Here is a 72,089-nt window from a genome sequence, read left to right as displayed (position 1 = left end):
AATGGGGTGGAATGTACACTTATTATACTAATTGTACGGTCTTCACAATAACTCACGGCTGCCTGTGGTGATCTTTTACTTTTCATTTTATTTTCTCTTTATTTCACTTTTATTTATTTATTTCAGGTTTGCATAGGGCATGGTTAGGTAATCACACAAACTAATAAAACTTCCGCTAAAAGAGAAAATCATGTATAATTACAGGTACTATATATGTTTTTTTCTAGACTTTACACCGATCGGACGATAATTAGCACTTTATGCTGATCAGCTGATCATCTAACGTCATAATTTGCTGATCTAATTAATGATATCATTAATTGGCTCCAAAAGACATTTACTTCACGTCGCCATTGTGAATAGTATATTTGAATTCAAAAGCTAGTTTTCTTTTTTCGTTGCAATGCGTCTTTGATCATCTTCTTTTCCTTTCTGCTTGTCCCGTGACGGGTCGTCACAGCGTGTCATCTTTTTGCACATGCATCTTCCTCTCTAAGACCCACTGACCTCATGTCTTCCTTCACAACATCCATCAACCTTTTCTTTGGTTTTCCTCTCGCTCTTTTGCCTGGCAGCTCCAGTCTCAGCACCCTTCGAGCAACATACTCACTCTCTCGCCTCTGGACATATCCAAACCATCGAAGTCTGCTCTCTCGAACCTCGTCTCCAAAACATCCAACTTTGGCTGTCCCTCTAATGAGCTCATTTCTACTTCACTTTGCCCTTCATCCTGGCAGAGATTCTTCTGTCACATAACACACCAGACACCTTCCGCCAGCTTCTCCAACCTGCTTGCACCCGTTTATGTCATCAGGACCAACTGCCTTTCCATTTTTCATCCTTTGTAGTGGCTTTCAAACTTCCCCCTAGCTAATCATTGCCACTTCCTGGTCCTTCACACTTGCCTCTTCTACTCTTCCTTCGCTCTCATTTTCTTTCTTCGACTTTCTTTCAACTTCTCAAAGTATTCTTTCCATCTATTCAGCACACTACTGGCACTTGTCAACACATTTCCATCTCTCTCCTTAATCACCCTTACCTGCTGCACATCCTTCCCATCACTATCCCTCTGTCTGGCCAACCTCTGGAGATCCTCTTCTCCTTCTTTGATGTAGCACTGTAAATATCTGACAACCAATAAAGTTTTTTTTTTTAAATAACTCAGCTGTGTGGGACAGGCAACAAGTCTGAGAGACAACACCTAATGTGCGGGCCAGACTACAAGACAAATTTGTCTTTTACGATTGTAATATGTCACATTACTGCAATAAAATCTTGTACTCCGATACCACCGCATCCTACCATTTACAATCACTGTGCTTCATCTTGTCAACTCATAAATGCAACTGGATACACTCAATACCATAGCAACTACATCACGACATGAATTATCTGAACAAAATGGCAAAAACCTGTGCTGGTGGTCAACGGAGCTCAGCAGATTCTGTTCATTTCAGGTTCGGTTGAGGTACTTTTAATACGATACGGCTCACAAGCAGGCAACAAAACCTTATGTAGCCTAAGAAGCTAGTGCTAGCACTCACGATTGTGGGTAAACATCCCATTGTGATGTCGAATCATGGTCTTAAGTTTCGATGTGTGTGCAGTAAGTTAATTACGATAAAGTAATTCAACTACAGTAGGTTAGCTATCATGTTTTAATATTGGTTTGAGCTTTGATTCCAATACATGTACAGAGCAGTGATTTCCAACCTTTATGGCACAAAGGCACACATTTTTTCAAATGGAAAGTCTCTTGGAACACCAACAAACAAAATAAAAAGTCACAAAAAGCAGCTCCATAGTAATTGCTACATGTACTTCCTGCCATCTCATATAAGAGCATTTATTTGTCCGTCACTATGCCTTACTGGCATAAATAGAGGAACAAAGACATTATTTCTTATAAATGCATATGTTTTTTAACAGTTACATAAAATTTGATAGCTTCCCACAGCATCCATGAAGATTGCTCACGGCAGACTATTTTTTTAGAACACACTGTTTGGGAATCACTGGACTAGAGAATGAATACTTCAAGATACTCAGTATACAGTACGCAAATATATACAGTAAGTGAAGAGGTCATTTAAATAGACATTGCTGCATCTTTTGATTGGAGCAGTGATCGGTTATTTATTTTTTTAAACTCGCTGATCGGTCCCAAATCTCCTGATCAGGTAAATCTTAGTTTTTAACCAATCTTGGTGTCATCTTGACATTCAAGTTCATTTTATCCTCTTCACAGAATTGCACAGAAGTTACAATTCTTTCTTGACCAATAAACGGACAACATTCAAACGTCAAACTAACATAATATGCAGCATTACCATTTTATTGCAGGCAGAACTGGTACATATTTGTCCGGTTAGATACTTTTGTGACAATGCACAGGCAAAACAATGATTATTACAATATTATTACTGTAAATTGTCTCGCAGCATTCCAATAATTGTTTTGTTAGTCTCTATGTAATATCAGTCAATATAATCAGTGTTCTGTGGCTCTTTTGTCTCATTGTTTCTGCCAGCGCTTCGTATGTGAGCATGCATATTAAAGCAAGGCAGCCAGCTGTGAAAACAGCTTAATTGCCAGTAATCACTTCTGATGAAACATGTTTCCACTATTTGCCTCCATTAAGGATTCCGTCCTTCTCCTTCTCCATCAGCCAACTGCTGCTGCCGCTCGGTGCCAGGTGGAGCTCGCGGAATGATGAACATGCCGTTGAGCGGAAATTTGGTGATTACAACACTGTCTTTACACTTTACTTTGGCAATTGCGCCAGGTACTCGAACTGATTTGCAGATTAGCCATAAAATAAATGACAATATCAGAGAAGATGTGATCATCGAGGCAACCTGGTCTCTGGATAATTTGGGGGAAATTGCCACAAAAAGCACCCAAAGAGGACGTAAATCCATACATACCCTACTGAAAAATTTACATTTTGTTATCGTAACATCCTCGCTTAGGAATTTAAAGCTCCACTGTCATGCCTATAAACATTGTAAAATAGATATTGAAATGAAAAATACATAACATTATTCACTTCAATGTCTATACGAAAAAATAAATATGGGCGGAGAATGTCTCATCCATGCACAAAGTTGCGGAAGTCTCATTTGACATCCAAGTGGTAGCCATATTGCCTGTAACGTCATCAGCAGATGTTACACCGGGTCATTTGCCATTGAAAACACGTAGTGGCACACCTGCTATGGGAAACGGAAGCTCTTTTTGATGAAGAGAACATCTCACAATCAAGTGAAGTCAACGGGTCAATATTACCCTATTGTTTCTAATCATAGTTAGATGATATGTGGATCACTCCTAACTAACAACAGAGTCCCAGACAGTATGTACGAGCCACTCAGGTGGCACCACGATGAGCCATCCGGGCCGAAGCCATCCACGGCGGACAAGGGGCCGGCGAAGCCGTCTGCGGCGCCGACGGGTACATCGACATATCCAGCCCTTGACTTACGTACGCGGATCTTTTGTTACGTTTCGAGTTTTTAGTGGCTCTATACACACCTACCTGTCATTTGGAACCCACGAAGCTCTCGTCCTTTGCACCTGTGTAATCCATTTTTCACAACGGACCGGGTCTTTCTGATAAGTATGAAAAGTAAATCCATCTTCCCGAGTCTTCAAACAATATCCAGCAACACAACGAGCCGTCATTTTGGCTAACACGAAGGAACGACGAGCTACTGTATCTTCCAGCAGGTAAAATTAGTATAAACAGACGAGCCAGCCTCGGTGCGCTGCTGCTGTTAACGTCACTTCCTGCTTCTTCTCAAAAACAAATCCCTTGAGAGGATTTTTATGGCGGGAGTGACAAAAAAAACATGTCAAAATCATGTTTTGTGGTGAAAAAACGGATGGGTCCATTTCCGGCTACCTTTTTTTTCTTTAATAGCATACTAAAAAAAAAAAACATCCATTTCATGACAGTGGAGCTTTAAATAACGACACCGTGCTGTTCTGTAAATTCTGGCATCCGGTAAAGATGCATTTTGGAAACAGAGGCATACCCACCTAGCTAGTTAGCTAGATGCACGCTGCAGTGCTAGTAATGATCCAAGTAACTAAGTAGCTCGGAATTTCACACAATAACCATCAATGCGAAGGAAAGCGCTCACGCTCTTATAAATATGTTAATTCCAAGTATCACACTGCCATAAAAAGTCCATTTACATATTTTCCCAAATTCAAAACATGTAACGCATATACAGCAATGATTTATCTCGTGAGGCCAACGGCGTCAGAATCATTTTCATATTTGATTAATTGTCAAGCTTGACACTGAATCCCTAATTGCTCCTGATGAGCTGCTTGGCACCTTTCACGAGAGCTGCCATCAGTGTATTAACACCAGAGTGAGCCACTGAATGATCAGCAATATTGTAAAGCACTTTACACTCACAATGACAAATGGAGTATGATCAAAATGCAATGCATTCTCTGCTTAAATCACTTGGGAGCACTAGGCTCTTTATACGACTCAATTAATTTTTGAGGGGGGGGGGTGGAAACAATGTTATGTACATGTACTACAAAACACACAAACTCATGAAGTAAAAACAAGTTTCTACCAAGTTAAATCTACAACCATGCCAAATATTTAGCCAAAAGAACACAACCATGTAGAGCACCCCCCCCCCCAAAAAAAAAACTTGGCACTCCAAGTACCACTATGAATAAATGCTTTAAAACAATTCGATGAGATAAAAGCAAATGAAAATTCTAAATACACTAAAATGCTAAACACAACTGAACTGAACTGTACTGTAATGGATTTGTGCCCTGCGACTGACTGGGTATGACGAGACACCAGCTGTCTTTCAACCGACGCTAGCAGGGATAGGCTCCGGCACTCCGGCGACCATTGTGAGGATAAGGGGACTTGGAAAAATAGATGGATGGATTGAAAAATAAAGTACAAACCACTGTAACGTTATCCACTAATTGAATATCTAATTTGGTTATTTTTTGCCGGCTCGGTGAAGCAGCTGGAAAGCGTTGGCCTCCCAGTTCTTAGGACCCGGGTTCAATTCAAGGCCTCCCTGTGTGGAATTTGCATGTTCGCCCCGTGCCTGCATGAGTTTTCTCTGGGCACTCCCGTTTCATCTCACATCCCAAAAACATGCTACATTAATTGGACACTCTAAATTGCCCCTGGATGTGATTGCGGGTGTGACCGTTTGTCCCCATGTGCCCTGCAATTGGCTGGCAACCAGTTCAGGGTGTACCCCACCTCCTGTCCGATGATAGCTGGGTTAGGCTCCAGCACTCCCCGTGACCCTGGTGAGGATAAGCGGTTAAGAAAATGGATGGTTTTGCGAATCAAAACACCACGTGCGACTTTAATACCACACTTTGATAATAAGTGACTGAGAGAATCAAACAAACAGAAACATAGTTGCCTCTTTTTAATTCTGAAGAATAAGAAGTTTTAGTCATCATTCCTGAGGCCCAGAGAGAAAAATGATTTAATTATAAGCACAGCCTTTAAAATCATCACAGGTGGGGGAAAAACATGACTCTTACTTTAGAGTGAGCTCACTTGTACCCCACACATAAAAGAATACACTAAAACTTGAGTTTTAATCACCTCAAGAACATGGCCAGAGTCCATGGAGACACTCATGTTTTTAAATCACTTCTCTTATTCCAATGCCCTGTTTTGTGGTCTTCCCCAAAAAGGTTTGCAATACAGTAATTCCTAAAGTCGAGATACACACTCACGGGTGAAGCATCGTTCTGGTTTTACGCCCCATCTGTGGAGCAGGCTGCCGGAGCACCTCAGGGCTGCAGAGAATGTTCATGTTTTTAAGAGCACTCTGAAGACTCACCATTTGAGTTAACTTTTACCTCATGGTTATTATTTCATTTACTTATTTGCAATGTTTTATTTTCATTGTTTTATTATTCATTTTATGCAGATTTTTTTTTAATATAATGTGTTTAGTTTGTTTGGTTTAGTTTTATCTTTCAGTGTTTCCTCAGATGGAACTTTCTGCACTTGGAGTTGTAATGGCATAAACCTGGCTCATGGGTTCCTCAGTCGCCGTAAGGTGCTCCATGTCTGTGTCCTAAAATACTAAATACACGTTACCCGTTATACTAAAATAGTTATGGAATTTCCCCTTCACACTGAATCAAGTTAATTCTGTTTCAGACACAAATATGGTTTCTTCCATGTTGTGAAGTTTCAATTTGCAAACATGTCACATTAACGAGCCTAAAGGAACTGCTTCATATTTTGTCACCTTCTTACGAGATTGTTTTCATTTTGGTTCTGATTGTGTATTTGGTTGCTGCTGAGTGCAGGGGCAACTCTATTTTAGGGAGATACAGGTTCTCAAGCCACCCCTTAGAAAAATCCGGAACAATTTTGCTTTACGAGTAAAACACTGTGTCCAAATCAAACACGATAAAAGAACTACATTTAATTGCTTAATGGTATGGTTTCAGCCTGCTTAATACATGAGTTAAAGTTGGAAATACTGTTACATTGAACCTTGCATTGTTTGATTTTACTAAATGCAGCCCTCGCTGGAAATTGTTTGGACACCTCTGGTGTCAACTGCCCAACTTGTTTCCTATGTACATAAATCATAAAGGGATCAAAATATGATCAATTTAACAACAAAAATAATCATTTGCTTTAGAGCAAACAGTTGTTTGCTTTTCTTTGAAAAATCTGATTGAAGGACATAACCTCATTGTAATTCTTCTCCATAATAGTTAATGTGGGGAAGGACATATTTGTGTGCAGTTAGAGGTAAAGCTGTATTCAATGGCTTGAAAAAGATGGAAAAAAATTGAGATTCATTTTAAAATACTGTAAACATATTTTATTTGTTCAACTCAACTGAAAATTCACTCTAGTTAACTCAGAATGGAGAAAATATATTCATTGCACTCTGTAAAACAGATTCATCAGGACATTATTGGATCTCACTTTTTTCATGTCGAAAAATATACGTAACTGATGAAGACAATATTCCTTCGCTTAACACATTCAACCCATTCGTGGGCAGCGTCCCATTTTTGGGACATCATGATTTTCACGCATTATATCCTTCATTATATCAAAATATTTAAGCGTTTTAATCTGAAGCCATAATTTAGTATAAGGAAAGGATAACTCATCGGTCAAAGTTAGCACGGAGTTATTTCCCTTTCCTTCCGGACCCAATATGGGTGCCTCAACTTATCATATAACTTAACCATAAACAAAAAAGAAGTGTTATTTCCTTGACTGTGGCCTGTTAGGGGACTTTTATCTCAATCAGGCAAACAATTGCCACCCTGCCCATGAGTGTGTTAAAAGTCTAATTCAGAGGACCTATATGTTATTTATATATCACACAAACGTAGCTAATTTTTCATTGAAAAATATTTCACAAATTTTCAACACAACAGAAATGTTATAAATTGGCACCAAAGTCCACATTTTTGTAATCCAAATGCCTCTGATGTCTGTTTCAAACTGAGGCTCTGTTGAAGCTGCTTCCGTGTGACGTCACATCTAGACAACCCGAGTAAAGACAATGGCTTCCTACACAGACAATCATACATGCTCTGAGTGGGATCAGGAGGAGATAGACACCAGTGATGAAAAGGTTTATATGGAATGCTCTGTGGAAGAGATGGGAACTGAAGAGGAGGAATTTTCTTATTCGTCCCGTGTTCGAAAAACATCCCATGCAGGTGTAATTCAACCATATATGTTCGAACCAGCGTTGACGAACGCAACACAAGGACGGGATTCGGTGAGACCAGACGATGTTAACGTGGAACTTCGCACCCAAAACACTGACTGGTAGGTGCCTAAAGAAATATACGTACACCTTGTTGACGAAATAATCTAATTCAAACACCTGCACACAATAGTGAATCGTTTTCTGTTGTTGTACTAGCGACAGAGTTGGCATAAAACAAAAATCAAAACCTTCTGTAGGATTCTGCGTTTAAAAATTTAGCCCGTATTTTAAATAATGCACCTAACATTTGAAAGCACGCACTGGCGTAGTCGAATGTGCGGTCACTTCGCCGGTTCGGCGTGTTCTCTGGCATTAGCTTCTCTCCCTCACGCGGTCGCTTTGCTCGCCTGGCGCATTGTCAGTTGCCGTTAGCTTCACTTTTGGAAAAGGTGGAAAACTATCCGCCCGTATTTGGCGTTCCCGCTCGCTCGCTCACACGCCTTGGATTGGTTTTTGGAGGCGAGGTGCCGCACGCCAGACGTTGCTGAGTGTTCCGTTCAAATACAATGGGGAATTTCATATTTTCCCAACATAAATACCTAAAAAAAAAGTAACCAAATTAATTATAATTTCCCCTTTTTTTCCTGGTTACATTTGGTTCTCACTGTCCTGCCTGCCTACCAGTAAATATATTCACCATGAAGACATTTAATTCTCCCTGTTAGTAAACAGAGCGGCCAGGGGGTGAGCTTTAATAGGGATCAATGGCACTTTATCTGGGGCAGGACCCAGTCCCGTGCATGCGCATCACAAACAAAAACAGCAGTGATTTCATTACAACGAGAACTTCCACTGACTGGCAGTGGGAATTCGATTAAAGGATTAATGCAAAGGTTCACTCGCCCTTTTTTTGTGTGTTGCAGTTTGTTTATGTAACCAGCTTTTCATATCAGGAATCAATACCTAATCTGGAGTGAGGTCATGGATATTGTCGTTGTGGATTTGGGGGGAAATTGTAAAAAATTTGGAGAAATCCCAGGCAGAGTTGGTCTTCAGGACGTTTTCATTCAGCTCATTTAGCACATAGTGTCTCCATACACGTCTTAAGCTATATCCACACATCAGGTGTATAGCATGTATTCCCTGCAACATACAGCACAGTGAAGTGATCCCAGGCAAAACCACTTTACAGCACTCCCCCCCCCCATCAGCCCTGCGACGAGGCTAAAAGGCCGGGGCCCCGCCCGGTGGAACTCCGGTGTGCACCCCCGAGGTGTGTGTTTTAGCCTAATGAAATGGGATCTCGATAGACAATAATCCTTGTAACAAGATTGAACGGGGACACCCATGTCAATATTAGCAAATGGGATTGCTGGCTTCTGCTGGCGCACACGCACACAACAGCACACATATACGCACACATGGTGTCTACATGCTCTCATACCTGTGTGTCCATTTGCGGCTCCATCCAGGCTTTAAGTGTCTTGGCAACACCTCAAGGCTGCGGGTGGGGACCTATAACTATATCCCACTCCTCCTCTGGTAGACCATTTAGGAACCCCCAAAGTTGCTCCAAAGTTTTCTGATTAATCTGTCACAGGTGCGGCCAAAAAGGTTGCTCAAAGACAGAGGTGTAAAAAAAATAAATACAAATGGAAATAAGGGGTTGCCATGTTGGCAAAATAGATGCATAAAGTATAAAGACAGATCATAATGTGGTGTCCTCACAGCAGTCATATAACGAGCATTGACCACAGACTGACTTGACTTAGGAAGTGAAAGGCTTGAAGAGGAAGTGTAGCAAAAGGAGGCGGGAACCCAACTCAAAGGCCACATTTATGAGTGTGATTAAAAGATACACGGAACAATAGAGGATTAAAGTATGAAGTTTAAATTGTTGATTGGATAGCTCTGGAGCATGATTTTGAGTGAATTCTTGGAAATTCCACTCAAAAGTGCCTCAAGTAACTGAGTACGCTTCCTCTCCGTCCTTTCACTCATCTAATACTCTACCCACATTAAGTGTATGGTAGAGCTTAAAGTTTTCAAAGCGCTAGCAAAATTTTAATGTACACGGTGATTATCACGTCCTGAATTTTTTGAGCAGAGGCCACTGGCATTGTATATTTTAGCCTCAGCCTTTACCCTTGTTCATTCCTCAGAGCTGTCCACGTCCTTATTTTTAACGTTTGTTTCTAAACAGAGGTAAACACTGTAATTCCGCCTTGAAAACAAGTCTCCGGGATGCTTGCTGTGTCCCTGCAAGGCCCCGATATGCGTACGTCAAAAAGTGACAGCACTTCTTGTGGACACTTTCTGTCACAACTATCTCTGATGGACATTTGTCGTTGAGCTGTGCCCGCTTCTAAATATTTAGTCAGATATAAATTCCAGGCAAAAGGATGATTTTTCAAATACTCATTTTAATAATATTGTACTGTAAGGTCACACAGACAGTTTGAACACTGAATAAAAACATTTTCAAATTGCAAAAAAGTTGCTGCAAACCTTTTTGTCAGTACACTATTTAGCTAACTGATCATCGTCCTACTGCCAGTCCTCAGAAAAAGATTTTTTTTAATTAAGAAATTAAAAGTTTTTATACTGTACAATATGTTAACAGCAACAAGAAGACAGTTACATCAATATAAGTTGATATTGCTTGTTCATTATTGCTCATACACAGGTGCATATCAGTGAATTACAACACGGTGAACAACTGAATATATTTCAGATATTTTCTGTAAAAAAGCTAAGGTCATATATTACATAGATTTAGTACACACACAGATTACATAGATTTAGTACACACACACACAGATTTTATAGATTTATAATTTTAAAGTGAATTTAGAGATATTTCTAGCCACATTCTTCACGGTGGAAAATAATTGTTGAAAAGGTGCAAAGACTGTGAAGTACAGTATGAACTATTCACCTGAAGAGATAAAGCGTTGAAATATTTTTGGCCATTTATGTTTTCCTCATTTGTGAAGTATGGCTCAAACCGTGCTACGTGAGCCATTTTGTAATCTGACATGCTCCAATATTTATGTCAATGCCCCAAATTCAACACGGCCACCACGTAAACACAGGAGGGACGTTTTTTTTTTGGAACTGGATGAAGTCACACCGTAGATCTATGACCTGAAAATACATCAATCCCATTCTTTGACTGCATTGCACCCCAGTGCCAATAAATAACAGCAGCCAATTCTGGAACCCAACAGACTTTGTCAACAGCATTTTTAAGTGTCAAATAGAAACTATTTTTTGGACACATTATTCAGTCCTGAGAGTCAATTTTTTTCAATATCTAATATATTGGGGTCCCTTTTGTCAAGGAGCCACAATAGAATTTAGCCAGTGTGTGGATCAGGGGCGTCGTGGTTGCTTCGTTGTGTACCGTGAGTTTGAGCACATCACGAAGAGAAGACAAGAGAGTGACTGCTCAAAAAAAAAAAAATGTCAGATGTTACACTGGCCACTTTACAGCAAGCAGCTTGTTGTTCCTGTGTGGAAAAGACCTGGTAGAATTATATTCCACATACCCATGTATTTTTATCTTGAACATTTTTATGAGTAGGCATAAGAAAGGTGGCAAACATCCATCTATCCATCCATTTTCTTTGCCGGTTATCCTCACGAGGGTCGCGGGGAGTGCTGGAGCATATCCCAGCTGTCAGTGGGTAGGAGGCGGAGTATTGGTTGCCAGGGCACATAGAGACAAATAGCCACACTCACAATCACATCTAGGGGCAATTTAGAGTATCCAATTAATGTTGCATGTTTTTGGGATGTGGGAGGAAACCGGAGTGCCTGGAGAAAACCCATGCAGGCACAGGGAGAACATGCAAACTCCACACAGGTGAGGCCGGGATCGAACCCAGGTCCTCAGAACTGTGAGGCCAACACTTTACCAGTTGAGTCACAGTGCCAAGGTCGCAGACAAAGTGGCATCATTTTCTTTCCAGGGCATAGCTGTGACATTTGTTGACCATTGCGTGGGACTTAGTTTCAGCACATTTAGCAGTCAAACCAACAACATATAGAGAGAAGAGAACTGCTTGATTTTTCATTTTTTTATATTTCTTGACCCCTCATTTTAAGTACTTGCAAATGTGGCACTGTTGTTCACAAAACTCGAAATTTTTACATTGTCACTTTTCCGGGAGCGCATCGTGGCAAAAGGCCACAGCTTAAGTGTCCATTTCGTGTCTGAGATTTTATTTTGCCTTCAATATGTAGTTTATTAAATTAAGCCTAAGCAACACATTAAATGACCCCGTCACAGTCAACAACAACGCCGTAAAGCTGCATTCCGACAGATGCGCTTGAATTAATTGAGCGGGCCACCGGACTTGGCAGACTTTGGAAGTGTCTTTTCCAGTCACTGCTCCGTCCTGCTAATAGCAGTCAGCTTGTGGGTACTCCCTCACCTTTCCCTCGCTCCTAATCACCAATTAGGACTGCATTAGTTTGGCCTGGCAGCTCATTTGCTCTGGACTCAGCTGAGGAGGGGGACGAGGTTCGGCTCTGGGGAAGGAAGTACTACAACCGTGTGTCCCAAACAAATTCCCTTTTCTCCTATTGGGATTTATGTGTGTGTGTAAGATGTTCACCGTTAGAAAATAGGAGACGCAATAAGGTAAAGAGTGGAATTTTACTGTAGGACAATCAACACAATTCTGTCAAACCCTTCTGCTTGCCACTTCATTAAATATTGTATCCATCCCCTCGGTGATTTGGGATTCTCACTGGCCACGTTCGGAGGAATTCTTCAAGAGCAGGATGAGCACAAGCACGAGCTCACGCTTGTCACAAGAGGGGCAAATGGGGAACGTCGCGGGAAGCCGAGGAATGACAGCGATGACAGATGAAGCCCAGGGTGAATCACATGCAATGCACTAAACAGTCCCTCCGGAACGCAGCGAAATGACTCCGCCGGTATCCGAGTCGAGAACCAAAGCTCTCAGGAACTTGTTAAAGCCAACAGCTCCCTTTGCTCCATTTCCTGGTTAATGTCACACCAGAGGACCTTGGTTAAAAGTTCTGCATGTGCATATGTAATAAACACAAAAAAAAAAAAAAAAAGGAAGTGCTATTATGCCATAGACAAAGAGTGCAAAGGGGTGAGAGTGGAACATGTGCATCCGGCATTGTATTTGTTTTTTTATTATACACATTTTAGTGAGCATCAGAGTTTTTTCAGATTTGGAAACAATTTTTATAAATATTGGAATGTGATCCGACGTTCAAGTTTTTCAAAATATGAAGTTTGATTTTTTTGGGGCGGGTGAGGTGTGAACAAGATTTTACGGTACAAGAGCTGTACAGTGGCAGTGAGCTCCTAACAGTTCATTTCAGAAGTTTGGCAGATATTTACATTTTTTTCAACAAGAGAGGCTTCAGGCTGTTTTATTTCCCTTCCCCAGTTAAAGTTTGCAGTCAAACTAAAATAAAATATGTGTATTTAAAAGAACCACAAAACTTTGTCTTAATGAAATCCTTTTAGCTTCATGCTAACAACCAATGCAAAACGCCAAAGATGGGACAATGAAAAGCATTTTTGTGGGAAGCCACATATATTGGAAAACAATCAGTGGACCAACACATACAGACAAACATTATAACAACACTCACATGCATATAGTATTCATCCTTTTTGAATAATTACTGCTCTATAATTATCGTATTGAGTCAGTTTTAAAATATTTCTATGTCTGTATTACATTGCCCTCTGGTGGTCAAAGCATGGAGACAAGAAGGAGCAGTACAATGTCCATGGAAGTGAAGCAGACAGTATAAAGAGAAAAGAAAGGATGCGAGTTTGGAATGGTTTAAATTAATATCATTGAGATACCACTTTCAGAGTTTTGTTCAACGGAACGATATAATAAAACATAAAACAATCTTGAAGCATTTAGCAACTCTACAGCAACTTCTGTAACATTCTGAACAAATGCAAAAATATGTTTACCACTGCTATTAATAAATCGTTCATCTTTTTATTCCCACTGAATTGAGGCCTTTGCGATAATAAACTCAAAGCAGGTGCAAAACAACCCACTTCCGTTTCAGTTACTTTTCATATTATAAGGTGCACTACAGAACTGGATCTTCTTGAATCTGAATCTTATTAGACCTGATAATCAAAAGCCTCTTTCACATTGTCTTCCCTTTAAATTGGTGCATCAGAAAGTCAACCGAAGAGAGACCTTCCCGTGTCTGAGGTGTGCACACTTTTACACGGCCTCCACCTTCCCCACAACGAGGTGATTAGCTGTGTGATGGCGTCGGCGTTCCAGCGCCGATCGTTTCCAACACAAAAGGGCCAATCAAATATGGCTAATGTATATTTTGTCTTTGTCTTTGGTTTTATTTTGTTATCCCATTTCCAATATGCTGGCATCTGCAGTCTCCGCAATCTCCATGGATCCCAAGAGCGCGTACAAGCAATTAAAACAATAGCATCTTTACGCCCCTGCAACCAATAAACAAGCTAATGTCACCGCTCTATAAAGACACTGAGCGTCTGGGGCAATACCCCAGCTGGATTAGAACACAGCTCTGTGCTTTTAATACCCAGCCATAAAGAAGGTTTAAAGAAATGCATGCACTTTATTAAAGAGACTCTAAGGAAATAATATCAAATACATAACAAAGACAACACGCTGAAGTTGGGGTGTAAACGCAGACAAGATTATTTATCAACAACCGTTCTGCATCGCGAGTGTCTTGGGGCAGAAAAGTTTTTTTCTTTATTTTTTTTTTTAACAGAATTTTAAATGCGGTGACGCCTCTTGCTTAATTAGCCATGCATATTTAGGAAGATGCGTAATCTCTAGGGATTCTGTGAGAACACAAAGACAGCCAGCCGTTTTTGGGTCTTTAAAAATAAAAGCAAATGTCCTTCATGCACAACAATTAAGCGCCTACCGGTAAATTTGGCACAGCTAAGGCTCAGAGCATGGACAGAAATGTTCTGTTCTTATGGGGCAGCGGAATCTTCAGTCCAGTCATCACAAAGTTAATCCCGGGCAGCTGGTGCCGTCTAGGGTAAAACCTGAAAATTCTGCTCGTCTTAAATGCACCGCAAACCAGAAAGGCAAGGTTTGTGGTGAACTTTGGCAGAGCGAGTCCATTGCATGAGGCAGTACATTCTTCGCGTTAAAAATGAGAGGAGTACGGTGCAGGGGGACATGCTTCAGGATAAATAGTGTGTGAGGGTGGTGAGGGGGGGTACATTTTGCACCTTTTGTTTCTCATTCCAATCATTACACATTCAGTACACCTTTTCCTTTTACTCGCACGATGCAGAATTCAATCCTCATTTCATTCTGTGTTTTTCAGACAATGTCTGATGGGATTTTCATCCAAATGAGCGACGCAGCTGGGAAAACAGAACCGCAGACCCACTCAAGGGTCAGCATGCAATATGGTAACAGTACTGGGGAGAAAGATTGATTTGGGACGGGAAGCAAGTACAGTAAGTGGGAGGATGTAGGCCACAGACTAACATTATTGAAGGCCATATTTCTTAATTTAACGGTGACTGATCGGGAGGTCCGTGTGGGCACAAAGGAAACCCAAATTAATATAATACAAAAGAGAAATTGAACACTATCAATTTTAATGCGATCTAATGTGATTCCAACGAACTGGACAAAAGTTAATGTCTCACGTTCCTTGGGAGATTGGTTGGTAACAGATTATGTACAATATTCGCAATAATAATGAAACGTGTCTCCTTGGTTTTGGTGCCTAGACGAGTAACAAGCAGCAGATTCATTGCAGTAGTGGGTTCAGAGTACAGATTGCTATGGTCAAGTAATCTTTTGGGTGTCATCGAGGATGGGACAGGGGGTAGGACACAAATGCATGACTCCGAGGCTGTGACATGATTTCAAGAGGGCTTTTTATTCCAGGCAGAGGTCATACATGGGTAAACGGTCCAAAAAGGCAGAAGCACAAAAACATGTGGCAAAAGGCAAGGTCCTAAGAGAGGAAAACAAGGTCAGATCATTTCAAGGCTAAAACAAGACTTGACTGTTCTCGGCTATGGTGGCACAAGAACGCTGGGGCGCGAGTCAAATTCTCAGGCTTACACATTCTCTACAACGAACTGGCAAGTAACACGCAAGGCAGTGGCACAGGGCAGTGGGCTGGCCATGCCCCTGACAATGGAGGTGTGCTTGTGGGGTGGGGTTGAAACTCAGAATGAGTTTCTGGCCCGACACTCGACAAAAGTAATTTCCAAAGTGACCTTGGCAAGCAAAAGTACCGCAGGAAGTACACAGACTTGTGTACACAATCCTACAATTGATTAAACTACATGTGTATTTAATCTTATAAAACGGTTTTTCTAATACCATGTGATATTTCACTTGTATTTGATCTTGTGATATGGTGCAAGTGAGAGGATATCATACTGTACCTAAGGAGGCAGAGCAATTGTTAGATCAAGGTGCAGGTCCAGAAATTCTGTTAAAATCCGCTTGGGGATAAGTGCCAGAACTACAGAATATTTCCAAACTGGCATGATTTTATTTATTTCTTTTTATTCATTTATTTTTTATTAATATTTTGTTAAAAGGTTAGGTCTGGGATCTGGTGATCATCCATCCATCCATTCTCTACCGCTTTTCCGGGTCGGTTTGCGAGGGAAGTAGAATCAGCAGGGATACCCAAACTTCCCTTTCCCCAGCCACTTTTTCCAGCTCTTCCGGAGGGATCCCGAGGCATTCCCAAGCCAGCCGAGAGACATAGTCTCTCCAGCGTGTCCTGGGTCATCCTCGGTGTCTCTTTCAGGTGGGAAATGCCCGGAACACCTCACCGGGGAGGAATCCGAATCAGATGCCCCAGCCACCTCATCTGGCTCTTCTGAACACGGAGGAGTAGTGGCTCGACACAAATCGGTGACAAAGGGCAACCTTGGCGGAGTCGGACTTTCTCTGGTGATTATTTTTTCATATAATTCTAATGATCAATAACCAATTCAAAACAAGTCACAATCATACAACAAAGAAGTCAGATTGTAGCAGATTGACGCACTCTATAGCTTTGTACTTCTTATTGTTCCGATGTGCAAGCCTGCAGGACTACAAAGCAGGCCCCTCGCAGACACACACTCAAAACAGCCAGTGACGGCACTGTCAAGACTGAATGGGAGCCTTAACATGGCTGTTTTCCTAACACATTATGCTTGAATTCGCATCAAACATTCCGCACATCGACCGTTGTCTCCTGACAAGCGTTTGACTGTATCCCTTGGTAGAAACGCCATGAACGCACACTCATTGCACACTTGGCAAACAGATGACAGGAACCTCCCTAATGATGTTCACATAAAGTTTATGAAGGTAAACGGTACACTGTTTGTGCAGTTATCTACAAACTGCATAATGTGACTGGACTCTCAAGTTAAAGTGAGAAATAAGTGTTTATTTTGTGCTTGTGTGTACAAACTCACCGTCTTAATTGTTTCTTGTCCTGAAATAAACATTTTTTTTATAGTCATGTGTCAAAACATTCATAGTAAAGGTACCATGCCTTCATCATCGCCCAAATGAGCAAGAACTGTCAGCTCACTGTGACTGGCTGGCATCCAGTTCAGGGTGTACCTCGCCTCCTGCCTGGAGCTAGCAGGGACTGGCACCAGTACTCCCATGAACATTGTCGGGATAAGTGGCAAATGGATGGATGGATGGATGGATGGATAGAAGTGTCAGTTCATCAGTGCTCCAATCACAGTTTTGCAATCACGAGCCAAATTGTAAACCCTCGCCTATCATCGAATTGGACCGTACGATACAAGAACAGTAAGTACTTTCTTTACAAAAGCGGCTGGAGCTCAAGTTCAATTCCTCAGCGAGGTCTTCTCCATTCTGATCCAATTACTCTTAATTCCATTGACTGCCAAAATCAATCGCGCTCTGGCCAAGATGCCTGGTTAAAATGTGGGCTGAGCAAAAAAAGTCAGGCAGGCGACTCGGTGACACCGCATTAGCTTTGCATTATATGGTATGTGTTGTTTTCACTGACGTCACATTTTTTGCTGAACCACTGCGCGCCGCTATTTAACTCGCTACCTAAAGTGTACCCAGTGTGGAAGTCTACGGAATACTCTCGGTTACTGTTTGTGTTTTTGTGTTTCACGGGCGTCTCGGGACTCAAATACACAAGAGAGGACTTGCTAACCATCAGAGAACCTTCTTTTGACTTTTTGTCTGACTTTTTTTGGACAACTCTCACCAATTCGCTGAAGCTTATTCCAGAGTCGGTCGCATCGTCAATAAATGCGGTTAGAAAAACAATGTCGTCCACCTTGCCTATGTATGAGAGGGATCGAAAATGGCCGTCGTTCGAGGCAGCCCAACGGGTGACGTCACGTGAAAATCACACATAGGATTCACTCATTAAACCAATCGTGTGCCACAAATGTATCTCTAATAATGAACTGAAAGTGATTTTTTTTTTTTTACTGTTGAATTTGTGGATATTTGGCATTTGCAAAAATGATGGGGTTTTTAATGAAGGGATAGAAAGGCAGGGATGACTATTTGAAGCAGGTTAATAAGGGTGATTGGATTAAGCTACTAGGCAGCAACCATTTTGTGAAGCAAAAAAAGGTTCTTGGGCCAAAGACAACAAAAAGTTTGCTTTAAATTTGTAACTCAGAGTTCTCTGGGAAAAGACTTTGCCCTCTGAAGAGGTTAAGACTTAAAGAAGAATCTTAGTCAATGCCAAAAACATTGCTGACGTTACAATTGTTAAGAGTCATGTAAATCATTGACGATCTTTTTGCATAAAGTTAAGATTGTGCCACATACACAAACAACTGCCAAACTATTTACAGCAGAGGCACGTTGATGTGGAACTTTGACTTTCCTTTTCACGCCTTCAAGCTCACATGGTTTATACAATCTTCATGCATCAGGTGACTGCAGGTTCACTGACAGCCAGGAATGGTGAAGGCCTGAGCGTATGTGCCAAAATTAACATACTGTCCTTGAAAGAAAATATATTTGCTTCCAAGGTTTTCACCTGAAAATCATATTGGTTTCACGATGTTTGAGTCCATAGTATTTTCACTAAAGAATTGCAGTTCAAACTGAGCTAATAGAAGAACTCAAACTCCGGTCAAGTCTTACTGGAAAAAAAAAACAGGATCCAGTAGTTCTCATGTTAAGTTGACTGATCATCCGACCCACATTGAAGGGGAAAACTTTGAAAATTTGAAATGCGTATTTTGTAACACCAGGCCCAGAAACTTTACAAAGATAAAGACAAAGGTGCTTTATGTCAGACGCTTACGGGAACTTAGTCAGGCCATGCCAGCATTGTATCAGTCACTCTTTCCAACGATTATTTCTAACTGAGATAAGCTTTTTCTATCGTCTCATGTTAAATGTAAAGTAGTAAATGAAGCTCTTGTTCTGTTTGTTGTAATTGCTCAAGCTCAGTGAAAAAATAAGTCATCGCAGAGAGCTCGAGAGCGAAGGCAAGATAAACTGATATGACTATTTGATGCGGAATCAAAATCCTCTCTTTGTTTCTGTGCTACAAATGTGTTTGTAGTATTGATTTTAAACTAAGGTCTTACTTTCACTTTGACTTCCAAGTCCTTCGGCCTTGATGGGCTAAAATCTTTAAAAGCCAATGCCTACCCATCTATTACCCAATTAGAGACACTTACTGGAGCACCAGTGCTAACAGACCAGAGGAAATGGTTTGGGTGTGAGAGAGCGGCAGAAAACATCCAGTGACAGTGAGTTCAGCAAAGATAGCTATCATTTTTAGAACAATCATAAACCTTGGAAAATGTGACCTTGTGATGACAAAATAATCACTGGTTAACAAATAATAATATGAAGGAATAATAATCCTCGGCAGACCGCTGAGTCCTTTGGATTTGGTCCATCATGTTTTCTGACATGTGCACTCTGCCATATGAAACGAGCCGTTTCCATTATGTTGAAACACTGTCTGGGTTTTTATGAGCTTTGATTGTTGTGTCAGAATCAAACATGAAGCCTTCTACAATAAACTGAAGTAATTAACAATTCATTTTGAAGGCTAAACTCTCTCTCTCTTTGTGTCCTGCAGTGCTTTCTCTTGCCCGGGAGCGAAGATTTAACAAATGGTTTTAATAGGCAGATCTCCGTTAACCAAATGTCTGGCGGGACACCTCACGGTTTTAACCACAGAGCAAATATGAGTAATTTGTATACAGGTCTGCTGGGAGCCATAACAACCACAATGGGAGAAATTACTTTATGTAATTACTTGAGAAAATATCCTTGTAAAACACACGAGGATATGTCGTGCAATGAAAGGGCAAATAGAGGGAAGAGATGATGATGATTTCTAGTGGTGGTTCGGGCATTTTGTGGAGAACATTTGAGGCAATCACAAAGACTTTTTCAAAAGACTCGAGTACATTTAGGAAGATGGAAAATGAAGCCGGCATTCAGTCCCCCTAAAGACTCTTACATGGCTGCTTTTGTAATTATCGGAGGTCAGTTCCTAAATTGAGACGTTCATATACCAGTGATTTCAGCCTCAACCTTCCTCTGTGAGACTTTCGACAGCACATTTGTTTGCACGTCTGGCATTTCATTTAGCATATTCATTTACCCACGTGTGTACATTACTTGTGCACGGGTACTCGATGATATATGAGTTTCAGGTGGGATCGCGAGTGCCTCGTCGCCAGCCGCTGGCTGCCATTCACACCTGAGAGGAGCCACGTCCTGATGAGAATTAATGTACTCTGACGTCCTGCGGGACGCTGGCAGCCTCCAGAGGGCTTAATGAAGAAATACAACCTTGCCAAGAGAGAGGGGGGCACATCACAAGACCCCCTTAGCGCCCCAGGGGAAGGTATTTAGAGAGGGCATTCACTGGCACAGGAGGCTTGGAGCAAGGATATGCAGGAGTTAAATCAGAAAAGTAAGGACTCTAAGTGTTTATGTACTGTAGAACCGTCAGACACAGATTTCACAGATAATGATCTTGCCTCATTGTTGACATTTGTGTACTACTTTTTTACAGCTATAGTCATAATCACACTTTGGTGAAATCACTGGTAATCATGGTTGTGTAGCGCCGGAGAAAAGGAGTCTGAGGCGGAGTGTCGGACACAGGAACAGAACTTGCTTTATTGTTCGACATCAAAACACTACTCCAAAACGGCGGGAACTCTGTTAACCTTTTACTCCGGAAGCGCAACAACAAAAACAGTCCGTGCGGAACCCCGCACCCAAACTCGAGGTCCCGCGGGTGAATTGTGTAAACACCACAGTTGTATGATGAAAAAGAAAACAAAAACAGCGCAGTTATGGAATTAATTGTTTTGATTTAAAGTTAATCTAAATTCCCTGTAAAGTGAAAACAAATGTCTTTTAAATTTGACACACGTGGTTGTCCACTCCGCAATGAGAAGTGCTAGCCGCCAGCGAACACGTGGCCTTACATATTCCTGGTTCTTTTTCTCGGCCAGCATATGTACAACGGGCTCACCAGTGTCATCACACCATCCTCACTTGGGAATTTGAAACGACATCAATCTGTTCTGTAAACATGCAGGGAAGATGCATTTTGGGGGTGTAGGCATTGCTAACAAGCTAACTTCATGCTGGACATGGACATGCTGCCATGAAATGGACCTTATGTGGAACATCAACTCAACACCAAATCAGAAAGAAAAGTTAGCTGGTGTCTATCGTGCACGTATAACCTTGGGCTGAGGACATGATGGGTTGAACCCAAACTTATTATATTATATTGTTTTCTATCATGAGCCAGGTTGGACCACGGCCAAGAGGTCATCAGACCTCGCTTAGCATTTTTGTACCTCTGCCTTCTCAGACTGCTTACACGGTGTGTGACCTCAGCTTTGAATAAAACTACGTCTAACATCATGTCCTTGGCCCGGAGTCCTGCATTTGGGTCCACCCCCCCACCACTGGAGTCTTCAGGCAGAAGTTAAATATATGTAGAGTATATGATTTATTCATACATGTGTCATATAATGTATGGAAAAACTAACAAAGCTTAAAAATCAGAAAGAGTGCAGACATTTAATATTTATTCACAATTTTTTTTGTCTAGAACTTCTTTTGTGGGATGTAGGAGTTGGTTGGTTTAATTCTTCTTCCATCCTCCAGTAGTGACTGCTTCTCTGAACCTAAACGTTGGTTCTCATCCAACTTTCTACAACTCAATGGTGATAAAACTGAAATCCTACGCATAGCTACCAATTTCATCCTACCCAAGATTTTTCCACTTGGGATAATCCGTTGTTTTTTCATTAAATCTCCATCTTCAAAACAGTTTTAATTAGACGTGTAGAACTAGTAACAGGCTCATTAAATACAAATAATCCATCATATTTCACAAACCTCCAGAGAATAAACCAAATTACCTGTGGGTTACATTTTGTGACCTTAAAGCAAACCCAAGACGGAAGGCGTGTAAAGGTCTTCAAGGTCAAAGTACCAGTTTCTCTGGATCATATCCTTCCTGAAAGAGGTCACATCTATTAGGAACCTGATTCACTCAGACTATAATGCAAAATCCATTTTGGTCCAAGCTGTCCTGTCATCAAACAAACAAATGCGGATTCTTGTAAATTACTGCATGGTAAACATTTAATTTATTGCCATATTTCTTTGAAAACAAAATGATGACTGCATTCATTTCAGATTGCTCTGTCATATGCACACGTCTCTCACATTAATTTGCATCAGTCGTTCAAAAACTGGCAAAAAATGTGACAATTTTAAGTTGTCCTCAGTTGACTGAGTTAAGTACACTCTCATAGGAGAGACTAAAGCACAGTATGAAAGTAATGATAGGAAAGTCAGGCGTTAAATGAGACTTCAGTGATTATATTCAACATTTGTGATCCATCGGGCTGGAACAGACAAGACGCTCCTGTTGGTTCTGTAAAGGTCCAAACAGGGGCCAGTGGAGACTGGGCCAGCAGCCTCTGGATCTCCTCACAGCGTAGTCCAGCCAGCTAAAAACCACCAGGAAGTGGCGGTAAGAGCTGAACCAGATGGAATTCTAAACATGTGGTCTTGTGACGTCAGAGAAACCAACATGTGTCATTAGCACGACCACAAGCTTTACCCACGGGTTCTTCTGTCCATTTAACAACATCATTCGGGGAATGTGACAATGACCAGATTGTCTAAAAGAGTTCATTAGGAGTTCTCTCATCTCCGTTTTGTCAGATGCACTTGCTGCCAGAGTGTCTAAACTCACTGCAATTAATATTGGAAACTGCAATGTAGATTTTTTTTTTTTTTTTTTATGGAAAGTCAGGGTAACCACTCATACTGTGTTTAAATGAAAAGCCTAAATGAGATTCCAGTCTTTGAATTTCATCTGTCCATTTTTTTTTTTAACAGCTTATCCTCATTAGGATCACGGGTATGCTGGAGCCTAACCCAGCTCTGTTCGAGTTAGAAGCTGAGTACAACTGTGAACTGGTCACTTGGGCAACGGTAGATACGTATAAACAAACAACCATTTGCACTCACATGCACACCAATGGGCAATTTCTTCACTCGCACAACTCTTGTGAGGATAAGCAGCTAAGAAAATGGTTGAATGGAAGAGGAGCAGCATTTTTTCATTGAAGTAATCTCCATCCATCCCTTTTCTTAGCCGCTTATCCTCACAGGGTCGCGGGGAGTGCTGGAGCCGATCCCAGCTGTCAACGGGCAGGTTGCGGGGTACACCCTGAACTGATTGCCAGCCAATCGCAGGGCACATTTAGACAAAGAGCCGATCTCACAATCACGCCTCGGGGCGATTTGGAGAGTCTAATTAATGTTACATGTTTTTGGGATGTGGGAAGAAACCGGAGTTCCCGGAGGAAACCCGCGCAGGCACGGGGAGAACATTCAAACTCCACACAGGCGGGTCCGGGATTGAACTCTGGACCGCAGAACTGTAAGACCAACGCTTTATGAGCTGAGCCACCGTCCCGGATCAAGTAATCTCCCACATCATTATTATAAGTACTTTTTAGTCATATGACATAGTTTTTTCTGTTTATCTTTGCCTCTAAATAGAGCTTTGTAAAGATCATGCTCTCCTCTACCATATTATTTTTTGTCAACGAGCAAAAATGTGTGAAAGGACCAAGCAGAACATTGTGGTACAGAGGAAAGAAAGTGTGAACTTTAGAGGCTTTCTTCTCTGGCGCTGGTGTTTGTACAGAAACTGCTCCTTCATCCTCCATTAAAACGCCCCACACATTTACGTCAAAACAGTTCTTCAAAGTGGCTGTCAAAGATGTATGCAGATGAGAGCCACTCTTCGCCGGCCGTGCTGCGGGCAAACATCGCTTCCAGCTGAGCAAATATGCTCGAACCGAACAAGCTATGGATGATAGACGGCTCGAGTTTCTGGTCAAACACGCTCGAGCATAAACACACATACAGTAATAGCAGCTTCTTTGATGGTACAGCACCTCAAACACGGCAAGAGGTGGGCGAGTGTGTAATGTATCTTAAAGACACAAAACATCTAAATTATATGGGGAAAGAGCATATTAGGTGCTTAATGAGAATTAATTAACTTTGGCGTTAAGTTACGGTTTATGATTTATGTACTCTTGCCTGTATGGATGTTAATGAAGGAGCATAAACTTAAGGAGAAAAGGAGGAAAAAAAATGTCTGCGTCGTTAAAAGAGACACAACAAATCTTAATCAAGGTTGTGTTTTAATTGGCGTGAGTGCAGGTTTATGGTAGACTCAATTAGCCTCTCGACACCAGTTTGATGTGCTCATTTTGCACCGGCATCTCAGCTCCACTCTGACCTTCCGTCCCAACGTGATCATCACGAGGGCAGACCCTTGGCCTCTCATTATTAAACCCTTTATACTGCTCACAATGGACATGTGCAACATCCAATAATGCTGTCTGTGTGTTCAAGAGAAAGTGCCAATATTAGATTTTAAATATTAGTAGTTCAAGGGGAGTTTGCAATCCCGCCCTCTCCCCCACAAAGAAAACACTTTTTGAAGTACATGAGTAAATTAATGTTCGATTCTACGATCTGTAAATCTCTCTCCCTCTTGCACCTCTTATTTAATTTGTAAGAAATAATTGTACCTAAGGAAAAAAAGAAAATTTCAGAGATATAAGCCATGTAAGGCGAGGTGTCCGTCATTTGCAGTGTACTTGTAGGCCTCCCGCTGACCTGTTATCTTGGGTTGGTTTGCTGAAACTACTCTGAATGTTTTAATATCTATTTTTTATACTCTAATGCTTACCCCTCATTTGTCAAAAACCTGGTTTAGGACCAGCAAAAAAAGGCAGAGTACGCAAAAAGATCAACATTTCTGGTCGACAGGTACATTTTTCCCCAGAAGGGATAGGCAAGGCGGATGACTTCAACAATCCGGTGCAATGGTGAGTGTGGTAAGAAAGTGAAGAAACGGGTTCAAGCGGGTTGGAACAGTTGGTGGAAGGTGTCTGGTGTTCTATGTGACAGAAGAGTCTCCGCTAGGATGAAGGGCAAAGTTTATAAAACAGTGGTGAGGCTGGCCATGATGTACGGATTAGAGACGGTGGCACTGAAGAGACAACAGGAAGCAGAACTGGAGGTGGCAGAAATGAAGATGCTGAGATTCTCAATTGGTGTGAACAGGTTGGATAGGATTAGAAATGACCTTATTAGAGGGACGGCCAAAGTTGGATGTTTTGGAGACAAGGTTCGAGAGAGCAGACTTCGATAGTTTGGACATGTTCAGAGGTGAGAGAGTGAGTATATAGGTAGAAAGGTGCTGAGGATGGAGCTGCCAGGCAAACGAGAGAGAGGAAGACCAAAGAAAAGGTTGATGGATATTGTGAGGGTGGACATGAGGACAGTGGGTGTTAGAGAGGAAGATAGTGACCCCAGACGAGACAAACCGAAAGGAAAAGAAGAAGGTAAGTTTTTCACCTCTTTTCAATTTTTAACTGCTTGTACATTCAAAAAAGTAAAATTTCAAACTGATAAAATGTTGTGTTATCTAACACTCCCTTATGAATAAATCATGCTACCAACTCTCACATTGGCTTGTTTACAGTGCTAATGCTAGTTATGTATCGCTTCCAAAAGCATCACTTTTACATGGAAAGCTATGTGATCAAATGTTAAAGGAGACGTTTGCAGTGGTAAAAATGTTAGCAAGATTTGAACATAGCCTTGCTTCCCTAATTCCCCTCCGGCCAAAGCGACAGCCCTCACTCATGTGCACAAGCGCATTTCTCAAATATGGCCATTAATGTGATTACGTAAAGGGGAAACAAACTTTATTTTTCTTAAAACAGTGATTTATCTAAACACGTTTTCTTATTATGTGATGATAAAAATGTGAGGATACATTGCCGAGACTCATTGCCCCAGGGCTGCGATTCGCCGTTGCTATGAGGAGGACTCACATAGTCTCAAGCGTAAGACAATCTGTTTCTATATAGAACATTTTTTTGTAAGAACTTCACTATACAATTAACATCATGAAATTGGAGGCTAACTGTATGACTTTTGGATAAGGCACACTCACTTTTTATTATACAGTAACAAGCCAGCAGGGAAAACTAACTGACTTATTTTGTTTCTTGTGCCATTTGTCCCGTTTCCCCCAATGAAATACATCCATGTAAATCATCCAGGTTTGCTCTATCTAAAGGACAAATGCAGTGTAGAGTACCTGTTAGCATCATTTAGCAGGTGACAAATGGACTTTCCCGGACTGAACCAGCCCAGAAGGCTCACTCAGACAGCTTGATGAACGCAGTGAGCCGCATGAGGCGTGTTCTTGTATATCGTGGCCGGCGTTACATTTTTACTTGCAGTTTCCCTGAATGAAATCCAAAATATTTACAAAGCCTTCAAGCTAAAAACATCACCAACTGGCTTTCGTCAGCATGTGAGGAGCGTAAACGTGACAGACTAGACACATTTAGACAACTAGACATGTGAATCAAAAGGATGTAGATATTGTAAGCTAGCTGACCAATTAAAGTATTTTACACTCACAATCAGCGGTTTAATTAAAAATAATTATCTTGAGCATAAATTTGGGAAGTCTGTTTCAATGAAACAAATTTTGTACACATAAAGACCTAAGCCAATCCACAAGATTTTGGTTTAATAGTCCAATTGCCTTCCTGTACATGTCCCACAGATCGACTGGCAACAAATTTGGCTTTTAGTGATTAAAATAGTTTATTTTGTGTCATTTTGGTTTGACTCCGCTGCTGATGGTTTGATGCGAGGTTCACGTGGAGTTCAAATGTAGCATCAGGGATTGTTCAAGCCGTCCACGGCTGTGAGGTGTCTGTGAGAAGTGGCCAAGGAGGAATACTTTCAATTAGAGTGATTTATGGGAGACTTTAAGGAGCTTATTACACATGGGTTAAAACTGAGACTTTTCTGTTCTGTTACGGCGATCATTTGCGTGTTGATTGCATGAAGAAAAATGAGACGTGTGGCAAATATCCCCAGTGACATCAAATCTCATCGTGGCTGTCATCAATCTAAAAGAACTTGCACCTCATTAGTCTTGATGAACCTCATCCGCAGGACTATTTCCTCTTCAATTGCCAGCCATTAAAAAGTTAAATGGCCACAATATTTTGCGACCAAGCCCAAGAGACTTCAACTTATATTTTGAAAATGGGGGGGATAAATACCGTACTTCCCAGCCCACAGAGCGCACCTGTTTATAAGCCTCACCCAGTTCATTTATAAAAGAAATACCATTTGGTACATACATAAGCCGCAGCTGTGCAAATGCTGCAAGTGCCCACATTGAAACCTACATTGAAGGACAAAATATTTACAAAGACAGTACACAGAGAGTTTAATGCTAGCCCCACATCACTTATTCTAACAGTGCCAGTTAAAAAAAAAAAAATAAATACCGGTAAAAATCACCGGGACACAGCAGTAACACGCTAGCGCAGCGCTAAAATGGCCGGACCGGTAAAAGTCCCTTTCTCGGCACATACACAGTATTCCACCATTCTCACTCTTACCTTTTCCACTCGAGTGCCCCCTTGCGGCTGTTGGAAAAAAATGCACAAATTAGCCGCATCACTGCATAAGCCGCAGGGTTGAAAGCGTGTTAAAAATAGTTGCAGCTTATAGACCGGAAATTACGCAACAAATACTGTTCTGTATACGTAACAATGGCGGCAGGGTGGTGCAGCTGAAAAGCGTTGGCCTCACAGTTCAGACACACATCCAAAAAAACATGCAACATTAATTGGACACACTAAATTGCCCCTAGATGTGATTGTGAGTGCAACTGTTGTCTGTCTCTATGTGCCCTGCGATTGGCTGGCAACCAGTTCAGGGTGTACCCCGCCTCATGCCCGTTGACAACTGGGATCGTACCCAGCGCTCCCGCGACCCTTGTGAGGATAAGCAGCAAAGAAAATGAATTTATAGATGGGTAAGTAACAACTATAACTACAGTACTTCTGTGCTCAATACAGTTGGTCTAAATGACACCAAAACCTAAAGAAAAGTACAAGAACATCCAATGCACGTGTGATGAACTCCCAAAAATTTACAAAGCCCTCATATCTTGGGCCATGTCCTGGTTTTAACGTAAAGGGTAATCAGAAATTGCTTTCGCAGCAAAGATTTCATTTTCAAATGTGAAACGGTATGGAAACTGTTAACCGTTACAAAAAAAAAACTGTGGGCTTTTCAAAGACACAATCAAACTCCTGAATCCGTTCTAACAGTTCTCAGTCTATGAAATCTTTTGGGCCTTAAATACAAAATAACCATGGGAAAAACGGTAAATATGGCTGTAACAATAAAAAGTGCTATTTGTTAACGTCGTAACTGGCGTACATACAAGGATGGATTGTGAATTAGGATCGGGCTTCTGTGTGTGGGCATGACAGAGATTCTAACCAGAAATGCTTCTGCCGACAATCCCCTTTGCATCAGACACAATTTGTTAAGCGGGGGATAGGGGTTGAAAAAAGGGAAAACAAAGCAATCAAATCAGACAGTTTTCATTGAGGTTGTCATTCACAGATACAAAATCCCGACGCTTCCCCCCCCCCCCCCCCACAATAGAAACATTGTTTCATTTCCTGTCTACATGGCTGAGCTGCCTAATTTTACGCCAGCCTTTGAAGGCAATTTCACATCGCCTGCGTCCTCTCTGATTTCAACTTTGTATGCATTATTTACACAGACGCCACTGCATGGGGAGGAGGGTGGGGGGGGGGGGGCGTTGGCTGGGGTGTAGGTCTATCAGAACACTCCTTGCCCCAGGTAATTATCCAGACGTCTTAGTGTGGGCCGTTGATGAAATGTGCGCCTGTTTATGCACATGAAGGGGATTACACGTTCAAACAGTCCAACCGCTATTTCACTTCCTTGCTGTGTAATTATAAACGGATTAGGCTGCGTTCAAAATGCAAAGACGCACGCCCCTTCTTTTGGAATCATATCCTGTTCCAAATAATATCGTCTCTATGAATGCGCGCCCTTGTCTTATCGCGTGATATTTTATTCGAAAGTGGGAAAACAAACCAACAAGGTGCTTATGACTTTTGAAAGAGAAAGAAATAACAATATCTATTACAAATTCATGGAGCTCTACAGTGTTAAAGTCATAATGGGCTGCAGGCAGTGAGAGGGAAGACAGCGAATTAATTACACTGGCAAAGAGAGAAGGGCCTTGGATTGGCCCTTCAGTACTTTTCTCCCTCCGCTAGTCTGCCAAGCACATAATCAGCACCATCACCAATTGAGTCCCATTTTGGCTTTTTGCAACAAAGCCCAAAAATCGGGAACCTTACCTGACCGCGGTTGACTGCACTGTGAGAATTCAAATCACAAGTCATCTGTTCTAAAATATTGATCTATTTTCAAGAGTCATATAGCTGATTTTTTTTTACATCAACACACACATCAATAATCCCCTTTGCAGCATTGCAAAGGTAATAATAAAAGCAGGTAATCCGCGTGCTGCTTACTCATCCATATACAGTTCGAGCAACGCGACAAGCTTGAGCTAAAAATGTATTTGATGGCAAATACTCTGTATGAAGTAGATTTACTCCTGTGTGTGAAACAATTCCATATAGGCTTTGATATGGAAAATAATTTAAAAATTCCCTCTAGGAGATTCTTCTCAAAGTGCATTCCTTTATGAGCAAAGATGCATGATTGCACATTATGCCATCACGGTACCTTAAAATCAACAATTGCAAGTTGGAGAACCTGTGGAACCTCAAGGTCAATGCCCTTGACATTGTCAAAAATCAGAATAACAACCTTGGGGACAACATTTAAAGCGTGGGTGTCAAACTCAAGGCCAGGGGGGCAGATGCAGCCCGCCACATGATTTTATGTGGTCCGCGAAGACAAATTATGTGTCTCAACTGCCATGATTTTTGTTAAAATTGTCAAAATTGTCAGATCATAAGTGATGACGGTGAGATATTGCAAGCATTTTTGTGTTACCAAACATCAACAATAGTTGAAAAACCTATTACCCTTGATTTGTGATTCCAAAACTAGTTGATAAATTTAATCTGTAAATATGATGGGTCAATTAAAGATGTTTGTGGTTTCAGTCATAATGGCCCTCTGACAGAAACTGTATCTACAATGTGGCGTGCGATAAAAATGAGTTTGACACCCCTGATTTAAAGGGAAGATAACAATTTGTTAAAAAACTTTTTTTCAAGTACATTTGTAAAGGAAATACCATTTGGTATATACATAGGCTGCAGCTGTGTAAAAGCTGCAAGTCCCCACATTGAAACGCGAGATATTTACAAAGACGGTACACAAAGACGGCGTTAATGCTAGCGCCGCGTTAATGCTAATCCTAGCGCCGTGCTAACGCTAGTGCTGCGCTAATGCTAATGCTAGACCGCGCTAACAGGGCCGGTTAAAAAAAACATACTGGTAAAAATCACTGAGACACGGCAGTAACATGCTAGCGCAGTGCTAACAGTGACTTGCTCGGCACATACAGTTGGCCTCACGCTTACCTTTTCCACCCGAGTGTCCCCGGCAAATATTAGCCGCGTCACCGCATAAACCGCAGGGTTGAAAGTGTGTGAAAAAAGTTGCATCTTACAGGCCGGAAATTACGGTAATGCCGGGAGGGAATCAACCATCTGTAGCCCAATCTTGTATCTCCAATTTAATTTTCAAGATACCACCAGGCTTGAGAAGAAACAACCAATCGCAGACGGGTACAACCAACGTCAATCATTTTGGGGGGGAACAGTGTTGGGGAAGTTCATTTTCTACGCGGACTAGATCGAAGTTCAATTCATCATTCAAAAAATAAACTAGTTCAGTTGAATGTTCATGGGAATTAAAAATGTTGAACTAAGATTTCCCATTTCAAAAATATATATTTTTTTTAATATGTTGCTAATGGACTACGCTGAATATCAATTGCCAGAAAATGGAAAAATTGCCCATCCCTCATTTGTCAACAATTGGGGACAAGGAAGCACAGAGTAGAGAAGGAGCAAAGAAATATAATTGGGCAGACATTGAAATAAAAGACGTATTTTTATTTCACTTTTTTTTTGTGTGTGTGTGTGGTGCCACGACACGAGATAACAGTGATTTAAAAAGATACAAATTACTAAAATGTGATGCACATGGGCCACCTGCCCTCAAACTTACTTCTATTGTCGCCGAGTTTGTTGGTCGGTTGTGTGCATGTGTTCCGTTGGCTTTAATCAGGAAGAGTGTTTTTGCTGCACAACGCCTTAATGCCTTCAGAAGGGCAATATTACAGCTGAGGGAGCCTTCTGGCACATTAGAGTTGCGGAGGTTGAGAGTGCAGGCCCCAGTCATTCCCACAATAAGGAAGAGTTACACCAGAGACAGAAACAATAACGCCGCTTCCTCCACAACGGCGCCCCGCGTGCCTAAATGCAGAAAAATGACAGGAGGCGTTGTTCCCAGCTGCATTACTTTTGAGTTACTGAGAGGATTTGCAATTCAAAGAGCTCGAGGAGTGCTGACCACAACACTAAGGCATTTGCCCACTGAGGCAAATAAGACCTGGGGCAATTTGCTGCACCTTTTTGCAGGGAAACACACTTTTGGACCGAGTCATGTAAAATGCAAGTATGATAAATACCAAAGCTAATGAGGCGGAATTTAATTTTCACAAGGAAAGATAAAGGCGTTAACTTTCCGTCAAGGCCTTCTTTTTTTTTTTTTTTGTTTTGTGATGGAATTGGCCTTGATTATTTTTGCAAAGTAGCTTAAACGTTCTACTTGTAAATGAATGTTTAGCATATTTGCTTAAACGATAAAATCACCATAAAATACATTTGCATTCGTCGGAAGTATTCAAAAAGTCAACTTGCGGTGGAGCATTCCGGATATTTCTGTTATGAAATAAATAATCTTGCATGTTCTACCTGAACTCTTAATCACAGTACGCTTCCATATAGCTGAGCATGCGAAAAGAACCGGGCCTGCTGATTTTTTTTCTAACTGGGCCCAATTAAATTAATCATCACTCAATAAATACCATAATTTCCGACCTATAAGCCGCAACTTTTTTCACACGCTTTCAACCCTTATGAGGTGATGCAGCTAATTTGTGCATTTTTTCTAACAGCCGCGAGGGGGCACTCGAGCGGAAAAGGGAAGAGTGAGACCGGTGGAATACATGTGCAGAGGAAGTGACTTTTACCGCCCCGACTCTGTTAGCGCTGCGCTAGCGTGTTACTGCCGTGTCTCAGTGATTTTTACCAGTGTGTTTTTTTTTACCGGCCCTGTTAGCGTGTCGCTAGCGTTAGCATTAGCATTAGCATTACCGTTAAACTCTCTGTGTACTGTCTTTCTTTGAAAATATCTCGTGTTTCAATGTCGGTTTCAATGTGGGCACTTGCGGCTTTTACACGGCTCCAGCTTATGCTATAATACCAAATGGTATTTCCTTTACAAATGTACTGGGTGAGGCTTATAACCGGGTGCGCTCCGTAGGCCGGGAATTACGTTCATCCATTTTGAAAAAAATTGAATTGACTTTACAGGATCGTCAAACATTTCAAGGCATGTACTGTACACAACCAAGAAAGAATCACCTGAAGCGCAACTCTGAATGTGCAAATTTGTTTGTCAGTATAATCAAGATATATTATAAGGGGAGCGTCTACCTATCAACCCGATTGATTGATTGACTGGCTGACCTATGTGAGAAGGCAAAAGTCACTTTCTCATGCAAAAACAATCAATTACTGCTGCAGGTTAGATCCATAGCCGCTAATCAGTGATCGCTGGACTCAAGGTGAAGAAATGCGAGTGCACAGGGTGCCGAAGAACTTTTCCCGCCCCACTGGAAATTTGGAAACCTTTACTTTCACCAATGACACTGGGATTGAAAATTCTGATTTTTTTTTTTTTTTAATTGATTTTACTGAGACATACATTTCCAGAGTGCATATAGTGCATCAAGAATAAAATATTGTCTATCTGACAAGCATATGAACGTAAGGAATGTACAATTCAGGCACAGACACTTATTGGTAGCAGGAAAAATCCCGCTTGACAGCCTCAAACAAGCCAGCGAGCCACATAAGTGGAGATAATTATCACACCCTCCATGCCCAGCTCAACACTTCATTACGGTCCAGCCCAGATTTGGCTTAAAGTCACTTTGATTGTGTTTGACTTGAGCAATAAGCAAGCCCGTTGGACCGGAGTCGATCTGCAATTGTGTGTCAACTCCAACCAACAGCATCTGGCTTTCACATTACATTTGAGGCTGACTTTTGAGGAAAAGTGCTGGAAGTGAATGAAAACCCTGCCCTCGGCCTGTGCAAATTGGACATTTTCCAAGAATGCATTTCACACGACATGAAGCCTTAAAATCTTGAAACAGACACTGTGAACTTATATATTCCCCAGAAATAACAAGCTCTTTTGCATTTAAAAGAATGTAGGATCTATTCAAACGGGCCTTTTTAAAAGATTTTCTATTTAGAATTAACCCCAAAAAGCACACTGTGGCGATTCTATCCCTATGCCCATCGCAAAACATATTCACTACCGTACACGAAGCATTGGAGAGTTTAGTAGTTTAATTGAAGACTAAATTGCGATTAGGTATCAATGTAAGAGGAAATTGACACATCAAGAGGATCCAAGGAAGGATGGAATCCAAAAGAAAGAAATCTGCATCTGCAACAATGCACCGAAAATGTAATCAAAATACACAGGGAAAATAATTGGTTCACAAGAGGATTTTTTGTTCAGCTGCAGGCTTGTTTTTATTTTTATATTTGTGTATATGTATGCTTTTGATGACTGGTGATATCTCATATAAACAATAAATATAGATAACAGACATTTGTATTTTATTTATATAACGGGTTGAACCAATTAGTCAAGGAAAAAGTCAGTCAACTTTCTGCAGATATTTACCGTAATTCCCGGCCTCCAGAGCACACCTGGTTATAAGCTTCACCCGGTACATTTGTAAAGGAAATACCATTTGGTACATACATACGCCACAGCTGTGTACACTTCCTGCTTCTTCTCAAAAACAAATCCCTCAGAGGATTTTCATGGCGGGAGTTACAAAAAGCCGTATATGTCAAAATCATGTTTTGTGGTGAAAAAATGCATGGGTCTATGTCGGCTGCCGTTTTTTCATTAATAACATACTTAAAAATCATGCATTTCATGACAGTGGCACTTTAGATGTCTGCTCTCAGTCAGTGTGGTTCAAGACTTCGAATGGTCTCCCGCCGTCGTGGGCCGTCATCCGGATCTTCTCTCACTCTGGATCCAAACTAAAATTACATTCATTGTGCATATCATAACATCATTTTTAAAGTATGTTTTGTCATCCAAGTTATTTTTATTTTTCACGGGGTGCCGCACCCTCCCCTCTGGTCCTCAACTTCACATTTGAAAAGTACTGGTTTGTACTTAGACTTTCATATTACTCTATTTCTGTGCTTCTTTGTGTTCTTCTGTCATTGATTTACGCCACATTTGTAAGAATTTAGATTTCTCTGTGAACTTTTAGTAGAAAGATATAAAAAATTCAAGCTTCACATTTTATGAAATCTAGATGGAGAGTTGAACATCATATAGAACATGAAATTGTGCTTATTTTTCATGCTGTTCCTCATTTAATTCCTTGGAACACAGAAAACCTCAAACTGCACCAGTGACAGCAAAGGCAATATAAATAAAACCATAGTAGTTCACTGGTGGGCGGTACGGTGACGCAGCTGGAAAGCTCCCGCGACCCTTGTGAGGATAAGCATCAAAGAAATGGATGAATGGATAGTTCACAGGTCCCAAAAGGACATTTTTTTACGAGTGCTTGAGCAAATCTTTTTACTACCTGATTTTATCACATCACACTTGAACGTTACCTCCTTTGGGGTGTTACATATTTTGTGACCTTTGCCAAAATCCTATACGTAAGCCCCCAAATCTACCTTACACGAGCAGTATCTGCACAAGAGTTGATTTACTGTCAAAGCCGATGTCTTGTTAGCAGCTCAAACAAAACGACGGCGCGGAATGGAAATAGATATGATTGTACAACATGATACAATAACAAATCTCACAGAGGTCCTATTCAGGATTTCCAAGCTTTCTTCTTCTTTTTCTACTACCTCGCCATATCTAATCCTGTCACACAATAAACAATGGGAAATTCTCCAATAACATTACTGCTAGTCAAAATACTGTATTCCCGAACAGAGACATGGGAATGGGGAGGGACATCGTAGGAGTGAACCACTCATGAGAATGTGTTCTTTTTAAAAAAAAAAAGAAAAGAGTAGAACCTGTGAAGGTCTCTGATGTTTCCTCAACTTGTGGATCAGAACTAATCTCTCCTGGCTCACGTCTGAGCGCTGGACCGCGGAATCAAACCTCAGGGAGTTTATTCTCTCAATCTGTGGAACATTCCAAGTTTTAGGGCAAAGCCAAACAAACTGTCTTTTGAACAAATGACCTCTGTCCTTGCTTTTCAATTGCATTATACATCAAATCTTTAATACAACTCAACCAGTGATTACATTTCACAACTTGCATTAAAAAGTGGCAAATTTTGCACTTTTTACAGTGAAGACAATAAGTATTTGAACACCCTGCTATATTGCAATTTCTCCCGCTTCGAAATCATGGAGGGGTAGGAAATTTTCATTGTAGGTGCATTTCCGCTGTGAGAGAGATCATCTAAAAAGAAAAACCCAGAAATCACAATGTATGATTTTTTAACAATTTATTTGTGGTACTTCTTCTTTTTCTTTTGATTTGGATTCTTCAGCGTATGTGGATTTGACTTTAAAATGTGAACAGTTGACACTTCAACATTGAGTTCATCGAAATTCATGAATAGTAAACACGATTTTGGTGAGTTGAGGAGATTCTAAGAATAGACAAGAACGTGGTGATCATGGGATGGGGAAAATATGCAAATAAGCCACATCATTGGTTAAGCCACATGGGTTAAACCTGGGCAAAAAAAAAAAAGTTGTGGCTTAAAGTCTGAACTTTACTCAACAAAATATTGAAACAGGCAGGCTGCGGGGGAAAAAATGATGTGGAAATCTGAAAATTGCGGTCAGGTTCTGTCCCTATCATAGCTCATTGTATTCTCAGAGTTTTTATTCATAGTTAGAACTGGTTCCACGTCACTTCGTGTTAGCTTGAAAAAGAATTCTGCCTGGAAAGATTGAGGGCTCGTTGAGGGGGGCTTGATACTTTCACACCCACTAATGATGCGGTGGTCATTATATTTGTATAAACGAGTGCAGGGAGTGAAAGAACCCTTTCAGAGTGCTTGACAAAAACAACGAGGAAAAAAAACAACTGTAATTTTGTCAATTTGCATTAGAAATGAAAGTACTCCTTCAAGTGCGCATACCTGTATTCAGACGTCGCCTACGTGGCCGCTCGTGATAATCGACTGCTGCGCTACGATAAACGGTCCCATGCCTTACCGGGACCACCTACCAAGCGGGATAATCGGGTCGGGCACCTGGAAGGAGATCCAAGCCACAAACTAACAACTGCCGCGTGATTACGGGGAGTTATTACTTGGGACCTTGACTTACATCGAAGCCGGTATTTTCTCGTCCCTTTCATACCTTCTATTATTTTTAAAAACAAAACCAAAAAAAAAAAATAGAGAAGAATTCCTGCCAGACATCCTGAATCTAGTAAATAAATATGCACACAAGGACTAAGATTATATTTAAAGCTACAGGAAAAAAAACAACTTCACCTATAAGTCCTGTATAAGGGGGCAACGCTACATGCCCCGCTGTCGTATAACGGTGTCGTATAGTGTGAAATGAAACCCTATGGATATTAATATCTCCCGCAAGACTGATGCACAACATAGATGTTCAATTTTTGCCAGCCATTGTTTGTGTGTTGCCAGCATGAGTCGAAAACCAATTATATGGCTTTCACAATATTGTGTGGAGGCAAGAAATAAAGCAAGTGCACTTCCAAATCGTTTTTATTTTTATTTTCTCTTATCGTACGCTATATAGAATTGTGAAAAGCACTCTTTTTGTTTATTTCATGGAGTGCAAAAGCACGTCTTGCTGATTTAGTTAAAATAAATAATAATAGATTTCCTGCTTTTTTTCCTCACGTTATTTTGGTAAGAGTCTTAATTGGGCAAGATAGAAAAAGAAAACCCTACCTTTAATTTTGTCAGAATTATCTTCGCTGTACTCAAAATAATAAAAAAAAAACAGATTTATTGTTTTTCTGCAAACCTGCCGTCCACTAACACCTCCCACTGTGACACATTAATTCTAACTTCCCAGACACGTGCGATCCCAGGCCATGAATACATAATGCTCCAAAATAAGTGATATTCACGCCGTCCCGCAGTGAATAAATACAACATATCCATCAAACGCTGACCAGCCAAACATTAACGCTCATCTACGGAGGCAGTTTGGAAGCTACAGGCCTCCAATTGCATCATGGTGAACAAGTGGAAATTAGAATAGCGCACAGAAAAGTGTGCACACCCAAGTTCTAACTATGAGTATCTGACCAGTTTGTGAAAAGTGGCAGTTTCTGCAACTAGCGGCATGTGTTCTGTCAGTAGATGGCTGTAATGATTGGGATCGCAGCACTGATAAGAGCTAGTTAAAGAAAAGAAGAGAAAATGAAATGTATGTCAGTCCACTAACAGTGTTAGTTAGTATGACTACCCTAATTTCCAACCTATAAGCCCCGACATTTCTCACACTCTTTCATTCCTGCGGCTTATCGGGTAATTTGAGCATTTTTTTGTAACGGCCGCAATGGGGCACTTGAGTGGAAAAAGTAAGAGTGACCCTGGTGGAATATATGTGCTAAGCAATGGGACTTTTACTGGTATGTTTTTTTTTTAAACCGGCCCTGTTAACGCTGCGCTTGCATTAGCGCTGTGCTAGCGTGTTTCTGTTGTGTTACTGCTGTGTCTGAGTGACTTTTACCAGCATGTTTTTTTTAACCGGCCACGTTAGCGCCGGGCTATCGTTCGTGCTGCGTCAGCGTTAGCGCCGCACTAGCGTGTTGCTGCTGTGTTACTGCCGCATCTCAGTGATTTAGGTATGTTTTTTTTTAAACTGGTGTGATGGTCTGAGCGCTCCCCCATGCTGAAAAGTCTCCTTGTGTTTAATGCGCATGGGCTACTAACAGGGGGACTGTGGGTACATAGCAGACGGTGAGTGGGAAATCCCCCGGTCTCATAGTTACCCTTCTTCTACATAGAGGGAGCTAACATACGTTATAACCTAACCTTAACCCTAACCTGACTTGTTGATAAAAGTTGATAAAAAGATATACACATATATGTAAGTTTGTTCGGTATGTTTTTTTTTTTTGTTGTTTTTTTTTTAACTAGCTTTGTTCATGCTACTGTGTTGTTGCTATGTTAAGCTAAGTTAAGATATTAAAACTTTGAAAACCCTTTCTGTGTACCGTCTTTCTTTGTAAATATTTCGTGTTTCACTGTGGTTTTATGTATGTACCAAATGGTATTTCCATTACAAATATACAGTGTGAGGCATAAAAGTAGGTGCGGTCTGTAGGCCGGAAATTACATTATATTCTGGTTTATGGAGAAAGAATTAAAATGGATTCTATTGTGCAACACTCAATCATTGAATCAGTATGTGAAACGATTTCTATTTTGATCTGGATTTGTAGCAAAATGTTATGGGTTTTTGCTTAGTGTGTGTGTTAGCCCTCCTCAAGACATGCTGTGACCATTTGTCACGTTTTGGCTCCTATTGAGTTCTGATAGCTTCACGGTGACTAATGGTGCTGTTGACTGATGACGGGCAATTAGCAGCTGCTAATGTAACGATAAAGTCAACAAACGCTCTCGCGATGAAGAATGCTGAATGGTTTTTGATGGAAAACAATGTTACATATGAATATAGAAACCACATTGGCAAATCGATGCAATACACCTGCGAAAGCCAATCAACAAGTTAGCAAAAATTGCAATTAAAAAAATGTACAGTGGGCAGCACGGTGGATCAGCTGGTAAAGCGTTGGCCTCACAGTTCTGAGGTCCCAGGTTCAATCCCGGACCCGACTGTGTGGAGTTTGCATGTTCTCCCCGTGCCTACGTGGGTTTCCTCCGGGCATATCGGTTTCCTCCCAAATTCCAAAAACATGCAACATTAATTGGACACTCTAAATTGGCCCTAGGTGTGATTGTGAGTGTGACTGTTGTCTGTCTCCATGTGCTCTGCGATTGGCTGGCAACCAGTTCAGGGTGTACCCCGCCTCCTGCCGGTTGACAGCTGGGATAGGTTCGTGTACGCCCTGCGACCCTTGTGAGGATAAGCGGCAAAGAAAATGGATGGATGGAAAATGTACAGTGGTGTCTCTAGATATGAGTTCATTTCATTCCATGACAATGCTCGTAACTCGAAGCACTCATCCCAATTTATATTTCCCTATCGAAATGAACAGAAGTGCCATCATTGCATTCTCCACTTCCCCGCAGAAGACTAAATGTTTTCAATATCTTATATTAATAAGAAATAAAGAATGCCATAATATTGCACTTTATAAAAATGTACCATTATGATATAATTTTATCATAGAATTTGAAGAATTTTCCACATTTTAGTTCATTTTAATGGACATTGTGCTGCTCCTCCTGGTATGCACGTCTTTGCTACCTTGGGTAGTGCGATAGACATATGTATATACTGTATCCATTTGCATTATATTGATAAATAAGGCTTAGATTTAAAATACTAATAATAATTTAGGGAGTTACATTTCCTCTATCTCAATAAAGGCGTGTATAGAGGTTAATATTTGGCAAGTGTCTATGAAAATGCCCTGGAGAAAACTTTGCTGCTTCCATTCACCTGTTAGTCCCTCTAAGCATAAAGTACATCGAAAGAAATAGTGAACTATCGGCTAGAACCGGACAAACAAAATCCAGAGTCTGAACACTGTCTACCAATCCCTCCTTATTTGCAACACACCCCCCCTCCCTCCTTCCACCCGCCCCGCCCCCCGTTCTGTTATTGCTCCTTCTGCTCCTCATGTCTGTTAAGTCAGCATGACATTTTATGATGCTTGGATATTAAAAAGCAGTTTCTATTATGTGTGAGAGGGAAGTGGGAAGAGACAAGCTCATGCTAGATAATTAGGGGAAGTAAGCAGGGGGACATTTATGAATGCAGGGCGGGGAGCTGTGGTGGGGGTGGGGGGGGGGACAGGGGAATTGGTGTGTAATGTCCTGCTGTCAGTAACACTTTCTCTTTAACTCTGTACTGAACTGTACGGCCTCCTAAATTGTTTTTTGTTCATTTGTCTTTAGCGACATGTTCAACGCTGCGGCAAATTGTTGCGGTGATCAAGTTTGGAAATGACAGCCCGCATTTAATTTCACAAACAAGGTAACACACGAGAAGACGCCAGAGATATAATTACTGAAGCATCACTGCTAACTGTGAGCTACTTCAAACCTTCGATATACCTTCATATGTTTTCATTTTTAACTAAGGTTAGGCACTGGCGCTCAACTCAGATAAATTGTTTGGTTTAGTTTGTTTAATTTAGTATTATTTGGAACCATTATTTATTATTATCGTAATGTTTGAGAAGTCACTGATGATGTAGTGCACATGTGTCAAACTCAAAGCCCGGGGGCCAGATCTGGCCCGCCGCATGATTTTATGTGGCCCGCGAAGGGCCAAGATCATTTGTTTCAACTTCTGTGATTTTTGTTCAAATCTGTACCAAAATTTCAAATTGCCTTGTCATATATGATAACGGTGAGATATTCCAAGGATTCATGTGTTACCAAACATCACCAATAGTTGAAAAATCCATTAGCCTTGCTTTCCGATTCCCAAACTAGTTCATAAATTTTATGTGTAAATATTATGAGGCGGAAAGATTTTCATGGTTTCACAGTCATAACCAAGGGATTCTGAGGGAATCTGTAACTACAATGTGGCCCGTGAGAAAAATGAGTTTGACGCCGCTGATGTAGTGGTACACACACCTGACTTTTGGTGTGGGCAGCGCGGGATCGATTCCTGTTCAGTGATGGTGTTCATATCAGCCTTGCGACTGACTGGCGACCAGTTCAGGGTGTTGTCCGCCTTTCGCCCAAAGCTGGTTGGGTTAGACTCCAGCTTTCCCTTGTGAGGATAAGCGGCTTGGACAAAGGACGGATGGATAATATTTGAATGGGATAGAAGTATCTTCCTATGAAGGCTCGGAAATCCTGACTGCACAAAATAATGCCACCTGGAGGAGTGGCTAAAGGGGGGATCTAAAAAAAAAAAAAATGTATCTAATCTCTTTCTTCACATTCCACCAGTGTTTTATTTTATGAGGGATATAGCAAAAAATGTTACCAATCACCTAAACTCCAAAATAAACCTACTGTACTGTATGTATGGTGTTCATTATGTGGTCATCTTGTCCCGGAAACTGTATGAGGTCAAAATTGTACTAACAATTTCACCAAATCTTGTTCCTCAGCAGAAAAAATGGAAATGGTTGTGTAATTACTTAGTTTGCTGAATTTATTTCCATATATTTGTCAGCGGCATCTTTGACCTTGTACAATCAGGGATGTGGTTTTTAGTTCCGTGAAGCGATATTGCATCTCTCGTTTAACTTTTGACAATATTTCCAGCTGGGCCTCGCAGCTCAATAACACTTTGAGGTTTTGACAGAAGTGAGTGCACTTGGTTCTGACACCTCAGGGACTTTGGGGCTTCCCTGGATCCCCACACCAGCACAGGTCACTCTTGAGTTTGTTGCTTTTCCTTCACTCAACAGTTCACGGACAGAATAAAACTTTAACCTCATCACCTACACAACTCGCCCCTTGGTAGCACTTCTGGATTTAGAAGTGGGAAATTGCACTCGGAGCCTGGGAGGTGAGGAGGGACAGTTGTGACTGCTTCAATTTAGTTTTGAGGTACATTTAAATTTAGTTATCATTTACAGTGTGGCTATTACTTGTGCTAAAGGCAATTTACATTCATTTTTGCTTCAGTTTTACTTCAACGAAGCAGAATCTTTTCACATAAAGTCAAGTGAAAATGAAAATTTTCTAAATTTGACATCCCCCAGAGAAGTGTTGTTAACAACCTTGCCAAAGTTGAATTATTAAAAAAGTGATCACTAGGAATATTAAATGAGACTTTGCTCTCTCAAGTCTTCCTCTCTGCTCTCAAATGCTGTGGGTGTGTCCATATACTGTGCAGAAACCATGGCCCTCTCAACTGTTAATCAAATGCCAACGCTACAAGCTGAAAAATACCCTTTTGGTGACACGTAACTATGCGTTTAAGACAAGAAAATATATCTGCTTAAAGCCTCACTGGGTCATCACGTGGATTTTACGCACAATAACGAGGCACTCTAAAGTGTCCATGGCAACGTGAAATACCTTTACACATCCTCGATGTCATGAGTGGCATTTTTTCTAAAATTCTACCCTCTTCACTATTCTGCCTTTACCCTGTCTGACGTGTGCACTCACAGCCACCAATGAGGCACTCTAATAGGCCAACAACGCCTGTGTGCTATCCAAAGGAAAGATCGATTTTTGAGGTCGAGGCATAGGTAATGTAATTGTCTGGATAACTGCTGATGTGGATGAAGGTGCTCAAGTTTTTATCTTGACACATCCATCCATGGGCCGCACGGCGGATCGGCTGGAAAGCCTAAATTGCCGCTAGGTGTGATTGAGAGCGCGGCTGTTTGTCTCGATGTGCCCTGCGATTTGCTAGCAACCAGTTCAGGGTTTACCCCGACTTCTGCCCGTTGAAAGCTGGGATAGGCTCCAGCACTCCCCGCAACCCTCGTGAGGATAAGTGGCTAAGAAAATTTACGGATCATGTTATCCTCCACTGCTGGTGCGTTATCTTAACTGAGGCGAGGTACACCCTGAACTGGTTGGCATTTCACACTCACATTCACGCTTACGTATGACTTCGAGTCTTCAATTAACTTAGCATACGTGTTATTGGAATGTGGTATGAAACCAGTGTACCTGGGGAAAACCCAAGCAGGCGTGGGGAGGACCTGCAAACGGCACACTGGGAGGCAGGATTTGAAGCCGGGTCCTCAGAATAGTGAAGCAGATGTGGTAACCACTTGGTTGCCCATTTTTAAACATCCATTCATCCATTTTCTGAGCTGCTTATCCACCACTCTGGCCACGGGATTGCCGGAACCTATGCCAACTGTCATCAGGCAGGAGGCGGACCACACCCTGAACTGGTTGCCAGCCAATCGCAGGGCACATGGAGACAGACAAGAGTTGGACTCACAATCACTCCCGAATCACTCTCCAATTAGTGCATGTTTTCAGGATGTGGGAGGAAACTGGAGTACCCAGAGAAAACCCACATGGGCACAGGGAGAACATGCAAACTCCACACAGGCTGGGCCGGGATCGAACCTGGGATCTCAGAACTGTGAGGCCAACCCTCTAACCAGTTGCTTCACTGTATCGCCCTTTTTAAACATATAAAATGTATTTATAACCAAATCTGTCTTCACTTTACAAAATCTTTAAATGTGTTTGTTTTATTTGTGTCTTACACTGAAGCACAAAAGGCTCCTAAGTGACAGCAGTCTCTCTACCACCTGTCTCGCTGTGGCTCACAGGGAAATACTCAGCTGAACAGACTGCAGGCCATCCAGTCCACAATCGGCCCTCTGTTCGCAACTTCGGGTGGGTCCAGCTCCCCATCCCTGTGAAAACAACCAAATCTCAACACACTCTTGCACCGGCTTAGCCATGTGTAAATAGTCACATACACATTCTCGGACCTACTTCTAAACCCATCACACACCACGGCACAGCAGGATCTTTGGGGGAACCTAACCCCATTCCTGCCATTTACCATTACAGTCCTGCTTGTCTGCTCCATTGGAAACATGTGTGTTTTCCCTTGCTCATTGCATGCATGCAATGAACATGTGTGGCTGCTTTGCTATTCCCACTGTAAATCTGCGTGTGACTACGCACACAAAGTCAACAATGTCACCGCGATAAACTGTCATCCCCTCAATCCCTCTTTTGATCTTTGCCAGCCACTCAAATTTTACATTACATCAGCATACTAATCTGGAAAAAAAAATCTTTTACGGCTAATATGAAGAAAAAAAAAAAAATCGACATTGATCCAATGGTGGTTTACTAGACTGTATCCACACGAAACCTGTTTGTTGGCTGTCGCTGTCACATGTCGAAGCAGCAGATTGTGTTCCAACCCTGAACTTTAATGCCTATTTAGCTGCTGAAAAGTTTGAAAAAAAACGTCACTTCTGGAAAAGGCACAATAATGAGTGGAAGAAGATTCAGCAGAGTGCAGACACCTGCCGAGACTGTACCATAACCATGCCTGTCCTACATCTAAGTGAAAAGTCTTTATGTCCGTGGTCATAGCGTAAACAGTAGTAAATAATACATTATGATGTTATTTCTACTTATGAGTGCCTCAATTTGCAGCTTTTTCCCATCACTAGCCGTTGCTTACCCAGGCACTCAGAGGAGCAACGTGATGAGATTTTCCAAAAATTACAAACAATCAAATGTGTGTTGTTTGGATTATCAACCTGAGTATAACGCTGCAAGAGATTGGAAAATTAGGCACGTAGCGAGTGAACCACCAGAGTTGTTGGAAAGAATTTTAGCCAAGACAAAATCTCAACTTCAACAGATCAATTCAAAGGCAGGATACATCCAGAGCAGTCAACGTCACAGGCAAGAGGGTGAGGCTTTGAACGTGGGGGATTTTGTCTTTGGGCCAAAGAAATGCTGCACAATCCACAGATAGCGGGTCAGGACAGGCTCAGGTTTCATTGATGTCTTAATGCACGACTCAGAGAGAGCAGAACAGGGAAACTCACACTTTGAGCGCAATCCCCAACAGCCACTGGACCAGGAAAAGGCAAACATGATAAGACACAACTCTCACCGGGTCGTGATTCTGGTTCTGATTCTGATGACAGTCAAACACTCTAACCCTCATTACATCGTCAATAAAGCCTTAAATCAGTCGTGAATTACTATGGCTTGTAGAACATGATTGCTGACAAATTGGCTGCCTGTCATGACAGAAAATAGAAAACTGTGATAAAATCAGACGATGGCTTCCAGAGAAATTGAGTTTCTGTGTGTATGTGTGTGTGTGTGTGTGTGTGTGTGTGTGTGTGTGTGTGTGTGTGTGTGTGTGTGTGTGTAGCGGGGGTTGCCTTTTCACATAATGTGTTTGTGTTATCGCCTGCAGAAAATCTCGCCAAAACGTGTTAAAATTAGAATAAGACAGTAAATTGATTTCTGAACGTGTCTCCCTGACTAGTTTGTTTCATCTGCTGCTCGGAAAATCCCTTCTGATTGGCTGATGAGTTTCAAGTAAGAATATCCACCAATAAGCTCTTGTAACACAAAATTCCGAGGGGTTCTGGTCAGTACGTCAAACAGTGAGATTTCAAAGGGCCGTACAAGTGAATCATTACTGGTGAGGAGAGCAGTGTGGGCAGATGAATAGGTCATATGTCATTTTTTTTCATCATTTTAGCTATAATTAGGGATATTCAAAGCATGTTTTAGAAAGCGCCTGTAACATTGCTACTTAAAGCCCCACTGACACGAAAAGCTTGATTTGGGGTATGTTTTTAATACAAAACAACAGGCAGCCAGAATGGAACCATCATTTTTTCACACATGATTTTGACGTATATGGCTTTTTGTAACTCCCGCCATGAAAATCTTCTTGAGGGATTTGTTTTGGAGAAGAAGCAGGAAGTGATGTTTGTCACCGGGAGCGTACTCAGGCAGTCTCGTGTGTTTATACCAGTTTTACCAGCTCTTTGTTCCTTTGTGTTAGCCAAAATGGCAGCTCCTTGTATTGCTGAGTATTGTTCGAACACTCGGGAGGATGGATTTACTCTTCATATGATTCCAAAAGACCCGGTTCGTCGTGAAAAATGGAGTGCAAAGGACGAGAGCTTCGTGGGTTCCAAATGACAGGTAGGTGTGTATGGAGCTACTAAAAAAAAAAACAATAGTTGGGGTGGGGGGCGCAATCCTCTCAGAATGTAACAAAAGATATGTGTACATAAGTCAAGGGTGCTAAATGTGTCGATTTGCCCATCGGCACCGTGTCCACCGAGCATGGCTTCGGGAGCGCCTCGTGCGCCACGGACGGCTTCGGCTGGGGTGGTTCATCGTGGCGCCGCCGGATTGGCTCACTCGTACTGTCGGGGAGTCTGTTGTTAGTTAGAAGTGATCTGCATATCATCTAAGTATGGCTCCAAACGATAAAGTAATATCACACCGGCCACGTTACCCAGTTGTGAGATGTTCTCTTCTTCGAAAAGAGCTTCCGTGTCCCATAGCAGGTGTGCCACTACGTGTTTTCAATGGCGAATGTCCCGGTGTAACATCTGCTGATGACGTTGCAGGCAATATGGCTACCACTTGGATGTCAAATGAGACTTCCGCAACTTTGTGCATGGATGATACACTCTCCCGCCATATTTATTTTTTCGTATAGACATTGAAGTGAATAATGTTGTATGTATTTTTCATTACAATATCTATTTTACAATTTATATAGAGATGTTATATAGAGACTAATCACCCATCATCTTGAACAGACATCAGCTCAGGCACACATTAATTGATTGAGTTCTACCTTGTCCCCTCAATTTACCAAAATCATTCATTCATCCATTTTCTGTCCTGGAGCCTATCCCAGCTGTCAACGGGCAGGATTCAGGGTATACCCTGAATTGGTTGCCAGCCAATCTTAGGGCATTACCAAAATCATGACTTCTATAGTTTGTCTTTGACCCCAGGGAACAACATTCCTCCATTTATAGAGAGAAAGTCGTGACTTACTGGGCGCCCATCATTTGTCATGCACTTGCTGGCACCCTTGTCATGGGCATCCCCCCCACAGCCTCGTGCTAACCTGTTACCTTGTCACATCGAAGAAAAGCTCATTTGTAATGTTGTGTTACCATCACACTAAATGTAATTGGTTTGACGTTTTACTCTTTTGTGAGGCCATGAATGTCTGACAGGTATGACAAAATGGGATTTTTTTTTTAATTCGCAAATTTCTCCTTTAAATAGACAAAAACAGACAAAACTGTCTCCTGCCCGGCTTGCTTTGAATCGTGTACCGTAAATATGTATAGCCTCTGTACCAGACTATGCTAATGAACTAAGCAAGTGCCAGAGGACAAAATGACTTCAATACATCACTGTTTTCTCAGTCAAGACCCTTCATCTGACCACCTAACTTAACACTTCAGCCATGATAAATGGCAACAGCTTGTGTGGAAAACTCACCCCCACCCCCACCCACCAAACCCCCCCGCCGCCCAGCTCCACCCCGACCCTTACTCCCATTGTACGCTGCGATGCACAGGGAGCCTCCTAATGTGCAATGATGAAAATGTTCTGCCACTGTGACGAGGCAAAGTCTTCAGTTCAAGAAAGCCGCGAGCCGACATATGGTTGAGCGTATCGCGGGCGACATTGACGCATGGCTTACCTCAAAAGGAGGCCCGTCAACACCGCTCGCTCTCGTGAAGTGAGTCCATTCATTCAGAGAGGAAACCGGCGCATAACCTGTTTTGGGTACAAGAGCATTATAGAGAGTGGTACTGAAAGTCATACAAACAGGCACGAATGAGGGCGAGCGGGTACCGGCGGGACCACACACGTGCGCATAAAAATAACCGTGCGTATGTATGTTAATCTACACTAACATTCACACATGGATAAACACAGATTTGCTCACTTAAACATCCAAATAACACAAAATGACTACCGCAGGCCAAGAAACACAGGCCCGCTCTGTTGCTGGATTGACCCTCTGGTGACAGATGAAGCGGCTGGGTGCAGTCGTTCGGAGAATTTATGTGTCTTTGATGAGCTTGTGGGTAAGTAATATAATAATCATGCTTGCCTCATGTTCGCCAGAACACTTGCCCAGATTGCCCTGCCAGCTCAAACCCGATGGGGAGGAGACCTCTTCCAAATAAAAAGTATCTGATTTCTGAAGGCAGGCATGGGCAATGGGGTGCGCCGCCTTGCCAGCCCCAACCGTTACCAGTTTCTCTACCTCAGAAGCATTTTTCCCATCACCAAGATCCCTCACATAGAGCAGCCGTGTCCATTGTTAGGGCAAAAGGCACCAAATATTTGTATGTTTTCTTTTGAGACTTCAGAAATGTACATTTTCCAGTTGATTCTTTTTAAAGTCATTGTACCAATTGGCAGCATGATGGGGTCATTCCAGACACAACCTTGATCTGAACATATTAAAGACTGTAGAGATGATTGTGGACTTCAGGGGGTATCCTTCACCACACCTGCTTCTCATGCTGACCAACTGTTTCAACCATTGGGACTTTTAAGTTCCTGGGAATTAGCTTCTCAGGACCTGAAGTGAGAGACAAACATGAAATATATCCTCAAAAACTCTCAGCAGAGGATGTACTTCCTGCGGCTCAAAGCACTCATCGGATCAGTCCTGCGTACTTCCATGACAGTCTGGTTCAGGGCTGCCACAAAAAAAGACAAACTCTGACTGCGAATGACAATCAAAACTGAAAGGATTCTCGGCACCACCCTACCCATCCACCTTCAAGGAGTTTGCACGCCAACTGAACTAACAAGAGGAGGGAAAATCCTCTTGGGCCAGTTCTTTCAACTCCGTCCCTCTGGTAGGCGCTATCGAGTAATGCAAACCAAAAGTAGCAGCAATTCCAACAACTTCTTCCTCCTTGCAATTAACTTCTTTAACAATTCAAGTGCAACATCCTACCAATTTTTTTGTCTTGAGTTTGTTGCCACAGTCTGGTGTCAGGACAAGTTGGATTATGGTTTAATGTCCTCCAATTCTGAAATGAAAAATGGAAAGACAGGGGGACAGTGGTGGGACCAGGACCAGATCCTCGGCGGCTTCAGGTGAGTGAGACTTTCCCAGTTTATTGGCTTGTTCAAATCAACACTGTAGTAGTTCATAGTTAGAGTGCTTGGCCAAATCCCAACCTTTTACTCTTGGTATTGATAAATCACATCACACTGTTTTTATCTGTTGGGAACGAATACTACAGTATATTGTCAGTCCAGAAGGGAAACTTCATCGCTGGTTACGGCCATTGAAGGAAGAACACTGAACGGCTGCGCGTCTCTTGAGCTTTTTAGATCAAGAGACAAATGACGAGAGAGAGTGAGGCATGAACTAGCACTTAATAGCAAACACACAGACAATACTCGAACGGTTCATTCGTTTCACCGGAGATTTAAAAGCCCCATAACTCACCGTGAGACCATGATACACTGGCTTCATTTTGAGACAATAAAGAACAAACAGGAAAAGGATTTCAAACTGGAAGAGACACGAGCTTTGTTTTTTTTTCATTAGGGGTTTGTCCCTTCCACACAATTTTAAAGCTAGACATACCTGCTGAAAACAATATCTGATATCATGACTCCCATAACATAGATATCACAGTTGTCTGTCAATATATTACCCTGAGGCATGTTATCCACAACGAAACACATTGTTAACGCTAACATTGATGTTGCAGAGCGCTACTGAGCAAGGATAACAACGGGGTGATCAGACAAGCTTTGAAACATTGGCACGTCGTTTATTGCTCTTTACCTTAAAGTTGATGTTCATCCACTTAGTGAAACACATCACAGTGTATTTCTAAACTCTGAATAAGATGAGGTGGCGCAGTTGGAAAGCGTTGGCCTCACAGTTCTGAGGACCCAGGTTCAATCCCAGCCCCGCCTGTGTGGAGTTTGCATGTTCTCCCCGTGCCTTCGTAGAATTTCTCCGGGCACTCTGGTTTCCTCCCACATCCCAAAAACTTGCAACGTTAATTGGACACTCAAAATTGCCCCTAGGTGTGATTGTGAGTGCAGCTGTTTGTCTTGATGTGCCCTGCGATTGGCTGGCAACCAGTTCAAGGTGTACCCTGCCTCCTGCCCATTGACAGATGGAATAGGCTCCAGCTCTCTTGCGACCCTCATGAGGATAAGCGGCTAAGGAAATGGATGGATGAATAGGATGATAACAAATAGTCACTTGCTTGTGCCAAATTGCTGCCCATTTTGTTTGTTTGCTTCCCAATGTTAAAGACAGGAAACAAACCTGTCTTCAGAAGAAAACCTTTATGGGGACAGGCATGTTTATCAGTGTTATCTTCCCAACATTTACACATCAAAAAGAACATTATTAAAAATAGCCTAATATTGTAATTGTTGGCGGCACAGTGGATCAGATGGTAAAGCGTTGGCCTCACAGTTCTGAGGTCCTGGGTTCAATCCCAGACCCGCCTGTGTGGAGTTTGCATGTTCTCCCGGTGCCTGGGTGGGTTTTCTCCAGGCACTCCGGTTTCCTCCCACATCCCAAAAACATGGAACATTAATTGGACACTCTAAATTGCCCCGAGGTGTGATTGTGAGTGTGGCTGTTTGTCTCTCTGTGCCCTGCGATTGGCTGTTCAGGGTGTACCCCGCCTCCTGTCCATTGACAGCTGGGATAGGCTCAACACTCCCCGTGACCCTTGTGAGGATAAGTGCCAAAGAAAATGGATGGATGGAAGTAATAGCTCACTGCAATTGGCTGGCAACCAGTTCAGGGTGTACCCCGCCTCCTGCCCGTTGACAGCTGGGATAGGCTCCAGTACTCCCCGCGACCCTCATGAGGATAAGCGGCAAAGGAATATGGATGGATGCATGTAATTGCTCAGGTTCTTTTTTTGTTCATTTTTGGAAAACAAGAATAAACAATTAATTCAACAAACAAGAGTCCAGCTGTTGCAGTTATCCAAAACTTGGCGTCAGGGCTCGCCCCAACCCCTGCATCATTTTTTTATTAAGTCGGATTAAGCTATTTTATTTATCATCAGGCAGACTGAAATTGCATTGATAATTTGAAGTGAAGACATTGGTGAAGTTTTTAGAATTCAGAGCTACGACATTGAGGTTAAAGTGTATTATGGAGAAAAAAAAAAAAAAAAGAATGATTTGGTCCATCAGTCTCGTATTGTCACATTCACGGCTGTCCCGTCATTCTTATTTCCTGCCTGGTAATAAGCATCTGAATGCATAAGAGATGTTGCTCAAGTCCTTCCTGTCTATATTAATGTTTTATTTAGTGTTTTATATTATCATAATCAAAGTCCCAATAAAAATAGCAAAGCAGAATAAAATATACATATCAAGTGACAGCCGAGTTCCGTAACCTGTCCCACACAGAATCTTGATGTTATGTTAACAAACAAATTAGCATTTAAATGAGTCCTGCATTTTATCCTTCAAGGTTATGTTGTTATAGATATTAAATTAGAGTGGGTCCGCGTGTACGGCTGCTTGTGTTTGTTGGAGGTTGCAGGTGTGAGTCCGTGTGTATTTGTGCGTGCATGTCTGTGTGTGGTCCGTACGCCGCCAACCGACAAGTCCCCCAGAGAGGTGTTAGAGCAGGTTTATTTTGGGCGGGTTTGGAAGAGAGCGCGATGAATACGGGCGCGTTTCAATGTGTGCGGGTTCCCGTGCTCGCCGGACCTTTCCGAGGGTTGCGGTTGAGTAAAGTTTCTGAAGTTCGACTCCCTTGTATTTTCCAAGAAGACCGGTCCAGTGGCTGAGCTTGCTCTGGATGATTAAGTTGGCACATCTCCTAAAGCAGCTGTCATAGCAATTAAAATATGGGGCTGTGATTGCACCAGTGCTGCCGTCATTGTTGAAATAGCAAACAATTACTCAACGCAAACATTATCCCAGAGGGAGCTCAGGTGACTCCATGTGAAGAATCCAAACACGGATTTTAAAACTAACTAAACGAAGGCCGGAGTGCTCTCCTCACAAAGGCAATAAGTGAATCTTTTCACAATAACGCTCGAAATATGAGGTCAATATGAGGGTTCCATAGCAGTTTGCAAGAATATTTACAGCTATTTATTTCATTTTTTCTTTACTGCTGATGACGCTATAAGGATGAGAGCTGGAAGGTTCTGGGCAGGTTGGGCTTATTTCTTGTACACGGGAATGTTGTCCTTGAGCAAGACAGTGAATCGCAATGGTGGAGTAATTTGGGAAGAATAACATCTTGTATCTTTAATAAATTGCGCTAAAACACATCAATGTTTTTCTTTTCCATTTTATTTCTGCATTCTTATTTACTTGGCATTGACAGTGTTCTCTTTTATACACAAAATGGTCACATTAGACCTGCAACAGAAGGTTCCTCCGATCTATTGGAGGCCCACAATGTATTGCGTAATCACAAAATGACAGGGCATGCCACAGTCAAACAATTTATTGTCATGTCACCGCCATAAATGACATCAAACCTAAAAGCAATGAAAAACATTTCACGACCGTCGGTCAGAATCCACCCACCTCCAAATGCATCAGTTTTCAGGAGGGTTTGCTGAGCCATGAACATTGGAACCTTAAATAGAGCAAGTCATGTTTAACACTAGAAATTGCTCAATAATCCATACATTAATCCATTTTCTGTGCCGCTTATCCTCACAAGGGTCGCGGGGAGTGCTGGAGCCTATCCCAGCTGTCAACGGGCAGCAGGCGGGGTACACCCTGAACTGGTTGCCAGCCAATTGCAGGGCACATCGAGACAAACAGCCGCACTCACAATCACACTTAAGGGCAATTTTGAGTGTCCAATTAATGTTGCATGTTTTTTGGAATATGGAAGGAAACCGGAGTGCCCGGAGAAAACCCACGCAGGCACGGGTAGAACATGCGCACTCCACACAGGCGGGTCCGGGATTGACCTCAGAACTGTGAGGCCAACACTTGACCAGCTGAGCCACCGTGCCGCCGAAATTGCTCAATAATTTGTAAAATAAATAAATAAAAAATAACAGATAACTGTGAGGATCGATCAATAGTATAGATTTGTGACAAAAGTAGGAAATTGACCACATTTGGATATAAGAATTTCCTGGTCGACAGTTGCTATATGCACAGTATAAGTCATGCCGCGCACCAAGCGATACAACCAAACGCGACGGAACTTGACAATCAGAATTGAATTACAGTCAGCGTCTCCCACCCGCAGACTTGGTGATGGACGCTCGCACGCATGCCAACTCGCTGCAATGGAAAAACTGCGAGCCCTGCTGTTGTTGAACGATCATGTGATATTAAAACATTTGTGTTTGGCTGTTACACCTGCGGCGTTGCAACGCTTGTTGACCTGTGATTCAAATTTAAAATCGCAGCAAAACCAGTCGCTGACTCTCGTCCGCTAATGAATACTAGTTGCACAATAACTGTCCAGTGGTGCTCAGTTGCATCACTCTCTCTGCACCAGTCCTAAAATTTTGGGATGAAAGTTAGACTTCCAAAAACCATAATGCTGTCAGCTGATTAACATACGTTAGTTTACATGTGTGAATCTGTAGTGACAATTGGAAAATGACATTGTTCTGTTTCTTTGCTTTGTGTCACTGAAGTGAAATAAGTCGTAGTTGTTTGGGTGGCACAGTGGCCCAGCTGAAAATTGTTGTCCTCACAGTTCTGAGGTCCGGGTTTGATCCCGGCCCCGCCTGTGTGGAGTTTGCATGTTCTCCCCGTACCTGCGTGGGTTTCCTCCGAGCACTCCGTTTTCCTCCCACATCCCCAAAACATGCAACATTAATTGGACACTTTAAATTGCCCCTAGGTGTGATTGTGAGTGCGACTGTTTGTCTCCACGTGCCCTGCGATTGGCTGGCAACGAGTTCAGTGTGTACCCTGCCTCCTGCCCATTTAGAGCTGGGATAGGTTCCAGCACTCCCATGACCCTCATGAGGATAAGCGGCTAAGAAAACATGTGTTCCAACTAAACCAAACCAAAACACGTGCAAACATACAGCTAAGACTTTGTTTCCAAGGGAATATTCACTCAATGACGGAGGGATTAACGACTGAAGGAGCAGAGTTGTTCTTTCAGAATATGACTGATTGCAGTCGTTGCACGCAAGGACATAAAGTGACAGCAATAAAGTGCGGACCAGATTACCTGCTGCCTGCATGTATGATATTGTCTACTCTTCATCAAGAAAAGGCCTATGTGAGCGATCAGGGTGCCATGTACCCCATCACCCACAACCTCATCCTATATGTGTTTGAATCATCATAATTAATCTCGGAGGCAAACTAATCTCACCTTTAATATTATTGATTCATGAACCTGTTCAAAACATGTTGTTTTTAATCTACCCCTCACCGGCTGAGCGGTCGTAATAAAATGTGGATTAATTTGTAAACTGGATGATTTTTTTTTTTCTCTCTCAAATCTTAAGACAGATCATGTCTCGCCGTCAAACACAATAAATACAGTATGTATGCAAATTCACATCCTCATGAAGTATTAAAAAAAAAACACGCATGGTTTTACACATCCAGAATAGCCGACAAACTCATTAATGTGTTCAGAGATATTCACATACATTATATGCACCTCAGGCAATTTACAAATTTATGTCATGTAGAATAAATCCAAGCTGTTTTTGTTTTTTTGTTGTTTTTTTTACTGATTGTAAATTTGCAGAAGACATTTGGTCTGTTTCAATTTCTCTCCAATCAAAATGTAATTTAATTGTATCCATTCAAGTTATTTGTAAGAATAAATGGAAAATAATACAGAAGAAGAAAATACTTTGTAGATACGGTCCTCAAAATGATATGTACTGTAAAATAGAATTTCCCCATAGAAAAAAAATATTAAAAATACTGTCATCTATAGGTGTACTGTAATTTACTGTATAGTGTCAAATGAGGGATGGGATTGCTTTTATTTCCATAGATTCTTATCCCGCCATAATTTCAGCAAAGTTCCTGAAGCCCAAGGAAACAGGTTAGGACAAGGCAAAAGAGGTGTGCCCACTAAAAGTTTGCCCACCAAGAGCACAGAAAATGATTGACACTTCATCAGTTTCACCTTCTATATCTGATTGGTTGTTTTCTGTCCTTTGTGGTGCTCTCCTTAATATATATATATGGGCTGTTTTTTCAGAAGATCACAAATTATTTTAGAACTGTCAGGTCATGTTGACAAATCAAACAAACGGGACAAGAAGTGTTGTAATCTATACAGCAAATTCCCCTTTCATGTTGCGATATAAGTGACATACTGGAGTTTTATTGCTTTGCACGTGAGTCTGCTAACCTTGCATAAATTCCAGCGTAGATTGTTCTCCTTGTTTTTTACAGAGAAAGACAACAAAAAACAAAAAATGAGTGTCACGAAAAGCATCATAAATGAACCATTTAAAGTTTCCGAAGGTGAGTTGTTTTTTATTTTGTATGATTCAGGTCTTAGTACCAATGTTCCCTCTAGCAAACACACTAAACCCGTGAGCGCCCCCTTTGACCACCGTGAGCAACATCAGACGTATGCACTGTGGTCAGATCAGTGTCATGCATTGAAGTGACGTGCCTCATTAAAAGATTCAGATTACAACATTTATACTCTCAACAGAACATTTTTAAGAGCAATTTTTTTTGTGTTTTTGCAAACTTACAATGAAAATGTCAACCAAGAAAAAAATACATTGCTAACCCAACTAAGTCAACTATGAACTATGAATTTAAAAGGTCGCTTCCAACTTTGTTTCTTTTTTTTTTTTAACCCACAATGATATCCCCGTCTGTTTTTCTTGGTTCACGTTGCCCAGACTGTGGTGCTAACTAAAAATTATGAGTGTACCACTTTAAGAGCGGATTGGGGCGGTGTCAGGTAAACTAGGAAGTAGAGTGGGTGGCCCGCTGTAGCCGAGCAGCAGATGGCTGTTAGAACCGTGTGTTTCCATGTTTAAAAAAAAAAAAAAAAAAAAAAGACGTCACGGGCTATAGTTCACAGCGCTAGATCGGTTTTCATGTGCACTGAGAGTGTGCGACAAGTGCGCAAATGCGCAGTTGCACAGCTTAGGGGGAATATTACTTAGCACTAACCTCCCAATCCCCACTCCACGTTCTTAGAGCCACTCCTGGCCTTTACTTTACCTCATCAAATCCTGAATAGCCTTTATACCGTAGGGAAAATTCCAAGAGTTGTGCATATTATTTAATAAAGGAATTAATCACAAATCTTTTGGTCTCAGGTGGACGACACCAACCACGTTATGGTCAACCTCCAACCTTTAATGCACGGGCGGGGTCCATTTAACTGATCTACTGTAGATTGCGGAGTGCCGTAGTGATTGGAGCCATGTGGACATATGGGTGCAGCCTATTAATCCATCAGAAATCAGAGCCAAACTTCACATCGCCATTTGCACATTCCAACGCTCACTGATCCATCACAGGCAGAGACAACCTGGAAGCACTCAGACCCCAAAGTAAACCATTTCCTGAAGCCCCGTACCTCCACCCATGGCCCGAACCAGACATTTATTTGTTTAGCATTGCTGTCCTGCGTAGTTTGGGTCATTGCAAAAACTAACTAGGGAATTTACAGGGCCGGGTTTCAAAGTCGGGGCGCGTAGTCGGCTGTCTGATTTGTTCTTGCGGGTTCGGGACAGGAAGTGGAGATTTACAAACGGATTGGAGTTTTCTTGAAGATTTGCCAATGTTAGGTGGGCTGCTGTTATTGCAATGGGGGGGGGGGGAAATCCCCCACCCCACCCTAAAGACACATATTCTGTACGGCCATATTCAGTACACATAATGAGGGAATATGTTGTTCCGCCCGCTTCGAAATAAGTGTGCACGCATACCAGAGCACACATTCGTATTCACATATTTGTAGATGTAATTAGGAGTTATAGAATTAAAAGAATTAAATGAACGTGCTTCTTCTGTTTTGTTACTTTATTTTACAGCAGAAAGTTGATAGCAGTAGTACACAGAAGAATAAGAATCTTATAAAACCAAAAGAGAGTATGTACTCTGGACAATTTTTTTTTAATATTAAATTTTTTTATTTCTCTTTTAGTTGAAGCAAGCAAGAGAATCTGTTAAGTTGTGGGAAGAGATTCAGTTGGTATACAAAGTTTTTTTCTTCATATTTTGCATTTTTGTGTTGGGTATTTATTTTATTTTTTCATCAAAATAGAAAGATTGATACGTGCACTATATTTTTAGGTCATCATTTTGCTGTATTAGATTTTATTTATTTAAAAAATAAATAAATAAGCAGATAGATAGATAGATAGATAGATAGATAGATAGATAGATAGAACTTCCATGAATAGTACTGAGTTGAGATGTGAACTGAATTGTAGTTGAAATACCATTGAATATACAGAAAAAAAAATAATTGAAGTTAGTTATGGTATATAGTGTGTAGGCATCAGGATCCCCACCCCACCACCACCCCCAATGTTGTCAATTGGAATTTGAACATTAAAATGTTTCAACCATGTTTTGGGGAAAGCACCACCCCTTCGATAAATTTTAGTTCCTGAGGATACGAATGGCACCACTTCTGATGAATATACTACAAATATTTTTGATGAATTACTCAGCAACAAGATGAAACAAACAAATGAGTACCTATATACTATATTTACATACTGTGAGGGGGGGAAAAAAGAAGCAATGAAATGAAATAAATAGGGCAAACTCATTAAAATATTGGAAGATCTATGCACAACTTAATCTCATCATAATACAATAATATCCATCCATCCCTTTTCTTAGTCACTTATCCCCACAGGGGTAACGGGGAGTGCTGGAGCCTATCCCAGCTGTCAAAGGGCAGGAGGCGGGGTACACTTTGAACTGGTTTCCAGCCAATCGCAGGGCAGATAGAGACAAACAGCCACACTCACAATCACACAATTTAGAGTGTTCACTCATTGTTTTATAAAACGAAATATAATAATTAATTGGAGCAGCTGGTAAAGCGTTGGCCTCACAGTTCTGATGTCTTGAGTTCAATCTCGGCCCCGCCTGTGTTGAGTTTGCATGTTCTCCCTGTGCCTGGGTGGGTTTTCTCCGGGCACTCCATTTTCCTCTCACATCCCAAAAACATGTAAAATTAATTGGACACTCTAGATGGGCCATAGGTGTGATTGTGAGTGTGGCTGTTTGTCTCTATGTGCCCTGCGATTGGCTGGCGACCAGTTCAGGGTGTACCCCGCCTCCTGCCCGTTGACAGCTGGGATAGGCTCCGGCATTCCCCGCGACTCTTTTGAGGATAAGCGGCGAAGAAAATGAATGTTTGGATGAATGAATGGAAAACAATGATTTTATTTTAATTATTTATGGTACTTTAGTGCTTATAAAATGCAAAGGTAAGGAAAACGACTTCCTACACTGGTTCCCTTTTGTATCCATATTCACCTCGCTACCCCAATGTTTCCCACTTACTTGAGTGATCTCCCCCACATGTCACCCCCACCCCACCCCCACCCATACACACACACACACACCCCATCCCTCTAGTTCACTTTTACACACACACTCACACAAGCACACAAAGTGAAAGGGGACTTGAAAGACCTGTTTCAGGTGTTTGAACTCATCATTACCAACTCCAGCCTGGGGATCTCCTCCACTTGACAGCCTTGTTGATAGATTGTAATTGTGCGGTGGCAATTGATTGACTGGCCCTCACTGGGCGTAATATGCATTTATTGGAGGTTACAGGTAAAAGGAACAGCAGTAATGACTTTCCTCCATGTCCTTTGGCAAATGACCCTGGAAAAATGGCCCCCCTTTACAAGCTCTGATGGACACTTTACAATATTCAAGGAGGGGCGGGATATTTTTGCATTTCACTTTGAGATGTAAGTGCTGACAAGACAAAAAAAAAAAATCGTTTTCCCTTTTAATCAAATTACAATTATTCCTACGGTGGAGAGGAAACAGTCGTTTTGGTTGTCTGTGTGTTCGTTATTTTCTTCCAGTAGCTGCGGGTAATTAATCATCCATACGTTTAAAAACATCTCAGTGCTCTGTTCTCTCAGTTCTTTAAGGCCTCGGTGTGTGAGTGATTACCGCCGAAATAAATATATAACATATTCCAGAGTGCGGAAAATACACATATGGCGCCGTCTTTGAAACTGCGGCGCATTTGAAGCAGAAGCGGAAAACAAGAAAGGGATATCGTGAATGGAGTGTGACTTGCGATGTTCAGGTGCAGCCGACCAAGTTGGAGAAAAAGAAATGTAGCGTAGCGGGTCAACCGCTTTTCTTTTCTTTTCTTTTCTTTTCTTTTTTTAACAAGCCAAGAGCATAAAGAGAGGGAACAAACGTTTTACTTGCCAAATCAGTTTGTAGCAACTATGAAATACTGGCTGCATGGGCCTTCATGCTTATTTTTCTTAGCATTACAGATCTTGATTGCATACGGTATAATATTTCTTGATTTCCTGCATGGGTTTACTCCGGGCACTCCGGGTTCCTCCCACATCCCAAAAACATACAATATTAATTGGACAGGCTAAATTGCCCCTAGGTCTGATTGTGAGCGGGATTGCTCATTTGTCTCCATGTGCCCTGCGATTGGCTGGCAACCAGTTTAGGGCGTACCCCGCCTCCGGCCCGTTGACAGCTGGGATAGGCTCCAGCACCCCCCGGGACCCTCGTGAGAATAAGCGGCAAAGAAAATGAATGAATAATATGTGTACTGTCTCACAGTTCTGAGGACCCGAGTTCAAATCCGGCCTCGTCTGTGTGGACTTTGTCGTCCCCGTGCCTGGCTGGGTATTCTCCGGGTACTCCGGTTTGTCTCATGCAGTGAGTCACGTTCATTTTGCTGCGTATACGGAGAGGCGAGTCCGGTTTTGTGCTAAAATGACAAACCGTGAGCTCGGCAGCGAGTCTTTGCAGGAGCCGGCTACTTGCTTCTTCTTCTTCTTCTTGATGCACAGTCCAAAGTTTGGGAAAAAAGCTTGTACAACAACATGGACAAACACATCCATCCATCCATCCATCCATTCATTATCTTAGCCGCTTATCCTCACAAGGTTCACAGGAGTACTAGAGCCTATCCCAGCTGTCAACAGGCAGGACGTAGGTTACACCCTGAACTGGTTGCCAGCCAATCGCAGGCCACATTGAGACAAACAACCGGACTCACAATCACACCTTGGGGCAATTTAGAGTGTCCAATTAATGTTGCATGTTTTTGGAATGTGGGAAGAAACCGGAGAGCCCAGAGAAAACCCACGCAGGCACAGGGAGAACATGCAAACTCCACACAGACGGGGCGGGAATCGGACCCGTGACCACAGAACTGTGAGGCCAACGCTTTCCAGCTGATCCACCGTGCCGCCCAAACACAACCATATGAAATTGAACTAAACTTTTCTAAGTCAGTGGTGGACAAACTGTTTAACCGGAAAATAAACACACAAAAATGAGAAGTTACAGTAAATAAAGATTTACTTGCTTGTTTGATTTCACACTTACTGGGTGGGTCTTTGGCATGCACAACAGAGATGGGTTTTTTTTTTTTTTTGTTTATAAACAATAAAAAAATAGGTATGGAGAGTATATATGTCGACTGAAATATTTGATAAATGCTAGTGCAAAATAAAAAGCTCAATTCATTTGGAAAAGGCAATTACTGTAATCAACTGAGATGGTGTACATATACCTGTTTCCTGTTAGTAACTGCTACAGGAAGCTGTTGAAAGGGCGTTAACGTCAACGGATGAGAAGATAAAACCAGAAGTCATATTAAATGCAGTATCTTAAACACTTGCGGAGTGCATTCTCTACATGGGACTAAAAAAGAATGCATATTATGTGCCACTGGTTTCTGTGTCTAACAGTACGACCATCGTTCTTTTGTTTCATGGACTGCGGCTACAACCACATCACCGAAATCCTCTTCTGAAATAGAGAAAGGCCAGAACAATGGACTCCCTTGTTCTGAAGTCACCTCCTGAGAGAGAGAAACAAGAAAGAGGTGTGGGTATTTTGGGGATTGCTTTACACCATTGACCCCATATACTGTTGGGTTCATGCATAGTGTATGCATTCTATATACATTATTTGTTATTTTTATGATAAAGTCATGCAGGGATGACCGTGATCCCCGGTTGATATTATACTAACACAGGCATGTAAATGGTGTCTGGTTATTGTATTAAGCTTCGGCCTCCTGCTCTCTTTACTGGTCCCAGAGGACGATGGGCATTGAGTACTAATTGGTTCCACAGCGAACCATAACACACACCCCACCTAAAATTGCCCGCCTTTTTTTTTTTTTTACAGGACTCTTTAATGAGTGTTTTGCAAGCAAAATAAAGGGGTTGATAAGAGGTCGCGTAGGCAATTGATATGGTTACTAAGTAGTTAATTTGCATTCTTTCAGAATATTCAACATGGAAAGAGAGTTGGTAAATTGGGCAGCGTTGAAGGAATTATAGTCATAAATGAAAACATAAACCCCGAAACACATTTATTAAGGGTCCGGTGATGGTCTTATTTTTGGCAAATTTTTCCATTTTAGGTTTTCCCTTTTTATCAATTTTGATGGTCCATAAATGTCACACTCTGGCAATAAACAGTCCTTAATGTTTATATTCCTAAATTTGTCAGAGAACTAAATACTCAGATAAAGTACAGATAGTTAAAAGTATCTTCTGCATTGCACCACTGCATGTGAGTCATCAGGGAAGAAAAATTTTAACGTGATGATACAGTTCTGGATTGTTCAATTATTGTTGATGTAAATAAGAAGTCGGCGGCACGGTGGCTCAGCTGATAAAGCGTTGACCTCACAGTTTTGAGGTCCCGGATTCTATCCCGGACCCGCCTGTGTGGAGTTTGCGTGTTCTCCCCGTGTCTACGTAGGTTTCCTCCGTGCACTCCAGGTTCCACCCACATCCCAAAAACATGCAACATTAATTGGACACTCTAAATTGCCCCTCGGTGTGATTGTGAGTGCGGCTGTCTGTCCTTTGGGGAAAGCACCACCCCTTTGATAAGTTTTAGTTCCCGAGGATACAAATGGCACCACTTCTGATGAATATACTACAAATATTTTTGATGAATTACTCAGCAACAAGATGAAACAAACAAATGAATACCTATATACTATATTTACATACTGTGAGAGAAAAAAGAAGCAATGAAATGAAATAAATAGGACAAACTTGTTCAAATATTGGAAGATCTATGCACAGTTTAATCTCATCATAATTAATAACTCTAAATTGCCCCTAGTTGTGATTAGGAGTGTGGCTGTTTGTTTCGATGTGCCTTGCAATTGGCTGGCAACAAGTTCAGGGTGCACCGCGCCTCCTGCCCGTTGTCAGCTAGGGTAGGTTACAGCACTCCCCGTGACCCTTGTGAGGATAAGCGGCGAACAAAATGGATGGATGGATGGATGGATAAATTAGAAGTAAAATTCTAAAAGATGTCAAGCACTAATTAAAGACAATCTAGTCCACAGTTGGAGCAATTCATTGCTCATGTCTAGCAGCTGTGCTATCACATGAATGTCAGCTTGTCTTCGTAAGCTCCGAGACCGAGTACCACATACATTTGCATTGGTACTGCAGCTCTTGTACGTTGTTTTTGTTTATAAGAGGTAAGGTGATAGCAACTCATATTATGGAGTATTCCAGCTGGCACCACCACTGTCTTTTCAACTTTGCCCTTCATCCTAGCAAAGCCTCTTCGGTCACATAACACACCAGACACCTTCCGCCAGCTGTTCCAACCTGCTTGGACCCGTTTCTTCACCATGCAATGAAGGGTAGGAAATTTGAATTTCATTGGAGATCATCCACTTAGCTAGGGTGAATCATCTGAAAATTACAATACTTCCTCTTTAATGTGAAGTTTGTTTTGTTTTGTTTTTTTGATTCCATTTTATTTTCCACCAGCACAAAAGAAAGAAAAACAAGAGAGGCCAGTCCATTAGGCATGTGACTGGACGTGTTCCCCAAGCCATGAACTGCTGGCCAAATACTCAAATGGGTGAAACGCTCTTTGGGGCTTTTGAGATAAAAAGTAAGGTGCTGAGCAAATCCAAGGACATCTTTAAGTTTCACAGCCACAAAATTTATCAATTTTATGATGACCACCCCCCACCCCACCATTACCTCATTTAATCCCAAGCACACTGCCAGGCTACACAAAGAGATCCGATGCATCAATCAGGCACTAAGTATGGTGGAAATAAAGCAACGTTTGCTGCCTTAGCTAGCCAGGAAACAATTATGGACACTTTTGACTTGAGGGTCATTACTATACTTTTAATGAACCTTTGCATTTTATTGAGCAGCAGTAACTTAAAAAATAACATTAAAATCACACATTGACACCTGCTCGTAACTCAAAAGAATTGTGTTTCAAATGTTCTTTCACCACTAAATGAAAAACTACATAAAGTCCACGGCTACTTGTCTAATCTAAAAAATTTAAAAAAAAAAAAAGGCTTGAACAGATTAATTGCATTTTATTCATTTCAATGGGGAAGCATAATTTTTTGAGACAGGAGTATCATCATAGAACAAATCAAACTTGTATCTCACGGTAACGTTCTATTAATGCGTTGCAGCCTCTCCCAAAAAAAAAAAATGTTGGGAATGGTTTGTTGAAAAGGGAAACATCACTCCAACATAAACCTTATAAAAAGGTACTGAAACCATGTAAATAAATAGAATGTAAAGAATTGACCATTTTGTGTAAGATGATTTAATTAATTGTGACTCCTGGTGTATCCAGCTGAGCCGACGGGTAGCAGTCATGAAGACACAAATGAAGACTTTCCCAGCTACTGTAAGTGTCTCATTAAACTACTGTCATATTTTTTGGTTATTTATTGTGTACATATTTATTGTTCTATTTTCTGTGTCGATGCACCATTTGTTGACAAATATCCATTGCTTAAAACTGAATGGTTATGTCGTCAGGAGTATGCTATTTATTAGCCTGTCTATGGCGTTTTGCATTGCGCGTCAGCATTAATTTCACAGAAGGCAAAGTTGTTCTTAAATACAGAACATGTTATTCTCTTTAGGTAAAATTTTACAGTCAACTCCAAGCACTTGTAAATACAACCAGATGAATAAGAAACATAGAATTGTTAAGTCCATTTGTTTTATTCAAAATTACTTTAAATGGTTGGCTGGCAATCAGCTCCATCTCTGTTGTGCCTCCTACCCGTTGACAGAGCTCCAGCACTCCCGTAACCTTTGTGATGATAATCAGCTCAGAAAATGGATTAATGGATGGATGGATACTTTAAATGGCTCATAAAAGACCTTAAATTAAACCTATGAACACGTTGAGCTCGCTGCAGGCCGCCGCCTCTCCGTTTCACGCGTTTCTCAACGCCGAGCCGATTCTTTGCTCCATTTTTCAATTGAGGAGCCACCAACTAAATCCCTGTCAGAAGTGAATGAACCATTCCTGCTTCGACAGACTCCCGTCCCCTCCGGCACATTTCCCAACACATACCTAGAAATCGGGAGAACATTTTCATCCGGTGTCTCCGTGTTATCGGATTTTTAGTCACGAGCATGAAAGTAGTTTGATTTAAAAAGTAATTTATGCATGATGTGTTGATAAAGAGTGGTAGTCATGTGTGTGCCCCTTTTCATTATCCATCAATCCATCCATCCATTTTCTTAGCGGGTTATCCTAACAAGGGTTACAGGGAGTGCTGGAGCCTGTCTCAGGTGTCAACGGGCAGGAGGCGGGGTCATCTTGAATTGGTTGCCAGCCAATCGCAGGGCACATCGAGACAAACAGGCACACTCACAATCACCCCTAGGGGCAATTTAGAGTGTCCAATTAATGCTGCAAGTTTTAGGGATGTGCGAAGAAACCGGAGTGCCCGGAGACAATCCACGCAGGCACGGGGAGAACATGCAAACTTCACACAGGCGGCCCTGGGATTGAACCCAGGACTTCAGAACTGTGAGGCCAACGCTTTTCCAGCTGATCCACCGTGCCGCCTCCTTTTCATTATTTTACATTAAATTTAAAGTTATCAATTTATAATAAGAGCTTGTTAACCTTTTTGAGGGCGGCACAGTGGATCAGCTGGAAAGCGTTGGCCTCACAGTACTGAGGTCCCAGGTTCAAATTCCGGACCCGCCTGTGTGGAGTTTGCGTGTTCTCCCCATGCCTGCGTGGGTTTTCTCCGGGCACTACCAGTTTCCTCCCACAGCCCAAAAACATGCAACATTACTTGGATACTCTAAATTGCACATAGGTGCGATTGTGAGTGCGGCTGTTTGTCTCCATGTGCCCTGCGATTGGCTGGCAACTAGTTCAGGGTGTACCCCGCCTCCTGGCCATTGACATCTGGGATTGGCTCCAGCACTCCCCAGGACCCTTGTGAGGATAAGCGGCTAAGAAAATGGATGGATGAATGGGAACCTTTTTGATGGTACACTGGCTTTAATAGGGAACGTAGTAGTATCAGTGTCTTCCAGTACTGTTCTTCTCAGAAGTTTGTGCTTGTACAATTTTTGTTGGGTACTACAGTGGTCTCTACAGTGGCTTGGAATTGAAGTTCCCAACTTTAGGAGGAGGCTTGAGCAAAAAAAAATGAAAAAAAAAGTGTTATTCCTTACTGCTACTTTAAAAGAGAACATGGGGAAACGTTAGAAAGTGGCGTAATGGGACGTTGGATGCAAAAGACAAAATGGCCACATTAAGGCCAACAGCGCCGACTCCTTGGAGCTGCGGCCTCCGAGATTTGGTAATTTTGCACCCACTCGTGTATTGTTTAATCAGCAGCATTATCATCACCGCTAGTTCCTCCTCCCGTCCATCCCAAAAGTGCTGAAGCAGGTGAATTACTCGGCAGAACTTCACAGTCCTCTGGTGCATCTGTCAATTGTGCTGCTCGGCTGAATCCACAACCCCTCGGTAACCTTTTATGACCGCCTCCACCGCAATATTGGCCCTAAAAATACATGTACCTTGCAAACGCAGCTCTACCACCAGTATTTATTTATTTTTTTGATGCCTCATATATTGAACCCTAATTCTGAAATTAGTTTTGTTTATTGCTTTTACATGGCTGGGATGTGAGACCACGATGGTGGTTGGCGCATCATTCGGGGCAATCGCCTTATCTAATGGGGCGATAATGCAGGCTTGATTGGCTCGATCTGTTGGGGAGGAAGATTTCCCGCCCCCCGCGCGGCCCCTCAGGCCATTGCCTCAGGTTTATTTCCGAAAATGTGTTGCATAATTTCTACTGGCTTTGCATGGCTGACCTATAGGATGACGTCTTTACTGCAGTTAGCTGCTGATTTGACAAGCCAGATCATCTTGTGTGTTCTGATGCTTAAAGTCATCCCCCGCTCATTATGGGGGAAAAAATGGAGAGTTATCTTGTAATTCATATACGCTTGTCACTAGTGTATTAGGAAAATACTCAGGGAGACATGATCGGGGGGAGAATGCAGCAAAGTTCCCGCTGTGGAAAGTGACGTTCCATCGACAGTGCACTTGACCCCCGAGCGGTGTAGATAAACATGAAATGGCTCCTTTATTTCATTTTGTTTTACTCCTTGATTCGTGCGCGTCGCTCTCAGAGGAGCGGCGGCATCGATTGCTGATTTAATGAAAGCGGTCCTTCCTCACCACCATTCCTCACTCCTCTTCCTCCTCCTCCTCCTCCTCCACGTCTGCTTAAAATGCCTCGCTTAATAAGATTTCTGTTAAAAGTCGTAAATAGAATCAGAGCTGTGGTGGTGAGGCGAATTCTCTCTCACTCCTCTTCACAAAATCTTCATTGTGTTTCCTTTTTTTTTGTCTATTTGGGTTTATTGTGTCGACAGTGGGATTCCACTCGTGAAAATGACAAAAGAAATTACACGAAATAGCCACTTATTCTGAAGGGGTCATGGTATATTTATATTTATTTTATTTATTTTGGAACAAGCAGAATTAAAAGTGGCATGCAGTTCAAATATAATTGTATTAAGAAGAATTACTGGTATAAGGAACACCGAAATCATCGCCCAAATGGAAGCAATATGTGAACTATATATTCCTATACATAGATATACAAGGTGGCACAGTGGATCATGTCACATCCCAGCGGTGCAGAGGCAGACCCAAATGCAGGACTCCAGGGCAAAGGCATAATGTTCAGTGGGTTTTATTCTTAACCAAAGAGATGGACAATTACACAGTCCAAGAAAGCAGGATCCAAAAGACGGATTCGATGACTATGAATCTAAGTGGTGGAGTGACCCGGGATGCGGTGAAGCATACTCACCAATACAAAGCAAAACTCCAACTGAAATACTTGGTCAAATCTCAGTGCCTCATGCGAAACAGCTGTGACCGGCGACAGGTGTCAGAGATGACACCGCCCAGAGCAGCTGCCCGGCCACGCCCCTCCTGGGAGTGGCCAAGCGTTGCTCATGACAGATCAGATGGTAAAGTGTTGGCCTCACAGTTCTGAGGTCCCGGGATCAATCCCGAACCCACCTGTGTGGAGTTTGCATGTTCTTTCCGTGCCTGTGTGGGATTTCTCCGGGCACTCCGGTTTCCTCGCACATCCCAAAAACATGGAACATTAATTGGACACTCAAAATTGCCCTAACGTGTGATTTTGAGTGCAGATGGTTGTTTGTTTCTGTGTCCCCTGCGATTGACTGGCAACTCTCTCAGGGTGTACCCCGCTTCCTGTCCAATGACAGCTGGGATAAGCTCCAGCACTCCCCGCGAACCTTGTAGGGATAAGTGGATCGGAAACTGGATGGATGGGTTATTCAGCTGTGTAAGAAGAAGGATAATTCACTCCATATTGTGCTTAATAATACATTTTAAAAGTTAATTTTGGACAAGAGTGTTTCTAGTACATAAGCAGGTCCTTTTGGGGGGGGGGGTGTTTTTTTTATTCAGACTCATCATCACATCGTTTCTGATGACTAGCCAGGCAAAATAACTGTGCATTACATTACAAAACCTCTTAATTAGCAAGCGCTTCCTCGATCAAGTATCTAAATTACATTTGTACAGTCCAGTGATTACTGACCAAGGAAGCTTCTGGAGATGCCCAGAATAGGCAAGGCCAATAAATGGTCCCATCGAATGGGTGACCACTCAGCGAATGAATCATGTCCTCATAATTAAATTGTATGGCATAGTCGAGTGTTAAGTTTAGTGGATGCGCATTGAGCTGCTCTGACTTCTCATTTGGCTTTTAAAGAAATTAAGGGATGAATTTGGACAATAATTACTCTTTTCCGGATCATTTATCCAATCCAACACCACCACTCTTCTTCTTTTCCCGCTTCCGCAGCCACTGCGGGCTTTAATCACTTTGGAACACTTCCATTGTGACTAAGTTAGTCATTCGCTCAATAATTGTAACCCAATAACTTCAAGAACAACAACAGTCACATATGAAATATATCTGTTTGAGTTTTTAATGTATATACAGTGAAGAAAATAAGTATTAGAAATAATGGAGGGGTCTGAAATTTTCATCGTAGGTGCATGGCCACTGTGAGTGAGATAATCTAAGAAAAATCCAGAAATCACAATGTATGATCTTTTAATGATTTATTTGTGTGATACAGCTCCAAATAAGTATTTGAACACCTGTCTATCAGTTAGAATTCTGGCCCTCAAAGACCTGTTAGTCCGCCTTTAAAAATCCACCTCTACTCAATGTATTTTCCTGAATCAGATGCACCTGTGTGAGGTCGTTAGCTGCATAAAGACACCTGTCCACCCCAAACAATCAGTAGGACTTAAACTTGTAACATGGCCAAGACCAAAGAGCTGTCCAAAGACACCAGAGACAAAATTGTACAACACGACACGGCTGGAAAGTGGTACGGAGAAATTGCTAAACAGCTTAGTGAGTGGAGCCCCATGCAAGATATCACCTCGTGGGGTCTCAATAATCCTTAGAAAGGTGAAGAATCTGCCCAGGACTACACGACAGGACTTGGTCAATGACCTGAAAAGAGCTGGGACCACCGTTTCCTAGGTGAATGTTGGTAATACACTAAGATGGTTTGGATGGTTTGAAATCATGCATGGTACGGAAGGTTCCCCTGCTTAAACCAGCACATGTCAAGGCCCGTCTTAAGTTTGCCAATGACCAATTGGATGATAGAGAGGAGTCATGGGAGAAAGTTTTGTGGTCAGATGAGACCAAAATGGAACTTTTTGGTCATAATTCCACTAACCATGTTTGGAGGAAAACGAATGATAAGTTCCATCCCAAGAACACCATCCCTACTCTGAAGCATGAGGGTGGTAGCATCATGCTTTCGGGGTGTTTTTCTTCACATGGGACTGGACGACTGCACTGTATTAAGGAGAGGATGACCGCGGCCATGTAAGAAGCATATCAAGGTTCTGCCGTGGCCTCCCCATTCTCCAGACCTAAACCCAATAGAAAATCTTTGTAGGGAGCTGAAACTCTGTGTTTCTCAGCGACAGCCCAGAAACCTATCTGATCTAGGGAAGATCTGTGTGGAGGAGTGGGCCAAAATCCCTGCAGTGTGTGCAAACCAGGTGAACAACTCCAGGAAACGTTTGACCTCTGTAATTGCAAACAAAGGCGACTACCAAATATTAACATTGGTTTTCTGAGTTGTTCAAATACTTATTTGCAGCTGCATCACACAAATAAATAGCTTACAAAAAAATCATACATTTTGATTTCTAAATGTTTGTTTTTAGATAATCTCTCTTGCAGTGGACAGGCACCTACGATGAAAATTTCAGACCCCTCCTTGATTTCTAAGTGTGAGAACTTCAAATACTTATTTTCTTCACTGTTGTACTTTACGGTCCTTTAAATAGAACACAAATTTTAAACCGAGGAGTTGATATTACCATTGTTTGTTGGCGGGATTAAGCAAAAACTACTTCATTGATGTCCACAATACTGTGTCGTGGTCCCAGGGAGATCCAGGAGGTTCTCAGTGGATAATGCATTCATTTTACTTCTAAAAGTCCGGCATATGCAGGAGATTGGTGTCTGTGAACTTGTGCAATTTCCCGGTGATCAGTCCTTGGCCACATCTGTGCTTTACTCATCGTCAATTAATGTGCAGCTTTTCTCCTTTGCTGCTTCACAAATTGCTGCTTTTCCATTCATTTGTTCATTCATTTCATGGCGTTTTCCTCATAAATCAATGGGACATAAGCAATCGAGCCGTAGGTCACCTCCAAAGAAGACAACCCTCTCCGTCGACTGGAAGATTTCCCGAGCACTCTGCAGTCTAAAATTACTCATAAAGAGTGCTTAAGGGGGAAACAACAGTCCCTTCCACTCCTCAATACAGCACATATCATCAAAAAATGGGCTTCCTGAAGTCAAGCAGCCTTATGATCGACGAGCATTTCTTTGCGCGAGGCCGCTGTATTGTGCATGCTGTGAAGTTTATTTTATAGTGTCCGTGATAGATGTTGTTTGGAGCGATTTAAGCGGCCCTTATGCTGGTGTCAGCATCTGACCCCTCCGCAGTGATAAAGCTATCAGTAAGAGAGAGCCCAACCAGAAGTGAAATATGGAGGGAGGGACGAGCGTGCCAGATAAAACTCCCGCACACTGGGCACCCGCCAATTGTGGGACGGGAAAGCTTTCGCTCTTTATCTGCATAAAACTTCGGGAGTCGGGGAGCAGGGGGGAGATTGAGTGGAGGGAGCCGTTAAATATCCTCGGGAGATGAATTAAAATGAGATGTATTTCAAAATCAGGACTAAGTATCAGCCGAGTCCTCAGCATGGAAGCAACTGAGGTAAACAGTTTAGACACAATGGTTGTTGCGCTAACTCAACAATTGAAAACGTGTCACGGCTATCATTAATATTAACAAAATTTGCATCTTGCACCCATAATTGAAGTGGCATTATTATATTAAATATGGAAACAATAGTGAATGCAGTACAATTATAAAATTACAATTAAAAACAATGATCATAATTGATATCAGTGAAAAAACTTATCTGGAATTTAATGAAAATTAACATTAACTAAAAGATACCACTGCATGAGTATATGTATAAACAGGTTGATTAATATTGAATATTGTGTTAATTAGTTATGCGTGAATCCTCCTGAAATTCTCATCCATCTATCCATTTTCTTTGCTGCTTATCCTTGCAAGGGTCGCGGGAAGTGCTGGAGCCTATCCCGGCTGTCAACAAGAAGGAGGCGGGGTACACCCTGAACTGGTTGCCAGCCAATCGCAGGGCACATAGAGACAAACAGCTGCACTCACCATCACACCGAGGGGCAATTTAGAGTGTCCAATTAATGTTGCATGTTTTTGGGATGTAGGAGGAAATCAGGGACAACATGCAAACTCCACACAGGCGGGGGCAGGATCAAGCCCGGGTCCTCCGAACTGTGAAGCCAACGCTTTACGAGCTGATCCACCGTGCTGCCTCCTGAAATTCTCATAGGAAAAAAAAAAAAAAGATAAAAAATGTTGATGACAGTGGAATAAACAGAATCAAGCTAACGGTAATAATCGATTCAGAGATGCTTGTTGAAACACAACTATCAAAGCAATTTTTATGATAGGAAAGGACCCATCCAGGGAAGATAAAGTGTTAAAAAAAATGACTATCACGTTTTAAAATGTACAAATAAGTTCCTGACTTTGATTTTAATTCAACAGGAAACCAATAAAAGCCGATGTGCCTCGTGTTCTATGTAGTATCTCATTTTAACTACTGTTGTAAAATACGAAGTCCACTTTAATTCTGACAATCACATTTTGGTGACGCTGGTCTTATTGCATTTAATGTGTCCGCTTGCCTTTCATATTTTGCACTCCTCACTTTTCTCACATTTGTTCTTCCCTTAACGCAAACTACTGTACGGGCAAAATGATGAGCGGAACCTTTGCCCAACGGGTCCTGCAAGATCAAGTGGCCTCCCAAGTGGCACAAATTGAGTTC

The 72,089-nt window shown here is 41.8% G+C and overlaps 1 long non-coding RNA gene across 1 annotated transcript; it reads left to right on the top strand.

Moving 5' to 3' along the window:
* The first annotated feature begins 49,014 nt into the window (after positions 1-49,014).
* LOC133498057 (uncharacterized) lies at positions 49,015-71,592 on the top strand. Its single transcript, XR_009794177.1, has 6 exons — positions 49,015-49,220; positions 55,488-55,559; positions 62,846-62,934; positions 63,065-63,191; positions 63,909-63,962; positions 71,464-71,592. It is a non-coding gene; the product is annotated as an uncharacterized LOC133498057 (long non-coding RNA).
* The last annotated feature ends 497 nt before the right edge of the window (positions 71,593-72,089 follow it).

Source organism: Syngnathoides biaculeatus, chromosome 3 (assembly GCF_019802595.1).
Source record: "Syngnathoides biaculeatus isolate LvHL_M chromosome 3, ASM1980259v1, whole genome shotgun sequence".
Classification (NCBI taxonomy): domain Eukaryota; kingdom Metazoa; phylum Chordata; class Actinopteri; order Syngnathiformes; family Syngnathidae; genus Syngnathoides; species Syngnathoides biaculeatus.
The sequence above is the reverse complement of the archived record's forward strand: the minus strand, read 5'-3'. Positions and strand labels throughout refer to the sequence as shown.